Source organism: Arachis ipaensis, chromosome B4 (genome assembly GCF_059453495.1).
Source record: "Arachis ipaensis isolate K30076 ecotype BB chromosome B4, ASM5945349v1, whole genome shotgun sequence".
Taxonomy (NCBI): domain Eukaryota; kingdom Viridiplantae; phylum Streptophyta; class Magnoliopsida; order Fabales; family Fabaceae; genus Arachis; species Arachis ipaensis.
This window is the reverse complement of record NC_142439.1, coordinates 104,832,382-104,883,637: the sequence shown is the minus strand read 5'-3', so window position 1 is coordinate 104,883,637 and position 51,256 is coordinate 104,832,382. Positions and strand designations below refer to the sequence as shown.

At 30.7% G+C, this 51,256-nt stretch overlaps 3 protein-coding genes across 5 annotated transcripts; all 3 read right to left on the bottom strand.

The window, feature by feature from the left end:
* Positions 1-8,309: 8,309 nt before the first annotated feature.
* LOC107639519 (laccase-17) lies at positions 8,310-12,683 on the bottom strand. The gene is made up of 6 exons (XM_016343050.3): positions 12,490-12,683; positions 12,019-12,170; positions 11,687-11,931; positions 11,473-11,601; positions 9,196-10,158; positions 8,310-8,734 (listed from the first exon to the last, which is right to left on the bottom strand). Exons 1-6 carry the CDS (start codon positions 12,613-12,615, stop codon positions 8,604-8,606), a joined length of 1,746 nt encoding a protein of 581 aa, XP_016198536.1. The 5' UTR covers positions 12,616-12,683; the 3' UTR covers positions 8,310-8,603.
* Positions 12,684-22,115: 9,432 nt separating this feature from the next.
* On the bottom strand, positions 22,116-33,487 carry LOC107639520 (amino acid transporter AVT1D). Of its 3 annotated transcripts, none has more exons than XM_088483923.1 (13): positions 33,442-33,487; positions 33,221-33,400; positions 29,307-29,490; positions 26,434-26,741; positions 25,842-26,056; positions 25,423-25,446; positions 25,154-25,334; positions 24,377-24,596; positions 23,743-23,878; positions 23,479-23,644; positions 22,864-22,907; positions 22,696-22,758; positions 22,116-22,589 (listed from the first exon to the last, which is right to left on the bottom strand). In XM_088483923.1, exons 2-13 carry the CDS (start codon positions 33,240-33,242, stop codon positions 22,494-22,496), a joined length of 1,659 nt encoding a protein of 552 aa, XP_088340049.1. In that variant the 5' UTR covers positions 33,243-33,400; positions 33,442-33,487; the 3' UTR covers positions 22,116-22,493. The 3 variants fall into 3 exon arrangements, with proteins under 3 accessions (XP_088340049.1, XP_020976996.1, XP_020976997.1); XM_021121337.2 differs by having other exon boundaries at positions 25,154-25,213; positions 25,304-25,334; positions 33,221-33,463; XM_021121338.2 differs by lacking the exons at positions 29,307-29,490; positions 33,221-33,400; positions 33,442-33,487 and adding an exon at positions 28,039-28,273.
* An 8,029-nt stretch (positions 33,488-41,516) lies between these two features.
* Positions 41,517-43,721, bottom strand: LOC110271535 (uncharacterized). The gene is made up of 6 exons (XM_088484737.1): positions 43,686-43,721; positions 42,934-43,196; positions 42,812-42,839; positions 42,336-42,632; positions 42,136-42,237; positions 41,517-42,020 (listed from the first exon to the last, which is right to left on the bottom strand). Exons 1-6 carry the CDS (start codon positions 43,719-43,721, stop codon positions 41,517-41,519), a joined length of 1,230 nt encoding a protein of 409 aa, XP_088340863.1.
* Between the last annotated feature and the right edge of the window lie 7,535 nt (positions 43,722-51,256).

The following is a 51,256-nucleotide window of genomic DNA, read 5'->3' as shown; positions in this document are numbered from 1 at the left end:
TAAGTGGCATATTATATACCTCTCCTACATAATCACATATAGGTTCAAATTCCACTGGTAGAAAAAAAGAACCTATGCAATGTAGTATAATGTGTATGAGTGTGTTGTGTGGGATTGGATGTGTCATGTTGGAAAAGGAAAAAAATGAAGCAACTAAAATGCTTCAGATCATGCAGTTTTAAATGTACACACATTCTTTTGTTAGTTGTGACTTTTTTCATTGTAACATTATATAAGTCAATATTATGGTATAGACAAAAATTCTACACATAAAGTATTAGTATGACTTAGATTGAGTGGCAGAATTTTAAATGTACACACATTTTTTTGTTAGCTGTGACTTTTTTTCATTGTAACATTATATAAGCCAATATTATGGTATAGACAAAAATTCTACACATAAAGTACTAGCATGACTTCGATTGAGTAACAAACATCATTCTATACTTTTTTATCCATTTAGAGATAGAGGGGAAGGAAAAGGGTACGCGAAGCAGGGGGGAAGGGAAAGGGGAAAGGAAAGGAGAAAGGAAGAGGGAGGAAGGGAGAAGGCGGCAACACGGTGACCACTCACCACCACCATCGCGTCTTCTCCATCTTCGCGGGCTCCTTCTCTCCGTCTCTCTCTCTCTCTTCGGTAGCGACGCAACGACCTCCACCTCGCGGCGGGACGAGGCTGAGCGGCAGCTGGGCGCGACGCATTCCTCACCTCGACGGCGACGCGTGTGATGGCGGCGACTCCTCCCCCTTGGTCACTGGCTCGCGTCCCTCTCTCCCTCTCCCCTGGGTGCGACACGACGGCGACGCATGTGACGGCGGCGACTCCTCCCCCCTTGGTCACTGGCTCGCCGTCACCCCTTCTTCCCCCTCTCTTTTCTGCTTCTTCTTGAGCTTCTGCCTTCTGCTTCTTCTGCTTCTTCGGCTTCTGTGTCTTCTTCTGCTTTTCTGCTTCTGCTTCTGTCTTTGCTTCTAATTTTAATTTTAATTTATTATTTTTTGATTTCATTGTTGTTGTATATTGAATTTGTTTTTGAATTTGATGTTGTTTAATCTGATTTGGTGTTCTTGAATTTGATTTGGTGTATTTGGTGGTGGTAAAGGTGCTGATAGTGGTGGTAAAGGTGCTGGTGGTAGTGGAGGGTATTTTTGTTCATAAAAAATTAAAGGGACAATTTTAATATAAAATAAAATGTTTAGGATGATTTTAAATAAAAAATTACGTGAGGGACGATTTGGATTCCGACCCTAAACTTTAAGGATCAAAACAATACTTACAACTAATAATAATAATCATCGGTCATGATAATTTTATTTACAGTATATGTTTGTTTATTTTTATAATACTAAATATTAATAAAATTCAAAAATTAATAATAATATTTAAAAATAATAAAAATAATATCGATAATAATGTTAGAAGATAATAATAATAATAGCAGTAAGAATAATATAACAAAAATAATAATAACTATAGTAAATTACCAACTATTACTACTATTATTCAAAGGTATAAGGTTTATGAGTTATAGTTTAACGTAGGATTAGAATATGAAATTAATTGTTTATATAATTATAGTGTTACGATATACATGTTATGATTTAAGATGCTTAGTCTAAGTGTTTGAGCTTTAATATTTAAGAGTTAGAGTATATAGTTTAGAGTTGTTTGATAATGAAATAAGATTAACGACATATAATAGCAAGGATAGAATATACACAGTGTATTTGGGGTTAAGAATTTATTATTTATAATTTAAGATTTAAGAATTAATCCTTATAATATATATTTTATTATTTATGGCTTATGACTTAGTGTTTAGGTTTTAGAGTTGAATTTTAGAGTTTAATTAGAGGTTGATGAAAAAGGATAAATCATTTAAAATTTTGGGTTGAGTTTTGAAAATTTAATTAGAAATTAATAAAAAAATTAAATATTATTGTTAATTTTTAATTTTATTAATATTTTTTATTATGAAAATAAACAAACATATACCTAAATAAATTATTATGACCGATGATTATTATTATTACTATTATTATCATTATAAATAAATTATCATTATCATCATCATTATCATCATCATCAATTAACACCATATATTAAAATATTATAACACTACCTATAAATTATCTTGGAATATATTTCTTTGTATTTTTTTTTGGGGTTTTAACTTTTTTTATTAGTTTTGGGTTAGACTTTTTTTTTATTCTTTTTTTGGAATAGACTTGACGTCCACAAATTAGATTCTACCTGACAGACCTAATCAATTTCCTAACACGTTTTCATTTCTGTTGTCACTTCTAATGCAACAATGGACAAATAACTTTGTTGATGTTGAGAAAGGATTCTTACAATACATAACAAAAAATTCAAAGACCATTACCTATATATTATTAGAATATCATAGTTAGGGAACAAAATCAGAAAAATATCAAAGAGAATTAGAAAAAAATCAATGTAATTTATTAGGATATTATTCTATAAAGAGCGTACTCGTAGCGTACTCTTAGTCTATATATTGGTAAGAACTTTGTAATCACAAAATAAAAATAATAATATGATACCTTTCTAAATTATTCTTCTTTTCTTTTCTAAACCCTTTGTACCAACTTAACATGGTATCCGAGCTGAGTTAGGTTCTGGAAACTTAGAAACCAGCAAGCAATACTACCAAAATCCAACATGTCCGTATCTGAAGAAACCAGCAGCACTATCAATCCAAAATCAACCATTCCTGATGAATTGACATTACAAATTGCAAATATGCTACGCAATAGTCTTGGAATGCAATCATCACAAACCAATTCTGACAATTTGTCAATTGGATTTAAATTAAATGGAGATAATTATCCATTATGGGCAACTCTGATGAAAAAAGCAATTGGTGGAAGAGGAAAGAAGGCTCACTTAACAGGGGTACCTCCGGCACCAGCAGAGACGGAACCAACATATGATCAATGGGAACAAGCAAATCAGACAGTTTTTACATGGATTATCCAGAATATCGAAGCAAACCTGATGAATAACGTGTCTCAATTTCCAACTGCAAAAGCACTATGGAACGGTCTGGCAACCACTTATGGAAGCGGTGCCGATCCAATGCAGATCTACGACCTACATCGACGAGCCAACACTCAGAAACAAGGACAAGATACCCTAGAGGAATTTTGGAACAAATTACAAGCCATATGGATGGCCATCGATAGAAAACAACCAAATCCCATGAAATTCCCGGAAGATATTCTGATTTTCAATCGATTAAAACAAGAACAGAGGTTGTATCAGTTCCTTACTGGAATTGATGAAAATTTTGAAACAATCAGAAGGGATTTATTGAAGCAAGAGACATCTCCTTCAGTCGAATCTGCCTACGCTGCTATCCGTAGGGAAGCAGCCCGACTTCAGATCTTGAAGCCTACCATCGACGGCGTAGGCGATGTATCACAAGGAGAAATTGGGACCGGACTAGCAGCAAAAAATAGAGTAACTCGGGACGTACAGGGACGTAGCCGCTCAGAAACTGCTTTCAAGCGTTCGTCACCACGGGACAAGGAGGATAAAAGTCATCTCTCCTACACACTGTGGAATGAAGAAACACACCAAGGAAAACTGCTTTCGGATTGTGGGTTACCCAGATTGGTGGGAAAACAATCCCAAGTCATCAAAAAATCAGAGCAAGGGAGCCGCCGCTGTGAGTATCCTAGAAGTCACCAGCAACAACGGCAACGAGGCCAGAAGAGAGGAAACAAGTCATGATGGCAAGGCAGCAGTGGTGGTAAGGGCTGAAACGGTGCGAGAAGGTACGGAGGAAGGAAGGGAGACCCAAAATCAGAATCCAATAAAAAAAATAAATGAATGGATTTTTGATTGTGGGGCTACCGATACTATGACTCATGACCTCCATGATTTCAACAGCTTGACTATACCCTCAAAAGCCCATATTGAAACAGCTAGTGGAGAATTAATTGATGTTAAAGGAGGAGGCTCCATTACTTTTTCAGAAAAATTGAAATTAAAAAACTGCCTCTATGTCCCTGCACTATCATCAAAATTATTGTCTGTTAGCCAAGTAACAAAGGAACTAAATTGTGTGGTACTCATGTACTCTACCTTTTGTCTTTTACAGGACATTCTTACGAAGGAGACCATTGGTCGTGGTACTGAGCGAGAAGGCCTTTACTACGTTGATGAAGTAGCACACCAAGGTCATGCCATGCTTGCTCACGGAACGGTTACTAGGCAACTTTGGTTATGGCACAGGCGTCTTGGACATCCTTCATTTGGGTATCTCAAGTTTTTATTTCCTAGTCTTTTTACAAGTAGTACTGAACCCCTCAAATGTGAAACTTGTATTCGTGCAAAAAATCACAGAGTTTCTTTTCCTCCAACCAACACTAGAGTCAATTCCAGTTTTTCTCTAATACACTCTGATGTGTGGGGGCCAGCCCCTATTTCCCATAATAATTTTCAATATTTTGTGTTATTTGTGGACCATTTCTCTCGTATGACTTGGGTATATTTTTTAAAACACAAATCTGAAGTACCTGATGAGTTCTTTGCTTTCTACCAAATGATTCAAACTCAATTCAACAAGAAAATCCAAGTACTTCGCTCAGATAATGGTGGAGAATTTATAAACCAATCAATGCGCGATTTTTTTCTGAAAAATGGTCTTATCCATCAAACTTCCTGCCCAAATACACCCCAACAAAATGGTGTGGCTGAGCGACGAAATCGTAAGTTACTTGAGATGACCCGAGCCATGGTTTTTGATGCACAAGTTCCAAAAACCTTTTGGCCTGAAGCTATAGCAACCTCTGCCTACTTATTGAATTGCCTACCTACCCAAGTTCTCCACCACAAAACACCCTTACAAGTCTTGGCTACTCAGACTGCAATCCCGCCTATTCTAACCTTACCACCTCGAGTATTTGGATGTTTCGTCTTTGTCCATATCCCCAAAGTCAATAGAACCAAACTTGATCCTTGTGCAGAAAAATGTGTTTTCGTTGGGTATGCTACACACCAAAAGGGGTATAGGTGCTACAATCCAATCACTCGTCGTATTCATGTAACCATGGATTGTGATTTTTTAGAATCCGAATTTTACTTCAGCCGCCAACATGGCACTCAGGAGGAGAACAATAATGAACCACCAAGTTGGCTTAATAACCTTTGTTGCCCAGAAACTGTTCAAACAGAGCAAGTAGATGGAGCCACCGAGCATACTTCACTCGACGTAAAAAATAACTCGGTACATACAACCAGTGAGAGTCCTTTTGAGAATGTCAGACAAGAGGTAAGTAATTGTCAATCTGGTAATTTACTCCCTGTTTCCAAGAACTGTCCGAGAAGCCAATGAGAAAGATGAATGGCGAAAAGCCATGAATACAGAAATGGAAGCTCTAGAGAAGAACGGAACTTGGGAGAAGTGTATCCTCCCAACAGAAAAAAAGCCAGTCGGGTGCAAATGGGTTTTCACCATTAAACACAAGGCAGATGGCACTATTGAACGGTACAAGGCAAGGTTGGTGGCCAAAGGTTATACACAGACCTATGGTATCGACTACACTGAAACTTTTTCACCGGTTGCAAAGATTAATACTATCAGGGTGTTATTTTCAATAGCAGCAAATGAAGATTGGCCACTCCATCAATTTGACGTCAAGAATGCTTTCTTGCATGGAGAATTGAAAGAAGAAGTGTACATGGAAGCTCCTCCAGGTTTCTCAACAGAATTTAGAAAACATGAAGTTTGCCGGTTAAAGAAGGCTTTTTATGGGTTTAAACAATCTCCACGTGCCTGGTTTGGAAGATTTACAGATGCCATGAAAAGGTATGGATACAAGCAAAGTAACTCTGATCATACCCTTTTTTTGAAAAAACGGGGAGATTTAATCACTTGCCTAATAATCTATGTGGATGATATGATCATAACGGGAAGTGATGCTGAAGAAATTGAAAAATTGAAAAGGAAGCTATTTACAGAGTTCGAAATGAAGAATTTGAGAATACTAAAATATTTCTTAGGAATAGAGGTTCTACGATCCAGTAAAGGAATCTTTATCTCCCAAAGAAAGTACATTTTGGACCTTCTGGCAGAATGGTGGATTGCAAACCAATAGATACGCCCATGCAAGTTAATCACAAGTTGAAGATAGTAGAAGGTGCCACCCTAGCAGATAAGGAAAGGTACCAGCGACTGGTTGGAAAACTAATTTACTTATCACATACTCGGCCTGACATAGCTTATGCTGTGGGAATAATAAGTCAATTTATGCATAAGCCACAAGAAGATCATATGGAAGCTGCCATGAGGATAGTTCGATATTTGAAAGGAGCTCCAGGAAGTGGAATCATTTTCAAAAAGAATGGTCATTTGAAGGTTGAGGCATACACTGACGCAGATTGGGCAGGTAATCCAAATGATAGAAGATCAACAGTTGGTTACTTTACACTTGTTGGAGGCAACCTGGTAACTTGGAAAAGTAAGAAGCAGAAAGTTGTAACTCTTTCAAGCGCAGAGGCAGAATTTCGAGGGATCGTTAAAGGCATAACTGAAGTATTATGGATAAGAAAATTGATGACTGAGATTGGATTTCCACCACAATTGCCAAGCCAGTTGAAATGTGACAACAAAGCCGCCATCAGCATTTCAGAGAATCCCGTACAACATGATAGAACAAAACATGTTGAGGTGGATCGACACTTTATCAAAGAAAAAATTGTGAGATCAGAAGATCATGGCTGATATTCTTACTAAAGCAGTTTCAAGACAAGCCATTGCTAAAGTTCTAACCAAGCTGAGTATTGGTGATCCCACTACTCACCTTGAGGGGGAGTATTAGAATATTATAGTTAAGGAACAAAATCAGAAAAATATCAAAAAGAATTAGAAAAAAATCAATGTAATTTATTAGGATATTATTCCATAAAGAGCGTACTCGTAGCGTACTCTTGGTCTATATATTGGTAAGAACTTTGTAATCACAAAATGAAAATAATAATATGATACCTTTCTAAATTATTCTTCTTTTCTTTTCTAAACCCTTTGTACCAACTTAACATATATCTCATAATCTAAAACAAAAAATTCATGTATATACAATAAAATTTATAAATAAAACCTTATTCTAATTCAAAACAAGAATTAGAGAAGCCCAATCAAACTCAATTGGCCTGACGTATAATCTATATAATTTTATAAAAAACAAAAAAAAAATAATCTTTAATATATGTGTAAAAAATTCTATTTTTTTACACCATAAAATTCACCATTTTGCAAACGTGAATACTCTTTTTTATTCTAAATTCTAATATCTTTAATCTGTTCTCTAGTTTTACGAATATTTTATTACTGGCTTAAGAATTTCTAGTTATAGCTGAATATCTCACATTTTGTAACAGATTATATCTCGTATGTCAATATAAGGTTGTCGGAAGTGAAATAAAAAAAAATAATAAATTATTATTCTCTGATTACTACTAAAGAATTCACTTAAAAGAAATACTAATTTGGATGGAATTTCTTTAGCAGGTACCCATATCGTCTGAGAAGTTTCAGCCGAATTATAGAGACCAGTCCCGCGGATTACCGACCTATGGCTTGGACTAATAAGCTGCAAGAACACATTGCTATACAGTTTGTTTTTAAATTCAAGCTTTTATAGTATCTTTGAATTTGAAAAAAAATACTATTGCTAATAAATTTAAATAATTCAATAATTTTATGTCCTGAGATTTTAAGTTCAAAAGTCAAATTATGATGATTACATAAATATAATTTTATGGTTTAATTATTCTGTTAGTCTTTATAGTTTTGTAAAATTTTTAATTAGATTCTTGTATTTTTTTTTAATTTAGTTCTTGTACTAATTTTTTTAATTAGATTTCTATATTTTTTTTTTATTTGGATTCTTGCATCAATTTTTTTTGTTGGGTCCCTATAAAATTAAACCAATTACTACAAAAGGGACCTAATTGAAAAAAAAAATTGGTGCAGAAACCCAATTAAAAGAAAAAAAAAAGTATAGGGACCTAATTGAAAATTTTGCGAAACTATAAAAACCAACAGAATAATTAAACCTAATTTTATTTATATGTTATTATATTGGTATTTTTATACTTGCTTTATCATACAAAATATTACTATACTTTAATATTTTCTTATAGAAAATTATCAAATCAAATTTTCAATTCGAGTTTTTTTTTTTTTTTTGATATATCAGAGTATTTTAGAGGTTGTAGCCATATATATATACTTGAGCTTTGCCAAATTTATTGAAGATTCCAGACAGCTTGCAAAATATACACAAAAATCGACTCTAAGTGTGCTTCATTTTCTATGAATATCGTAGCTCAGAAATGGTACCCTATCAAATTGAAAGTAAATACTTCCTTGAATTCCATATAGACTACACAAATGCAAGACTCATGTATGCTAGCTAGTTTCCTAATTAAAGAGTGACCAAAATTGAAGAAAGACTAAGCCGAAGCTTTTATGGGTAACGACTACCAAAAAATGTAGAGAAACACGACAGAAAATAATCCAATTCAATGAGAAAATAGACTAAGAAAAAACAAAAATGAATGGGTAATATGTTTAACATTTGGGAAGATCAGATGGTGGAGGTGGCAGCTTCTGATTGCGCCGTTTTCCATCTTGGACAATCCAAGCCATTTTGAGACCCCAACTTGTATGCACTTCAAGGTGGCAGTGCATAAACCAAACCCCTGGTCATGCATAACCAGCAAACGTACTTAGGAATATTATTTAATATAAATTTACACAAAAAATAGATATACTTCACAATTGAGATGTCATCTATCACTACTATGTATTTATACTAATATAAAGTTCAGTTGACCTCCAAATAATATGTATTCTTTTATTCATGATCAAATATTTGTTATATGGTTGTCTACGATCTCACAACAAGCCAACAACTAGTTGATTGTGAATTAGAATTTTATTTAAAGATTTTTTATTAATTAGTAGGATGTTATATACACAACGCGAAATTTGAATTCTAATATCTATTTGAGTGACCGATTGAACTAATTACTAATAGGAAGGAGATAATTAGAAATTTCAAAACATATATATTTAGTGGAAAAAAGAATGGTAATGATTCTAAAAAACAGAAACTAATTTGTTCTTGATAATGATATAGTTCTAGTAGGACAGTACCCACCTGGGTTATCAGCAAGGAAGCGCAGAGCGAGCCATCCACCAGAAGGCACGCCAGCAGTGTTTCTCTCAGCGGGGTCAACAAGATTGAAGTTCTTAGGATCCTTTTTGGGGTCAAAGTTTCCATTGCCTTGACCCACAATGAAGAAGTTAAATCCATGAAGATGAAGTGGGTGCGACTCTGCTCCGATGATGCTTGTGTCCTGCAGCACCAACTCCACGCTCTCGTTGAACTTCAGCACCACCACCTTCGTCCCACTACTTACCATGATGTTCCTCGGCGGCGTGCCGGTGTAGTTGAACTTAACCGGCGGGTTCGCAGGGAAATCAGTGCTGTAAACCCCTTTTGATTTGTTAAAGAAGTGTGCTTGGAGTAAGGCCGTGTTTGGCATCACAAACGACACGTTGTTAACGGCAGCCGCGACTCTCGTGTTGTTGGGTCCTTGACACGCTTCGTTCTTGGAGCATTTACTGATCCCTAACCCCACCGTGAAGAAGAAGCGTCTGTCAACGGTTCTTGGAACTTTTGCTGGGAACCTTTTGGTGTTCAAGCTACGGACTCTGTTGTTGAATTTGGCGGCAAAGACTGTGTCGTTGAATTTGGGGAGTGGGGGTCTGAAAAGTGGAAGGTTGTTGGTGTTGGAGAGTGAGGGTGCGGGGTGGTTGTACTCAAGCAGGGCGGTGGTTGTGGCGTTGTTGAAGGCAGCGGGGCCGGTGGCGTAGGGCCTTGCGGCGACGGCGAATTTGGAGTTTGGAGGGTTTGGTTTGGTTTTTAGAAGAACGTTGGTGGTTTGGCCTGGTGTGATGAGAACAATGTTTGATGCGAAGGGCTTTACGTACACTGCGTCTACTTCGACCACGGTGAGGGTGTGGTTTGCTATGCTGAAGAACATCTCATCATTCAGTGCAGCGTTGATCAGCCGAAGCAGATACGTTTTTCCAGCCTTCACCTTCAGCTTGAAAGTCTCTTCACACAGTCAAATGGACAATTTCATTTTCTTTTCCATAAAAAAATTTGCCAATAGTATTCTCCATTCAGTTATAAAAACATTAAAATACAGAAATATTTGTATGATTTAACTTTGGAAAAGTCTAGGGCCAGCAACTTTAGTATTTTCTAGCAAGTACTTAATTATCAAAACAAAAGTGAGTGATGTAATCTCACACCATTAAAAATACTATTAATGACCAATTGATGGTTACAAAACACCAAAATTACTAGTCCCTAGCATTTCTCTTTAACTTTTATTACTAAATTTTTTGAATTTAATTAGTTCCTTTATATATATCTTTTAAAATTTCAGATCATTTATTTGCTTTTACTATACTAATAACTAATTTGACACGTTTTTACAAATATTAGAATTAAGTTATTGTTTTTTTATTAGAAATTAATATGTCTTATATTCTAACCAACTATGTTAAAGATACTTTAAAAATTAAAATCATATTAGGTGTATACTAAAATTAGTTATGAGTATAAAATATGTAATAAAATACAAAATATACATTAAAAATAGATTAAATAATATATGTATTTATACACAAATATATAGTGACTAATTTTCGTAATAATTTTAATATATAAATAATATTTTTGTAAAAATTATTTACTAAATCAGTTATATAGAATATATATTAAAATAAAAATAACTATATAGCACATATTTATACATATTATAGTAATTTAATTTGGTAATTGATTTTTTGTATGCATAATATAGTAAAAATCCACCTACAGTTTGTTTTTATTTGAAATTGCTAATTGAGAGCTGTTAGATAATTTGATATATTTTGCTGAATATTTATTTAAAAACGGAAAAGTCTAGGGGCAGCAACTTTTTCAAATTCTGGTCAGCATGTAACCAACAAAGAAAAATGAGCTATTGGATGAAATCTCACACCAATCTCACACCATTAAAATTATCATTGATGACTATTTGATGACTACAAATCATAAAAATTACTGCCCTAGCACTCCTCTTTAAAGACTTTCAACTATTAACTTTACAAAAACACTACTGCATGTAAGTTGTAAGTCTTCGCCTGCATAATATTTTTCTACAACAAATAAACCATCATTTTTTTTTTGAAAATTAGGTTGTCTCGTATAAAAATTATTAAGGACCATATCTTTCTAAAAATTAGGTTTATATACACTATCTATCTTATGATGACTGAGCCTAAACGAGTATTCAATAATACAAAAAATATTCATCCTATCCCTACCATTTTTACAAACAAGGTATTAAAGCAAGTTGTTTTAGTGATTCATTCTTACCTTTGTCTGAGCAGTTAGAGAGAGGACCTGGAAGGCCGTTGATGGTGTGAGCATCAGACACATTAGGCGCCAATCCTGTTTTCGTTGCTTGGTTTATAACAGCTTCTGTGTCCGCATTCCACCACTCCCCTGCCATTGTTTTTTATGCAATATAATATCAAAATATATCAGCTTAGAAACAACATTTTACTTTCTAATATAGATCATGGCTTACCAAGTATGATGGGGACTTCTTTGAAGGGTTTGGCGAATGGATAACCCTCTTGTCTCTTTGGAAGAATCACAATGGCACCATAGAGAGTTGTTCTGAGCCATGAGATGTGTGCATGCCACCACAGTGTACCTCTCTGCCCAACCACCGTGAAGTTGTATACATAACTCTGCCCTCTCTGAATCGGACACTGCGTTATATACGCCGGTCCGTCTGCCCAACCACTTCTCACTTGCCGGATTCCATGCCTGCCCAAAAATGTATATATAGTTTATCATATTCAATTGTGCAGCAAAATTGTTAGTATGCTACCATTGAAGTTAATTAATTAATACCAATGAATTGTCACATTGTGCTGAACATGGTTAACCACTTTAATCACAAGTCTATCACCCTCTCTTGCTATTATTCTAGGACCTGGAAACTGTCCATTCACAGTCACGATGCTCTTTGTTTTGCAAAGCCTTGTCACATTTTGCATTTTGATCTGCACAAAAAGGAATTCAATTTGAGAAACACAAGTTAAAAAAAAAAAAAATTCTAGAGCGCCAACAATATTTAGATAAGCACGCCAAAATTTTTTACGTCCTATTAGTTTTTACACATACGTGACAGTAAATCAGTATAATTTGCATTGACATTACAAATAATTTGCACATATTTGAATTATTAATGTGAAAAAGCTGTGACCATAGAGCTACGATTATAGTGAATTAAGTCAGACAGTAAAAAATAGTGACTATAGATCTATATTAAAAAGTGATCATAGACTAAAAATGTGGCAGTGATATTTTGTGTACACATACGTTAAACTTGTAGTGCCTTGTAACTCTTTCATGCTCTGCATGCGTTAGATTTGGAAAAATGAATACAGCACATAACACAACGAGCATAACCCTTAAGAAGCCCGGCATGCTTGGCAAGGAACACATTTCCTGTTTCCTATTAATCTTCTAAAACTTCTTTTTTATTGTGTTTTCTAGTTTTTTTACTTTGGATGGATTAAACAACAAACTGAGGCAGCTTATATAGAAGAAATGGAATTAGTGGGATTATGATAATCAATTAGGTGATTGAAAATGAGATGTTACAGACTACATACTAATAATTCCTTTGCCCACAATGTTGCAATCTTTGAACTATTGCATCGGCTTTAATTTCCGCTCGCTATGGTTAGAGTATAGAGTACATTTCAAGCCAGATTATAATTTGATTGTGGAACTTCCTCTGATACTATGTAACTTCATTTTCCAATGTGATCAATTTTAGACAAGTTATAACACTACATCAATTGATCAAACTCAATGGAGTTTTTACAACACAATTAGTTAGACGCAATGTTAAATGTCACAAAGATTCAACATTAACATATATAATGCTTTCTTGTCGTTTTAATTTGTTACCAAGGTAGATATGTAATAGGTGTAATTTGAGACATATATCCAAGGACATTTTGATCCAATTAAATTAAGAGAAAATGACAAATCGATTCCTGATTTTTTGGTCTACCGATATTTAAGTTCTTGGGGATTTAAAAATATATTTAAGTTGCTGACTTCTTAAAAATTTAGACACATCGATCTCTGTCCAATTTGACTCATTTAAAAATTTTCTCATGTATATATGTATCAACCAGATCAGTACAACGAAAATTACGTTTGATTTTTCGTTAGACCCAAGTGAACATGAGGGATTGATATTTTCAGGTTTGAAAAAGTCAAAAACTTAAATGTAATTTTAAATTTTTAAAAACTTAAATGTCAAAGTCAAAGATTTATTTATTCTTTTTTCTTTTAAATTAAATTAAACCTATTTCTATTTTTTTTTATGAACTTTAATTTATGTGCGAAATAAAGAATTAAACAAACGAAAATGTTGATGAATGAAAGGGATTGATTATCACAAACAGGGTTAGATGGACTTGGGTGCGAGGTAAACCTCAGCCTCCTAACGTTAATACTTGTTAATAAAGGAACAAAGAGAACAGTAGTTGTTGTTTCGTTAGATGTGTCGGTTGTTAATTTGGTGCTTTGCAAAATCTAGCGGCTTTTGATGTTGTTGCCAATGGCTCTTATCTTTGCTGTGATGAGCTTTGATTTGCATGTTTCTCATTCGCCGCAATCTAATATTAATAGGCCACAATGAAAATTTTAAGGGTTATGATAGGTAATTAATAATTTTTTTGAATAATATAAACAACCATCAATCAAATCAAAATATATTATTATATTTTTAAATTATTCACCTAAATCTTAATATTAGAATAATTATCCGCACATCTAATGAAATGAACATTCGATATATCCATTATTCACATTATTTAGTATTTTTATTGTTTACCTATACTTTTCTAAATTTTAATTAGTTATGGTTGAAAGGGAACAACATGAGTTCAGTCGTTTAAAAATTGCAGGTAAACCAAAAAAAAGAGTTGTTTACAAATTGCAACATCAGGGCCAAAGTTACTGGAATTTTACTTTCTTTGGCAAGGTTTTTTTATTTAAGAGAAATGTTAGGTAATAATTAATATTTTTTTATTTGTCTTGCAATTGAACAATATTAACCAACTCTTATTTTTTTTAATTAAAAATGTTGACCCCTCCTAATATTCTCCTTTACCTAATCAATGAAAATGTTTGCCCACTAAAAAATTTTCAATTAATTAACAAATTATTATTCACATTAACATTTAAAATCAATGATAAGACGTTTAAAAATTTGACATGATATCCTGAAATTTTACGACAATATATTAACTAAAAAGTAGATGAGACAAATTTAAAATTCTATTTCATTTGTTTATTACAATAGTTTGGCAAAATATTTTAAAGAGGTGCTTATCTTTTTAAAAAATATAAACATCATATTCTGTATTTAATAAAGAAAATTAAGTATTTGTACATTTTAACTTTGAAAAGTTACGAGTACTTTTTAAAACTCTTCTAAAATATTTTTAAAATAAACTAGCTATTTTTAAAATTAAAATATTTAATATGATTTTATATACTAGTAAATATCTATATTGATTCTTAGTCTTTATTATATTCATGGCTATTAAAATCTTTTTAAATATTGAAAACAACTTTACCAAACAAAATTTTTTTAACTCGTGTATTGCATATCACTTTATTTTGATTTTTTACAAGTTTTAAAAAACTATTTTTAAACATTTAATTTTAATACACTTTTTTTGAAAATCATAACTCTTTACTAAGCTACGCCATAGATATTTCTGGAAGAGAATGGAACCAAAATTCTAAAATTCGGTTCGAATCGGCCGGTTGAATAAGTCGAACTGTAAATCGATGAATATTTTGATTTGGTCAAAAATCATAATCGTCCTTTTTGAAAATTGTTATTAGACTGCCGAATCGGTTGAAAACTGCTCGGTTGAATCAAACTGGGACTCAGTCGGTTTTTATATTTTTCACCAACGGTGCCGTTTCGTTCGTTAATAAGATAAAAAGGAAAGGGTGAACCCCTAAACCCTAATCTCATTCTCCTTTGTTGAACAGTCACTCACTCAACAACTAGTAGCAGCATCTCACATACTCGCCTTCGAGCTCCTCCATCACTCCGTCAATTGCTCCGTCCAGCCACCTCCATTGCAATTGTTCGAACCTGGAAGCCGCCTTCCCTAGCTACCATCCACTTGCTCTCGTCACTCCATTACTCTTGTTCACTGTCGTCTCTATCGCTCCGTCACTTGTCCTCATCTCGTGTAGTTCCTCCGTCGCTCAGAGCTGTTGTTTTGCTGCGCCGGCTCTATTCAACTGCACCACCATGCTCCAGCCCTTCTATGCTCTAGCAATCCAGTTCTCCCTTACCTCTATACTCTAGAAGGCACCCTCATGCCCTAACTTTGTCGTCGTCTCGTTGTTCGTCCGTCGAGCAGCCGTTGTTCGGCCGCATCGGCTCTGTTCAACCGTGCTAAAGCCCTTTTCTGCTTCAGTTCGGCCACGCTCAACCCTCATCTGCTGCATTCCTGCCACGTTCCACCATCTTCTGCTCCAGTTCTGCCTCACACCACCATCCACCATCCAGTCTTACGGTGCTCCCTCATCTCTATATTCTAGAAGGTACTTTTTTTAGGATTTTTAATTTTTAATTTGTGATTTAATGATTTTTCATTTTTCTTATTCAATTATTGTTGTTTGTGGTTTAGGATTGATATTATGTGGTTCTATTGACGAGCCCTTTGCGGCCATCACGCGTCGCTCTCGACGAGCTCTTCACGTTTATCTAGGTATTGTGGTAAGAAATTTTGAAACTCAAGTCCAGTTTTCATTTCTCTCACAAAATTCGAGTTTTGGCTTTGGGTTTTAAGAAATCTTGTTATTTTGATGGCTTAGGGATACTCTAGAATGAGTTCTAGCTGAGTTTCATCATACATCTTAGTGGACAAGAGGTAAAAACTACTTTCTTTATGTTTATAATAATTTTTGAAAACCCTAGTATTTTGAGTGATATGTATATTGTATGAAAATAGTGTAGAGTGGTGTTTGGGACATTAAATCACTCATTGGTGAAGCTTAGAATTGAGTTTTGGGTGGAGATTCTCAAGTAGGAGCTTGAATTTGACTTCCAAGAGGTACGATTTTAGTTTTATTTAAATACCGTATAATGTGGTATGAAATCCTAGGCTAGATGCCCCTAGGATTAGGTTTGAGTTGAGTATTTGGATGGATTATGATATGTGTAGAAGATATGTCATGATATTTGATGTTTTGGATAATGCATTGTTGTTGGGTTGATTGAAATTGGTGTTGTTTAGGGAATTATATGTTTATGAGTTAATGTATATTGATTTGATGAATATTGGGCTGGAGGCCATAAATTTTGGGCCGGAGGCCAGTAAAAGGTAAGGATGGTAAGTGATGATTGAATTGTGTGATAATATATAAGATTGAATGAAGAATTGGTATGGAATATATGAGAATTTGATTGATTGATTAAATAGTGAAAAATGAGATTTTTGAAATGTGGAATTGATGTATTTGAGTTGGAATGTGAAGATAGAGTAGGTATAGATTTGGTTGTGTGTGAATATGTGACTTAAGTTAGTTTGGGTTCATTTTGTTGGTTGAAAATGATTGAGGCTTGTGAATCATTAGAAAATTGGTAAATGTGTGTTATTGGAAAAAATAGATTTTTGGCCAACTTTGGCGGGCTATAACTCGGTCCTCGAAGTTGAAAAACTTTCAAAATTAGATTTTTAAGAAAATTTATTTATAAATCTTTCCAAAGGTTTAAGAATGGTTAAAAACGGAATTTTGTAGAAAAAGTTATAAGGTTTTATAAATTGGATTGAAAAACTGATTTCTGCAACATATAAGATTTTTCTGGTTTCTAATGTGGATGCGTACACTGCTTGTGACGCGCGTACGCGAGCATTGGCCTCTGCCAAGTGCTTTCGCGTATGCGGACACTGCCTGCGTACACGATATGGTCTAAAATTAGGGATATGTGTACGCGTGCCTTTGCATGTGTATGCGGACACCAAGTTTTCAGCCTATGCATACGTACACACATGTATGCATACACACACCCTCCAGAACTTGTAAAAATATGTTTTTATGACTTTCAACCATTCTTTCTGTCTTCTAAACCTTTATTAATTTCGATACGAGTTTAGAACCGGTGGAATTGAGGATGGAAGAATTAGGGATAACGCCAAATAAATTGAGTTAGTAAAATTGAGAGAAATGAACAAGATGTGAGGTGAGAATGATGATGATTAATTATGAGATCGATAATGAGAATGATGATGGTTATGATATTGATAAGTGATGGCTATGAGATTGACGATGAGAATGATAATGAGTATGAAATTGATATTTGAATTTGATTCTGAATTCATTACACCTGCCTAGGCAGATGCAGTGGTATTGGTCCACTTACTTCGGGTTTGGTTTGAGTCTCTTGGAGTAAATGCAGTAGTTAGCCCCCACTTGCTCCCATTTGAGAATGGTTTGAGGTTTGAGAAATTATCTGAGTTTCGAATTTCCTTGGGTAGAAGCAATAGGTCGGCTCAACTTGCTCCAGGTTGAGATCCGAGGTTCTGTTGATCCTACGTCGTAAGTGTGGCCAGACACTTATACCTTTCCGGATGAGCTCTCCCCCATGGATATATGTATATTAAATTATTGTGATTTTGAGCTTGGGGATGTGCGCTCGCAGGGACTGTCCAATAGTTAGCTACCAGGACATGTCGGGTTGGTATATAACCGACAGATGATATCATTAGCTATAGGGCGGACATTCATCATTTGCATTTGTTTGACTTGTTTGAGTGTGTTTACTTGTTTTCAATTGCCTAATTGTATGTGCTATGTTATATGACTATATGCTACTTGCTTTACTTGTATCTGCTTGTGTATTACTTGTCTGGTTTGTTTGTACTTGTACAACTAAGAGGTCCCTCATGCTGGTGTTGGTTGACGCTGAGGGCTGGTACTGTTTCTGATTATGGCTTTGTTTGTTGGAGAAATGAGAAGGTTGAGAATTTTTGACTTAGACTTATAATTTTCCTTATGTTAGTTGCCAAGGTTATAGATCAGAAATAACTTAAGATGGATAATGTGATGTGTGGAGGATTAAGATTGCTTAGTGAGTTTATGTTTCCTTGTGAAATATTTATTTGGCACTTTTACCGTACTGAAAATCCATGGGTCGGGAGTTCTCATTCCGTATATATCTCCTGTTTTTCAGATGTAGGTCCAGGTACTCAGCAGTGAGCTGTGCTTCATCCGAGAGATAGCGAAGATTCTTATATTTCTGCTTTATTTTATTTAGAACTCTCTACTTAGCTTTTGCTTTGAAAAATTTTTTCTATGTATTTAATCCTTTTGAAAATTTGCCTATAAAGTCCTTTATGTATCTTTTGGGAGAGATACGAGATATTGTTGTCAAACTATTTTTATTCTGTATCCTAACCGTCCTAAACTTCGCGGGTTGCGACTAGTGGCTAATTACTAATGTTATATATCTATATTCTGACTTTATCTTAATCTTCTTTACGGTTTTAACTTTATATCGCTTTCGATTCACGCTTTACCTTTTGTTTTATCAATGCGTGAGTGTTACAACTTCTCGAGTTTATTTTATTCCTCTTCAGGCTTCTTGTTTAATAGTTTTCTTCAATTATATATATATATATATATATATATATATATATATATATTTTACAATCCACCTGAGAGTCGTACCACCTTAGTATCATTGACTTATGATCGAGTATAAGGATTTGAATATTATCAGGGTGTTACATTATTCATTTATGATTCACTTGCTCAAACATTGTTGCATTGTTTGATTTGTACAGAGAGTGATGAGGAAGAGGCTACATTGAAGCTGAAAGATAATGGTTCATAATTCTGCTCAATCCAAAATATATTATTTACTTGTAGAACAATACTATATGTAATTATATTTGGAATTATTGACATTGAGAATTTTTTATATATATAGAGTTATGTCTTGATGAGTTTGAAAAACTTGAAATTATTGTGATGATCAAACATAATTAAAAATGTTAATTAAAAAAATTATTAATTTAATATTTGCTTCCAATTGTTTGTATGATGAGTTTGTTAGTGTGCAGATTTTTATTAATTGGCCAAAAGCATTTTTAAAGTCCAAATAACTATCAGCCTTGGATAAAGAAAATGTTGGTATAAATGGCTAAATTGTTTTAAGGCACAGCAAAGCTAATTGGACTGAAAAACTAATACAAAGCCCAAGTTAATAATGTCTTGGCCCAACATCAACATGGGTCCGAAATTGAAAGAAGAAAGAAAGTAGTGGAGCATATTTTCTTCGGTTACCTACCTCCATAGGTTATGGAATTCAAATTTTAATTAAATTAAACTCATACCTTGGTAACTGAAAAGGAAAATTAAAATTGATTTGATTGCATTAAATGACTCCACACGTTACTTTATGCATAGGAGAATGGAAGTGGGAATTAATTTGTTTTAATGTCATTCATTGCTTCCTTTGAAAGTTTCTTTCTTTCTTCTCTCTCCTCTCTCTCTTTGTTTCGGTCATTTCATTGTCAGTGAAGAAGATAGCAAGAACAAGTTATCAGAGAAATTACAGCGAAGCTTGAAGAAGAAAAACGCTAGTTGATGATGGCCTTTGTAAAAGGAAGATCTAAAGCATGGCGTGGCTAAAATCTTTGCCTTTGAAGGAAAGATTTCAAGCAGAAGCTTCAAGATCTTCATGCCAAAAATGTAAAGGATTGGTCTCAGTCAGAGAGGAAGATCTTTGTGGCTAAAGCTCTGTTCCATTTTTGTTCATCCAAGATCAAAGAGAAGGTAGCTATGGGAACTACTGAGAGGAAGAAGCAAATATGGAAATGTTGAAGCTGTCAAGGATCAGAGAATCATCAAGGGTTGAAATTCATTCTTGGGGCCAAAGTCAAGATGGAAGGCTCAGATTGAAGAAGCTTGATGAGAAGGGTTGAGAGAGGTATATGCATGTTGATTTCAGCTTTGGTTTTTCCTCTCTCTCTTCTCTGTCCGAACCGGCTGTGTGTTGGAGAAGATGTTGGTGGCTTGGTTGAACCAGTTTCAACCTTGGAAGCTTCCTCTTCTATAATAAGGATGAACGGTCAAGGGTTGAGACAAGGAGAGAAAGCACAGAGTTCTCAAAGCTACCCTAAGCTAACAGAGTTCTTCTCCTTCAATAGGTTTTATTTTGTTTTCTTTTCTTTAGTTTTGTCCGTCTGAGTCTCATGGTAAAAGGTAAACAGAGTGAGGTTTGTAAGAAAAAGCCAGAGGAAAAAGGCAGAGAGAGCAAAATTAAAGAAAAAGCCATAGATGTCTAAGAGTTCCTATGTACATCTAGGTTGTGTTTCATGATCCTGTGGGAATTTTCTTGCAAGTTGGGTTAGCACGTTGCGGTTGAAAGCTTGGTAGTTGTCCAAGTCAAGTTCAGTTTTAGGGATAGATTCTGGACTTGTCCCAAATAGGAATGGGTAGTTCCTAGGAAAGAATTGGTGTATGTAATTTGATGATTAAGTGAAATTCCGTCACAGTTGTGATGGAGACTGGATGTATGCTGCATTGCACTTAGCAGCTGAATTAGGATACTTCTAGGTGTGATTCTCTCTTTCTTCTACTCATATTCTATTTCTGTTGCGTAGGAGACAAAAACGAAAAATATCTCCTAACCGGACAACGAGACAAAATGAAAATGTCTCTTGACTAGTTACGAGACAAAAACAGAAATATCTCCTAAAGTTCTTTGAAAAGGCAGCAATTAATACTCAGCAAAAAAACGGGTTAAGATTCAACCCCCTTCTCTTTTTTTTTACCAAAGATAGAGAGACTCGAACCCGCGACCTCTTAGATGAGTATCGGGAGACTATGCCATTTGAGCTATAACTTATTCGCAACCCCCCTTCTCTTAGCCACTAATTACCATCATGTCTTATATTGAGGAATTGTATTATAAAGATTTAATTTTTAAATTGATATTAAAAAATAAATTTTTAAATTGAGAGTATATGTAAATGAGATGAGATTAACGAATGTTTTGAAATTAAAAATAAATAAATAATTACAGAATTTGTGGAAGTTTGAAAATCTCACAAAACAGTTAATTTTTGTTAAATTAAAAAATTAATTTGTGAGGTTTTAAACTACCATAAAAGTTCAATATAAAACTTCCACTGAATAGATCATGAAAGTTTTTGAAAACCCTCACAAAAGACTTCATGGCACCTCAAATTTTGGGGGGTTTAGAAACCCTCCAAAAACCATTTGGTAGGGGTTATAAACTATCATAGAAAAAACTGCCACAAATAAATAAAAAACTTGTAGTGGAATTGAACTTGGAGAGAATTTGTGTATTTAAAAATTGAGAGACTAAAATGTCTAATTTTAAAAAATTCAGAAACTGATTTAGATAATTACTCTATTTATAATCTCGTTTCTGAGGTATCGAAGATTTTGATGTGATCATGTTTGTGTAAACTCATTTTTTAGGTAGCAACTTAGCTTCAGAGATTGTTAGGTTATTCAATTTATTTTCTCGGTTGTTTTTATTTTATTCTTGTTTACTTAGGCTCATATGGTACCTAGTTTGCTTTTAGCAGTTAAGAAATTTTTTTTAATTCATTGCCAAACTTCAACAAATGTTAATTAACATAATAAAATTATTAAATTATATTTGAGTTTATTAATCCTCAAAATATTTGATAAGATATCATAGCGCTGCCACAAAGATGATACAAACGAACACGGACTAGTATCAAAATTATAAAAAAAATGATCTGATGTAAGATATGAAAAACAATGGTTTTCCTAGAATACAACTTAAAGAGAAAAAATTTCTTCTAATATCGAAGAATATAATGAAGATAGTAAAATAAAGAACAAATAAGATATGAACAGAGCAACACGTCATTCTCTATGATTGTTCTCTATTTCTTAAAAGGTCTGAATCCTCTTTATATAAGGAAAAAGTATTAAAAATCTTTTGATACCATGGACTCCAAAGTTTAGAATATTACAAGTGAAAGTGCATCTTTCTTACAAAGGAAAAAGAAGGGAGGGGAGATTTCGGTAGTAATGTTCATCCTTAGTACAACCACGTTACTTGTGCATGTTTCTTGCAAAAATACTAGGATCACCCCATGCGTATATATTCTATATGATGGTTTAAACTAGAAACATAACTACAAATTATAAAATGACCTACGTAATTTATCTAGAGAAGTCCAAATATTTTATGCTAAAATCTCTAGCACAAAACATTTCGAAAGAGGGGAGTTTTAGATCAAGAAAAAAAAACATTCTCCTAATTAGTCGTCTCCATTAGCTATTCTTAAAAGAGCAGAATATGTTCCAACGATAGAGCTTAGCACCCCCACAATAATAACTAACACACACTTTGTTATCTGAAAAATTAAAACAAAAAAAAAAGTTACTCATGAATAAAATTGGTCATAGAAATATTAAAAAATGTTTCAAATATGGTTTGAAAGAGAAGTTGACATTCTATACCTCAAGTTTTGATAATCTACCGTTGTGTATCTTTAGATAACACGCACAAGGATAAATAAGTGCCTGCACCACCAAAAAAAACAACTAGATATATAATGCTGTTTGAGAGAGTGAGAGAGAGAGAAAGAGTAATGCAGAGAGAGAGAGAGAGAGAGAGAGAGAGATTACAACTGTCATTGACATAAAAGCACCAATTAGCGCCATCAAAGCACCTGCAGAGCAGATTTGAAAGAATATATCATCAAATAACATAAATTGATACTGTAATTATCATACTTGGTCTTGCATAATTTGTAATTTTAGTTATTGGTAACATTTTAAAAATGTCAATCTAGTTTCTAAAGTTACATTTTGTAAAATTTAGATCGTCCAGGATCTGTGATGTTACGTTATGACTAATGGCATAATTATGTATAGATCAATCCCAAATAGCCTGTCAGATTTTCATCTGTCTAGTGTTTTAGTCATTGATCATATATTTATAGTTGAAATCAATAACTAAAAATAGTAGAACACCTTAGTTCTTGACATACTTAAAACGTATCTTATAATGTAGAATATTCACGTATGATTTAATGTTTTATCCTAGCATATAATGATGTTTGTTTGTTTTTTAAATAATAAGGATGTTAACTAACAATTAATTGTCCAAAAACTAGATTAACTTGTGAAATATTTATCACTTTTTCTAGTTTGACTTAACTCTAAATATAGCTTCAGCTATTGAGTTGATACGTATGTTTAAGATAAGACAGAAGGTAGTAGCATGTAAATAATACTGACCGAAATAAGGAACAGAGAGGGCCACAACCAAACTTGAAATCACTAAAAATGTTCTAATAGCAATAGCTGTGGCATGACATCTTAGCTTGTTGTTAGGGATAAGTTCCTCTATACTCAATGCAATGGGTAATATCGTTAGTGCATATTTTGCCAATGGTGTTATAACCTATATATGTAACATAACAAAAAAAATGATTTTTGTCAAAAATTGTCAGATTAAAATAAATAATAATAAATAAAAGGGGAACAATTTGGATATCTTACAGTTGTCCAGGTTGCAATCTTTGATGCATATAACTCTTTGGGCATGTTTAAGGTAAATTGAGACTCAACTGACTCGCCAAAAGTTAAATATCCAACTGCACCAACACTCATGTACATAAAAAGACAAAAGGCAAAACTGCAAAAGAGGAAAACAAAGCAACAATGCTCTTAAGCAAAACTATTGTAATAACAATTTATTAGCAAAAAATTAATTCATCTAAGTAAATAAATTTAATTGGTTCACACTATAAAACATTTTGCACTCCCAATTTATTATCATCTACGATATATAAAAATTTTTAAATAGTTGTCATACTCGTATCAGATAATAAATATATACTGTAATTTATACAAGTTTTTATTGAATATTCATAAATATTTCTTAATCATATAAATTAGTTTTTGCAAAACATTAAATTTTGTAGTAAACTATTGAATTTACATTTAAATGACATAATTTAATATAACATTTTTCTATATTCCATAATAATATATCCTCCCATCCCCAAATCATTTTTATTTTATTTTTTTGGTACTTCATAACCGTATTTATGCAACTTAAGTTATTAGTAGTGTTAGCTTAAGTGAATTGGATTGAAGCTATGGGAAATTTAATACTAGATTTTGTGCTTACCTAAGATATAAAACTGATGGGAATCTTGATGGATCCTGCATAGAAGAGTAGACATTTGGGAAAACAGCATGGCCAGCAAAACCAAAACCATATAGACCAACTGATACAGAAATGTTTTCAAGGTCTAAAAGTTTTCTTCCTGGTTTCAATCCAACATGTTCAACCAACCCAACCCAAAACAAGCATAATGTCACCATTATTGTTGCAAATATTCCTCCAGCTGGAAAAAAAAAACATTTATTATTTCTGTTAGTAGCTAAACATAAAAGAAGAGCTTCTAAAATAGTGAAACTTTTTGCAGTAGATCATTATTTTGAGCATTAAAAGGATTAATTTGCATAATAATTCTTTCAAGACCGATAATTATCTGAAAATATCTCAAACACCGATTCAAGTTGACAGAATTTGCCAAAAGTGTTGACTATTTTGTTAGTCAACTAAGTGCTAGATGGTAGTTAAATTATAATATATTCAAAAGATCATTTTGTGGGTTAAGAAACTCTCCCTTTTGCAAATGATACAGTATTTAGGTGCAAATTCACATGTGATTATCTTTCACTTAAAAATTATTAAATGATAATTTAATTAAACATGCTAAATCATTTAATGATTCTCAATTATCAATTACATGTGAATTCAACCATTGATTTAATGGTCATAAACCAAGATTCTAATTGAATTCACACTCTATGAATAGCTATCAAATGAGTTGGCATGATATCTATTAAAAAATAAAGTGAGCATATTTAACATGAATACAACAAGAAAAATAAGAACCTGAGATATAAGAAAGAAGGCTTAGATTTCGAAGCCAAACAGTAGGAAGAACCATAAGAGCTGCAGTGATTGCAAAAAACACATGAGTCTCCAAATCTATCCCACCAACTTTGATGTGGACATTAGGAAACAGTGATGAGAGGTTATCACTCATTAGTGTTATAAACTCAACAGCAGCTGCCTACACGCAAGAACTATTCACCTTTCAATACATGTGTATCAATGCAAAAATTAAAAACACTAAAATAGAAGAAATTCTTGTTACTTACGTACAATTCCATGTATAAGAATATCTGCATTTGATAAAATAAGAGCTGTCAGTTTCTCAATTTCTCAATATATTTTGTTTTACTTATCTACACGAATTATAAATTATCAATTAAAAAGTCTATATTATTTATATTATTAGAATTATGGAGGGTGGAGACCTAATTTACCTATAAAAATTAGCTCAAGACCATCATACTCTAAAACGTGAAGAACTTGTTATACACAATATGTCCAACTATGTTGTACATATTAAAAATAAATATGCTGTACGTATAAAATTAGTTATTTGTATAAAATATATATTAAAATATAAAATATATATTAAAAATAAATTAAATAACATATATATTTATACACAAATATATAATAACCACTTTTTGTGAGTACATAACATTTTTATATTTGGAAGTGAACTCACCGCAATTCCTAAGCGACCGACTACTCCAAAGGCTGCTTGGCCGATATCTGGATATGTTTTGAGTCCAGGGTTGCTTTCCAAACATCTTTTCAGTAAAATTCCAGTATAACAACAAATGATAGAAAATAATACAAGGATTGTAAGGCTCAACCATCCTCCTTCTTTTATTGCATATGGAATCGTAAGAAGTCCTATCCCACATAATATATTCGTTCCTTTATAGAAAAATAAAAAGAGAAAAAAAATTAAGAAAGGCAGTTGTGCATAATACATACAATCACATTTGTATAACTAGAGTCAAATTTTTTTAAGTTAACATAAGCCAATTTTTAAAAGTGATTTTATTTATCTTAAATTATAAATTCTTAATTTTAAATACTAAATTATAAATCCTAAAAAAATGTTGACTAATATTAGACATCTAAAAATAGATTTCCTTTATTCTTTTATTCACAATAGCCAACCAAGTGTTTTGCAAATTTAAAATATATATGAGATAAGTAGGTAGTGAACTGTGAACATGAAAGAAACGCCAAATAATGGATGCTTTTGAAGATGAAAAAAGTTGTAGAAGAATGAAGATGATCATAACCATTAATAACTGATTGTGCAAATGAACATTGGTGTTGTGGTGGTGGCAAATCATCAAGAGAAAACTTGGAATGTTGAAATACACTTGACTGCTGTCTCGCAGGTTGTTCTTCTGAAACACCATTCTCCACTTCTTTTAGTTGATCCGAGACAAGAGGTTTAGCCAAAGAAGAATCCTCTTGCTTCCATTCTTGAGATCTCTTGAATGCTGTAGTCAAATACTGATTATTACTACTTCCTTTTGATCCAATTCGCCTTAGGAAACTAATTCCAGGTGGTGTTACACTCGTTAACATGTCCATGGATTGCCTGAACAAAGATTCAACAAATTCAACCAATTTAGGATTTTAATTAACATTTCAGTGTGTTATTAGAAAATGTTTAAAAAACTTTTTATAAATTCAAGGTATAATTTATTTTGATGCACCGACAAACCCTTAATCACATCTAATTTTTTGCATGAATATTTAATATAAAAATTAGTTATTTTTATTGATTTGATATTATATTATTCAATAAACATAAAAAAATTTTATATTAAGAATACATTAAAATTAAATTCTAATAATTTAATAATAAATTTTGTGAAAAAAAATCAACAGATATTAAAAAAAAAAGTAAAACATCATTTTTTATTCCAAATATTTGTGAAAAATATCAATGTTATCTTTAACATTTTTCATCGCAATAAATGTTGAAAAAAAAAAAATCAATTAACAATTAGCAACAATCTCACTGGCCTGTCTAGTGTTTGCTCTTTGATCTCTTAGGAGAGTGTATGTCTTAGTGGAGTTAAACATGTTTGAATGAAAGGTTAATAATATAAAAAATAATAAGATGATTGTTATAATGTTTAAAAAATAATATTTAACTAAAAAGTTAAGAATTAATATTTAATTTAAAAAGTATAAAATAAATTATTTTAATATTTAAAATTTGTTATAAAAAGTTAGTTAACTAAAAATTAAACATAAATTCAGATACTATAAAATTGGCTAAATAATAATAAAATATTAAAAAAACATTGACTGAATAAATTTATTAACCAAGTTTTAAATGAATTTTTAAAATATTAATTTTTCAAAAAGGCCGATTTTTTTGTTTAAAAGCAGCATAAAAACGATGCAAATTGTTTTTATAATAATACAGAACTTTTAGTATAAAAGTTTTTAGAAAAGTACAAAAGTGTGGATAAAAATACAAAATTCAGTATAATAATCAACGACAAGTAGAAAAAGTAGAAGAGAAAAAGAAATCAAAGCAAAAAGAACACAGCAGCATGTTAATAAAATAAAGTAAAAGCAAGGAGGATTATTTCCAATTTATAATATAAATATTATTTTTTAAAATTATTTGAAAATACAAAACACAATTTAAGTTTAAATGCATTTAATAGATGATAAACTATAATAATCTAAAATAATTTTAGTTTATATTTTTTAATTAATCTAAAATAATTAAATTAAATTATATTAAATATAATTATAAATATTACATCCATAAAATTATGTCTATTAAAATAAATAAAATAATTTTGAATTTGGTTTTTCTTCTTCATTTTCCTCCAACATATTCATAACCTCCACTAACTAGTAACTACTATTACCAACAACAATAATAAACACCGCCACTAACTACTATCACCACTGCACCGCCACCAAGAAGAACCACTGCACCCCACGATAGCATGGTCCTGAGTTTGAGGAAGAGTCGTTGGGGTGGGACGTCAGATATGGGGGATGATGGGAAGATGTTGATGGAGAGACACAAAAGAAGTGTCGGTTAGAGATTATACAAGTGATGAACTGCAGATCTGCTTTGCTTTGGGGGTTTTGCGTTGGTGTTGATATTTTAAGATTTTGATTTAGATGTGAGATCTATTATCCTGTGTTCTATCCCACACTGACTCAGCAGGTATTATTGGTGGTTATGAATTATGATGTTGATGGTAGAAGGGTTAGCAAGGAAAAAGGGTGAAGGAAATTAAAAAGAAGGGTAGATTGTGGTGTTAATTGATTTGTAAAAAAAAAAAAAAGTATAGTTAATGATCTAGTACTTTTCTCAAACATAATTCATTCTCTATAAAATAAATTTATGTATTTATAAATAGTTTTGTCGGCTTTTATCTTTTTACAGGAAAATATGATTATTTAGTTTTTAATAAATAACATTTATCTTCAGATACACCAATATCTTAAGATAGACAAAATTAAAATTTCAGTAATATTAAAAAGACAAAAAATAATTATTTTTAAATAGTCTAAATTTATCTTATTTAACATTTATTTATTGTAAAATATATTAAATAAAATTAAAAATAATAAGTTTTAGCAATTTTTAGTTAATATTTTTTAGTTACTGAATATTTTTATTAGATCAATGTTTTTTGAGTGTACAGCTATAACTTCATGCATGAAAATAAATTCACATGCATATGAACATATTCAGATTCACTTGGCAAATAAATTCTCCGTTGCAAGTTCATCACCATAAACCATTCATGAATTGCACGAGACAGATTGAAATTCAATATTCCAAATACAAATTCCAATACCTATAGGCTATAGCACCGGAAACAAACAACTAATAATAGTTAAAGATGAAATAAGAAGATTAGCGTTAATTGACCCTGGGTGAATGCTTGAAATTAATTTCTTTAAATAGAATTTATCTTATACATTATGCATGTTAGTGAAATGTAAACTCTAACTAATTATCCACATTGAGTAGGATGAGAAGAGAGGCTAATTTAAAAAAAAAAAAAATCAACGTACATGAACTATCCATCCATTGAAACATGCATTATTACGCTCTAATATAAAAGTAAAACACATCCAATCTCAACAGAGAACCATTAGAAGAAGGAAGATTTACCGATAGCTTTGAGGCCAAGAAGGCATGATATTATCATTGGACAATTTTTGCGAAAGAACTGATGAATCCGATTCAGAATCATCATCCAAATTATCAAACACCCTGTTCCCCTGGTTTTCTTCGTCGTCAGTTTGGAAGTCGTCCTCCCGATCCGGGCCGAGATCTTCCTCAAGTTTCATCTCACCTTTCCTCATCCCAAATCACACCCTTTTGTCAGAGATTATTACAAGATTAAAGGATTGTGTTCCTTTAATTTTCAGAACACAGTGTATCATAGAAGAAAAAAAAAAAACAACCTATAGCTAGTTGTCACAAAAATAAATAAATAATTCTCTGATAAGGATTATTGAATTGAAAGAAAGAACATAAAGGATAGATGGACGTTTGTTTGGCAGAAACGTTTGTCCAAGAAGACATGTGATAGAGATTATCGCAACTTGATTTTCTCTGTTTTTGTTTTTGTTTCTTGTTTTTTAATTTTTTTTCTTTTTTTGCCCATCTTCTCTTCATGAATGATAAAATTTAAGCCACGTTTTCATGAGACAGTTAGAAGTTAGAACATGTTTCTAGAATAAAACAAACTCACATGAGCCATTCAGATATTTTTGGTCATTTAATACATTTTGGACCAATTCTAAAATGAAGTTAGGTTTCCTAAGTCTTATTCTTAAACTATACTACATGTGTTGCATAAATGCATAGGATACATCCTTTTATTTTTGAGTTCAACAATCTTTAGTGTGTTTGAATGGTCAAACATAAGAATTATATACATAATAATATTTCATCAAATATGTTATCTTTGCAAGCATGTTTAATTTTGCTAAGCTATTTTTTTATATAGTATTTTTTTAGTATTTTTAATACTCTTTTTTAATATATTATAATTTTTTACTATTATTATTTTATATATTGTTAGGTAGAGTAAATTAAATAAAAAATTAACAAAATAAATAAATAAAAAATAAATTGATCATAATTTGTTAGTACTTTTTTCTTTTATAGAATTCAGTCTTTCTAAAGAAATCAATATTTATGTTATAAAAAAAATAATAATAAATAAAATACATACTAATTCAAAAACACATAGTAAAAAATATATAAATTCAAACAAAAAAATAATAAAAAGGTTCTATAAATAATTAAAAAATATTATGTAAAGGATGAGTACTCAAAATTTTATAAAAATAAACAACAATATACATTAAAAACTATTAAATAAAAAAGCCCCAAAAAAAACTTTTATCATATGAAAAAAATGAAAAATTGGTAACAAAATCAAAATTTAGAAGAGAATACTTGTAAGTATAATCATAAAAAAAATAAATACAAGATTTTTTAATATCTTTTATTACAAATGAAAATAAAAGATAAAATTGATTAAAAAATATTTTTTAATTATTTTTTCAAAAATTACAATTTATTAATTCTAATGAAGTAGAATTTGAACACATTTAAAAAAAATATAATTAAACAAAGAATTAAAATGTTCAAGGTTAAACAAACATACCCTTAACCATTTTGATGATTTTAATGGTTACACCCTGTCATCCTAACCTAGGAAGTGTAACTCTAACAAACTTGTCTTTGTTCTTTATATTTGTTATTGCTTTTGCTTGAATTTTTCTATATTTATCTTATTTATCTTGAATGTGTTAATGATTATCTTTTAGAATAACAAAGGAGAAAACATAACAAATTGCGTGTAAGATATAACTAAGACTCAACTATAAAAAGGAACAGGGTATTGTGGCAACGGAAATCTGCACATACCTGTAAGTTGCTGTAAATTGCAAAAAAAAAAAAAAGTTCAAAATTGTTTATTCAAACAAAGGTATAAATAACTTTTCAACAAATTTAATATATCAATACAAAAAAATTAGTTTTTTTTTGCATAGAAATATATATTAAATTACAAAAGAATCACATAATTACATTTATAATTAAATTTTATAATAAAATATATTTATACATAAATATCTTATTTTCTTATATATATAAATATAAATATAAATATAACTGCATTTGTTTATAAAGTACTTATAGAAATATAAAATTATACAAAATTATGTATAGATACATACATTGTGTTGTCTTAAAATATTAAATTAATATATTTTGTATATTAAAAAGATACAAAAATACTAGTAAAAAATATAATTTACTTTTTATATTAATTTTTATAATTATATTTTTAAATTTTTTTTTTAAAAATTAAAAATAAATTAATATTTTATAATATATTTTTTATATTTAATTTATCACTAACTAAAATATAAAAATATTAATTTTTGTCCATCTGTCCATTCTGATCTTGTATGTGAGTTTATATTGTGAGGACAAGGTGAATAATGTTCTATGATTACTATCAAATAGAAATTTATCTTTAAATTCTAAAACCACTTGCAGATAATTATAAATGTCACTTCACTACTGGTCAAAGCATATGTATCTTCTATTTATCTCCCCACACGAGAGTATTTCATCATCACTAATCTTAATTTGAAAAAGATCCTAGGGATATTCATGACCCAATCTGACCTATCTTGGTAAAATGGATCTAGCCCAAACATTATTTTGTGAAGTTTTGCTTTCTACAATTTGACCCGAAATAATATTTGGACCTAATTCTGATTATGCTTTGTGTTAATCCAATCCAACCTGGAATCATCAAATCAGTATTTTGGAGATTACATTTGTAGAAAATAGTTAGTGGTAAATTATAAAATTTCATAATTGATTATTACACTTTAGTACTTTATACTGTATAACGTTATTTTAATGTTCTTCCATAATAAAACTGTTATTTTAATATTGATATATTTTTTTATATATGCAGAATGTGAAATATTATTTAAATTTTGTTTCTAGCTAAAATTTTATAACCCCTTTTATAACTTCTTTCATCATGTGTCTTGTGTCTAGTCAATCCATAATATCATAAAGTTGGGTTGACCCAGCTACTAATCAAGTTATTTAATTTTTTGGAATGTGGTAGGTCTAAGAAGATTGTCACAATTTCAAGTTGGATTTAGGTTTGATTTAACCAGGCGGCTCAACGCATCTGTTGTACGTCCCAACAATTATTTTGACACCAAAAAGTTTACGATTTTTTATAATTATTTTAGCAAGTTTGAGTCAGTTTTTCCTTTCACTTTTATTATTCTCGTCATGATTTAAAAATGACTTTTCTAACATTACCAACTAAGAGTTTTTTATTTTTTTATTTTTTTTGTTATCCCTAAAATCTTCACCGTAACCACCAACGTGGGGGATTGAAGCCAAGTTTATCTCAACAGCAAAAAAAAAACAAAAAAAAAACTAGAAGATAATTAACAATATTTCAAACTAGTTCAAAGCCTCCTAAAGGGTAATATTAAGTTGTCATCTGCCCCCGAAAATACCCTTAATTTTTGGCTGTTGGCTTAGCATTACCCTTAACAAAATATTCTCTATTGTAGACAATTTTCAATAGATTTACAAATTACAATTAGGTGCAGTAACATGGATTGGTCAAAAATAAGAAATACTTTAGCCTTTTAATAAAAACTTGTATATTCAAGTTCATGAATGTTAAAAAAATAAAAAGGTTCATCGGAGATCCTACCTTTCAATAGGATTTCATGTAATACACCCCTATATGAGAAGCTTCCTGATCGAATGGTGTTAGATAAAGTTTGGGTATTATTACTAGTTTGATTTCAACGAAGCTGTGGTTAATTATTTATGTGTGTGTGTGTGAATATGTGAAAACGAAATTATTAGTGAGTGGTGTTTCTTGTTTAATTAGGTTAAATTCTTTCTCAGAAAACATATGGATGGCAACTAAGACAGAACAATGATGTATTGATTCAAAAGTAATGCAACAATAACATAATTAATTAATACGAGGAGTTTGGTTGATGAAGCCTTACCAGGTGAAGATTTATATACCATGACGATGAGATTGCTAGTTATTCTTCTACCTCTTAAATTCTGAGTTGTCCCTCTCTCTTCTTTTGCTTGCAGTGGAACACCTTCTTGTGCTTGTTTTGGGCTACTATCTCTTCTGCTCTCTCCTCAGTGAACCTCTTTATGTATTCCTTTGTTAGGGTCTCACTCTCTTCTCCTTCTCCTTCTCCTCCTTATTAATTACTCTATTTTTCTTTGGCGTTTCCAAATAAATAGCAACTGCCCTATTTGAACCTAAAATTTGTGGAAATTTATATTTATACTTTCACAAAAAATAGTGAGTATTTTATTTCTTTAATTACTGATTTTGGATTTTGAATTTATATTTACATTTATACTCAAATTTTATAAATAATATTTCAAATTACATTTATATTAACATTTACGTTTATAGGCAAAGTATAAATAAGGTATAAATTTAAAAATGGAAAACTGATAACTAATTTAGTGTTGATGACTGATTTTAATGTTGATGAAAATAAAAATTTGATTATTTTATCGTAAAATATTTAATTATTCTAGTACTTAGTTATTTTAGAAAAATATGTAACGCAATAAGTTTATGCTAATTTTCCTAGAACATTTAAAAATAAAACAAACCTAACGGAAAATCACTAACATATCTGCGGGAATTTGGGTCCGGTTATCAGGATCTAAATGCATATATGTATTATATATAGAAAACTAAATTTTAGTTAATTAATATTAGTGAACTTTAAATTTTAGATTTATAATTTAAAATTAAAATTAATAATTTATAATTTAAAATTTAAATTAATAAAATAATTTAGAATTTATAATGTTAGTTATGTATATATTAAAAATTAACTATTAATCTAGATATTTTAATAAAATATATATTAAAATATAAATTACATATTAAAAATAAGTTAAATAATAAATATATTTATATATAAATATATAATAATTAATTCGAAGCCTAATTTTTAATGTAACAATGTGTGTCTCTGTGTGTGTGTGTATATATATAATAAAAAAGGATCAATATATAGCTAAATGAAACGTAGGATCCGATGCAATTTAAAGATATTATTGGCAAATAAGATGTCTCGAAAGAATTGAAGTAGGGAGACCGTGAAAGAACACAGCATGCTTGTCCAGGCTGAAGAAGGGTGGTTTTTGTTGGTTTCCTTAACTCTTCATTATTCATTATTCTTTATTCTTTATTCATATCATCAACTTGCACATGTTATCTTAACATGTACAACGACGTGTTAGATCCCACCTCTTTCTGGTGTTTCGATCTCGACAAATTTGTTTTCTTCCTCATTTTATTGTTTTCTCTTAACTTTAACTTTTTGAATTTTCTTTGGAACTAGACAGGTTTGTTTTTTCTTCCTTTCATGTTCACTTCAAAACTTGTCTGACACTGAATAAAGTAGTTTATAAATTTATTACTACTCATTTTTTTATTAAAATTATTTCGGAATCTTTTCAGCATTTAACAAGTAAGATTATGATCTGAGTAACTAATAATTAAGCATGCACAATCCTGTATGTATATAAATTTATCGCCGTGTGATCTAGAGCAAAACATACAAGAAATTAACAATTTTTATTATAATCCTTTAGATCTATCGAAACCTGACTAAAGATTCGAACTTCTTCATTTGATTAAAAAAATTAGTGTATGTATATGTGCCATGCAAAAAAAAATATTTAATATTTTATTTATATTTACATTATTTTTAATAAAAAATATTTTTTAACATATTTAATTTTAAGTTAAGTCTAATTTTTTTTATTTATGCGAATACTAAATAATAGTACATAACAAAAAATTTACAAAAAATTGGATTAATTAAAGAAAAATACATAATATGTAATAAATTAATGTCTTAATTTTTATAAAAAATATGTGTATAGATTTTTTGTCTCCAATAATGATCGTCACACAACTATAGATAGTATCTCTGTGCCTGTATTAAATAAAATTTAAATATTATTTATATAAAAAAATTTATCTAAGTACAAAAAAAAAATCACAAGTAACAATAAATTAAGAGATACTAATTGATTAAACAGTATTTAATCATCTCAATTTATCGAAGACTTTTCTATACACAATATTAATCGTGCAATTTTTAAATATTCCCTCATGATTATAAATTAAATTTTTTATCCCTTACTTACTCTAAACTTTTGAAAGTGGCACATATAACTGTACGTATGTAGAAATCAGTCTTGGTAAGTACAGTCCCACAATTTTCAACATCTGTTCTTGAACCTTGTTGATTGTCATATCAAAAAACACTATCAATAAAAATTATCTTCTCTGAAATTTGATTGGAATACTGTCATTATTTAGAACCATATTCATCCTTGCGATTAATGCAATTCTTCCTATTTTGGTCTCTATTAATATTCCGCATTTAACCAAGTAATTTTTAAGTCTCCTAACCTGTAGTTGTGTACCATTGCATAGGCCATTTGACTGGTCTATATTCCTAAGTAGCATCACCGGAACACCAATCTTAAATATGGGCTTATGAAGTAAAAGACAAGAACAATTAAAAGTATCCAATACTTCTAAACAAAAAACTTCAAGTGACTTTTTATATTATCTTCCTCAATACAAAGATTGTCTAAACTAAGATACACCTTTTTATCACCAGAAATAATTAATAGTAGTTGACTATTTATTTTGTTAACAACGTCTAAGGTCGATACTAGTATTGTTCAATCATTAAAGTAATTGTTTGACAGATAGCTATGCACTAAGTCTGAAAAGACAAAGTTAATTAACTCATCAAATGCCTATTCAAAGTCTGAAACTATCATATCATAGGAATCTCAATTTCTGACTCTGCATATAGTTTATCTCCTATTAGGTCATCACCAACTTTTAACAACCAATCACTAAATTTCTTGATTTTCTGTTGGTTTCATTTTCGCATCTGATAGTTAGTCTCATGTTCCTTGATAGTCGTAAAACTTCAACAGTCTCCTAAAAGTACAAAAATTTATGGTTGCATGCACTATATCTTGTCGAGATCCTCTTGTAATTATAAGCAATATTTGTCTAAAGTCTCAATCGAGTACAATCGCCTTTTTCCTGAATGGACGCTCGCCATTAGCAATTAATGTGTGTCTCATAATATCCCTCAAACATCTATCCAATGCCTCATAACTATACCTGCTAAATAAAGGTACCTTGTCCCAAATTATTAAATATGTTTTTATCAACAATTTGGCAAAGGGTGAGCCCTGTCACATATTGCACGTAAAATATTCATTTATAGTTAGAGGTATCTTGAATGTAAAGTGTGCAGTCATCCTACCATTTGGTAAGAGAAGCGAGACTATTCCATTGAAAGCCACATTAAGCACTATTTTACGCTCTAACCTAATTTTTGCTGACATCAAGTTGTAAAGGAACATTTTATCGCAACTTCCGTGGCCATAAAGAAAAACAATTCTCCCTCGGATTCATTCACAGTCCTCATGACTCTATCATAAGTTTTCTTATGTTCTATAGTCACCGTGTACAACATCGATGATATTAAGGTCTCTAATTGATGTATGTCATATTTGAGTTCCTCTATTATTAGTCGCTCATCTTGTAATGAGTAGTTACTACTAGAAAGAACTGGTATTGGAGGATATTCTTGCAAGCTCCTTCCATAAGAATGCATGATATCTTTTATGTCTGACAATGCAAAATTCTTGATATTCTCATCAGACAACATTAAATCTATCAGAACTTAAAAAAAGTTAGGTCAACAAACTATATCTAGTCATAAAATATTATTTAAAGTTATGAAATACACAAACAAAATAGTATGATTATATTATTCATGTTCAAATGCTTTCAATGTCTATGCAGAATATTATCAGAAAGTTGCAGCCAATAATTCTCTCAAACAAAGTCAGGTCTCAAAAGACAAATAATCAAACAGATACATTTTCTAAATTCTTGTACTTTCCAAAAATCTCCATTAATAAAAAATGTGGATCCATAATTGGCATTTAAAATTCTCATTATTCCTAAAAGAAATTATAAATAATATATTATTTAAAATTTATAGTTATGTATATATGGCTAAAATTACTATAAAAAGATAGGTATTTATAGTTAAAATTCTTAAACTTTTTAAATTACAATATAATAAAATACAGTCTATTTAGTTGGTTTTGCATATGAACGGTCTTGTAAAATTTTTTTACAATGTACATCTTAATTTAGGTTCACCACCCCTATACCACATGAAGATAAAATAGTTAGAAACATAATAATTTCTAAAAATTTAGAAAACAAAATTAATAAAACTCATAATTTTTTTAACTTACTGTATCTCATCAAGTTCTAGCAGAAAAAAATTTCAAATTTATTAGAAACCACTAATTTTTTTTCTATTTAGAAGACTTATTACATTTGGAATTTTAAAAATACAAAGTTATATTACCTTAAAAATTATTAAAATTAATTGATACCAACAATTTTATATGAATTATACAATTCTTACCTATAAAATACGAGTCTTCTCTTTTTGTTGGAGTTTTTCTTTGTATGGTTCAAAGCAAGATAAATTTATCAGGATTAAGAAATCTTCAATTGAATGCAAAATGATATACTTTCTGAAGTAAACTCGGGTAAATCACATATATAAATAAAATGGAGGCATATATCACACAATTCTACCAAATTCAAAAACGTTACAAAGATCTACTAAAAGGACAATTTCATGTAGTTCGAATGAGACTCATTCGAATTACACAAACCAAGAGTAATTCGAAGTAATCAAATTCGAATTACAAGTGATCAACATAAATCGAATTGGACCAATTCGAATTATGCATGCATGAATTCCAGAGGTAATTCGAATCACCTTGATTCGAACTACATACACGTTTTGTGATATAATTTGCAATACTCTTCTATCCATTTCTTTATTAAAAAATTAATAATTTAAAAATTAAAAAATATATATTTTATTCCATGCATTAAAAAAAGCTAACAAAATATTTAATTATGAGACTTCTTCAAAATATTTATGAGCTATCAATTCGAATTTTATACAATACTCTTCTGCCCATTCTTGATAGCTCATGAATATTTTTTAATAAATTTATTTAAATTATACCACAAAAAATATTTTATTCTATGTAAAATAATTTAAAAAAATATGGCTTAAAAAGATGTTAGGAGTACTATAAAAATTTGTAATGTTCTAGTGACTTAGGTAAATATATGCATGTACTCAAATTTTAAATAAAATACTCTACATAGTCAATAATAATTTAGAAATTAAAAGAAAATATATTTTTATCATGTATTTACCTAAGTCACTAGGACATTACAAATTTTTATAGTACTCTTAACATCTTTTAAGCCATTTTTCTAAAACTATTTTATATGGAATAAAATATATTTTTTAATTATTTTGTATGGAATAAAATATTTTTTTTAATTTCTAAATTATTATTAACTATGTAGAGTATTTTATTTAAAATTTGAGTACATGCATGTATTTACCTAAGTCATTAGAACATTACAAATTTTTATAGTTCTCATAACATTTTTTAAGTCATTTTTTTAAATTGTTTTGCATAGAATAAAATATTTTTTTGTGGTATAATTTAAATAAATTTATTAAAAAAATTTATTAAAAAATATTTATGAGCTATCAAAAATGGGCAGAAGAGTATTGTATGGAATTCGAATTGATAGCTCATTGATACTTTGAAGAAGTCTCGTAATTAAATATTTTGTTAGCTTTTTTTAATGTATAAAATAAAATATATATTTTTTAATTTTTAAATTATTAATTTTTTAATAAATTTTTAATAAATTATTAATTTTTTAATAAAAGAATGGACATAAGAGTATTATTGCAAATTATATCACAAAATGTGTATGTAGTTCGAATTAAAGGTGATTCGAATTACCTTAGAATTCATGTATGCATAATTCGAATTGGTCCAATTCGATTTATGTTGATCACTTGTAATTCGAATTTGATTGATTCGAATTACTTTTGGTTTGTGTAATTCGAATGAGCCTCATTCGAACAACATAAAATTGTCCTTCTGGTAGATTCTTGTAGCATTTTTGAATTTGATAGAATTATGTAATATATGCCTCTATTTAGTTTATATCTGTGATTTACCCAGTAAACTCTATATTCATGTCTAATTGGCTTGAACTTAATATTATTTTGACCTACGCCAAAATTGGTCATAACATAAACACTTCTTTCATATATCCTTTTCCTAAGTAAGGATACTTCTGAATTTTTTTATTGTGCATTGTATATCAGAATTTTTGTAAATAATATCACAATAAACAAAGTTAAAAATAAAAAAAAGTAAATTAATTTAAAAATGATATACAATTCTATATTACCTCTTCATCAAGTAGAATCATTTTGATTGAAGTTTTTTGTGCATGTGTTTTAAATTGTTTGACATTTCATAATTGAATTATTTTGACCTTAAATTTTTAAACTTTATATTCAGATGTTGCCTTGAAATTCTTAATAAGATAATACCTAAAAAAAATTAATATAAAATAAAAGGACAAAATAATATAAATAGAAAGCTAATTAAAAAAAATTATATTTAATATTATATTAAACTCAAAGTTAGAATATAATCTAGTAGTCATGATAATTGTCAAAAAAAATATAAGTCTTAGATATAAAAATTTAAAATCACATAATACATTAAGGGACATATGTATAGTGTAAGATTAATCTACTCTAAATTAAAAATAGAAATATTCAATTAATTTGATTATGTAATTTAGAACAAATTATTATAATTATATATATCTCATTCCTAAAATAAAAAATATACCATTTCTTTTAAATAATAGTTTTTTTTTATTTATATATACATATATTAATTATTTACTTAATAGTTTCATTGTTCTTAGGATATACTTATTTTGTTTAAATATTTTTTTATTTATGTATACGTATATATTAATTATACATAAATATATTTAAGTCATATACGTTTATTATTTTCTGATTATGATTATTTTCTTTTGAACCTACAATCCTCCAATAATTCCTTTATTCTACTATATCACATACGAGTAATAATCTTCATAAATCATGATAGTTTTTTTATTTATAGGTACATATATATTAGTTGTGTAATTAATAGTTTCCTTATTCTTAGAATATATTTATTTTATTTAAATAATTTTAAATATTTCATTATATATGTATATGTATCATATTAATTGTAGGTAAATATACTTACATATATTAATTATTTCTTGATTATAATTATTTTTTATAATTAATAGTTTCTTATTCTTAACATATATTTATTTATTGATTACAATTATTTCTTTATATATATATATATATAATTATTTTTGAGCCTACAATCATTCAAAAAAATTTTTTATTCCTTATTATTAAAATAGGGCTTTTTCAGACGAATTTTGAGACGAAATTGAAATAAATTTCGAACAAATTAGAGACAAATTTTTTCTTTCAAACAAAATTGGGACGAATTTTTTTGTCCCAAAAAGCCTTGTTGCTAATTTAAATTTTGTCTGAAATTTCGTCTGAAATTTTTTTTAGACGATTTTGTGACAGATTTCGAATAGGCATTTATCTGCTAGATTTCTAACTATTATGATGTATTTTAGATGAATTTCAGACAGATTAGCTAACATAAAAACAACGTATTTCAGACAAATTTCAAACAAAAAATATACTTTATTTCAGACAAATTTCTAACGAATTTAGTCAAATATAACAAATTTTTTTCGAACAAATTTTAAACAAATCAAATATTTCTTTTCAATTAAATTTCAGACAAATTTAATTTAAAAGAATTTCCGTATTTGAAACAAATTTTATACAAAACAAAAAATTATTTCGCACAAATTTTCTACAAATTTAATATAATATTTGAAATAATTTTCATACAAAATAATTTGCTATTTAATAGATAAATATTTTAGAAAATAAATTTTATTCGATTTTCTTTCTATATTAAGACCATCATAATCATTTTTTTCATATTACATCATCCAAATTATAAACACATAATAAAATCATGAAAAAAATTAATTACCATAAAAGAGTTAAAAAAATATTTATTATTAAAATACTTTTGTCCATAAATGTAATCAAACTAAAATAAGAAAAAATACTTAAACTAAAACAAAGAAAGCCTTTAAAAAGGTCAAATATCATGAATAAAATAAAATGTACTAACTAATTCTCCTAAATATTTCTTAATCTAAATCAGAAGAAACATATACTCCAAATATCAATCACTCATGTTATCATCACTAGAGCTTGTCCCAAACTCATCTTCCGTAGGATCAGACAAGGTTGAAGGAAGTGGGAGATTCAACTTTTTATACAAAGCATGAATTGTCTTTTCAGTAGAACCAATTCTTTTCTGTTGAACTTTTAGTTGACGTCCTTGATCTTTTAACTTGTGCTCAGCATCTTTCAACTTAACCTTTTGCTCTTCATTGATCATTTCTTGCTCATTTGCTTTTTCTTTCCACATGTGAAGTTCTTGCTCAATATTTAGATTGTCTTTGGATGTCTCTGAACAATTTCTGGAATCCAACTTTGAAGAGAGATCTAAACCAAAAGAACCTAAACCAAAAGCAGCTTTCTTTTTTCCCTTTGTCACAACTTCATTCCAAACAGTATAATCATCTAGTATATCTAGGCTTTCCTTAGATGCCTCAACATCTCCCTCATTATCCAAGGATAAAGCTACTTGAGAAAGTTCTGTCTTTCGCTTTTTGAATTCACCCTACAAAATCAATTCATGTTAATCGCAACTAAATATGTTATGAACAAATACTAACATATAGTGAAAATTAGCAGTTGAAAAAAAACAAAAAGAAGAACAAATTAGCATCACATACAATGACTTTCTCAAATCTTTCATCAATCCAACTTTTGTCTTTTTTGGTGTGGCATTTAGTATAAACCTCCTCTAGAGAAGGTTTTACTCCTGTAGCTTTCTCCTATAATATAATAGTTTTAATCGATAGGAAAGAAAAAAGAATAAGAAAACATTGCACATAATAAGAAAAAGACTATAAATAAACTATTTTTATCTTACCATTCTGCGTGCATGTTCACCCATAGATATGGAACCACCAGTATGCATGGAACTTCCAGCATTTGATGCTCGATTCACAGTATTTGCTACTGACCAATTCTTAAATTTCGAATCTGTAGCAAAATAATGTAATAGTTGATGCCAAACGGGTTCAGGAATATATTTTGGTACATGGTTAGGGTCTTTTGAATAATTGCGTCTCTTCTGATTCATCAACGATCTTAATCGATCACTCCCTTTAATTTCAAAAATTTGACGAATTCTTGCATTGTGTTGAGGTTTCCATATACAATTTTTCTATAAAAGAAAACAAACATATACATTGAATTACCCACTATGTATAATATCAAAATAACAAAAAAATGATAATAAATACTTACCTTAAATTCAGTAAACTACAAATCTCGCATTTGCTCACTGGCATGTCTCTAGGAAGGGTAGAATTCTAAAAATTTGCTTTTAATGGTATTTGTTACATGACGAATAGCAATACATGGATTAAACCTATAAGAAGTTCAAATAATGAGTAATTACACATGTATTCACAATAAAAACAATATAGAGAACGTTAAAACACAAAACTGATTGTTGTACTTACTCATTGCCAAAAGGCTCTATTTTCAAGAGCCCTTCTTGAGTGACAAGTTCACTTTCTTGAGCAAGAGATTCATCGTGATAATTTTCATCCGATGAGTGAGCATGATGTAAATTTCGTTCATTATTAGGAGCATTATCAAATGACTGAGGTTGGATAGGTGAACAGTATGGTGATTCAGCTGGTGATGGTGATGGTGATGGTGATGGTGGTGGTGTATGATCGGCATGGGAAGATAGTAAATTTCTCTTGAATTTTTGTGGTGGCTGCAAAAAAGAGGGTGGTAATGCTGAAGGCTTTTTAGATACATGTGAATGAACTGGAGCTCGTGATTTTGTAGACTTAGGGTGTGAAAGCTTAGTTTTGTGTGCACTAATCACCTCCTTATTACCAGACTTTTGTACTTTAATTGACAAATATTTTTTATTTTTTTTAGAACCTGACATCTAAAACAACAAAGATTTATAAGATTAGTAAGACATTGCAGTTAAATGTTAGTAACATGTACATCATCAAAAGAATTAAAAAAATAACAATGTAAAATAATACTTAACTGCCAAAATAATCAATTAAGAGGTAAGATAAAGTGTTACTATGCTTTAGTACTAAACTACTAATATATATGTACACATGAGAATTTTAAGAAGTTCATAGCAAGGATAATACTATATGTGTGAAAGGGGCAGATTGTGTGAAAGGTGAAAACAAAAAATACTAGTAATTAATTTATAGTTAGTAGTAGATCCTACACAAACCTGAACACATGCTGGAACATCACTACTGTTATCCATGGCTATAGTGGATGATTCTATTCAATCTACAAGAAGAAAAATTTATACTTATGGAGAAGTCTTATATAATCTGTTTATAATATCTACTATCTACTGTATAATAACGAGCCATCACCACATGTAATATCTGTAAATTGAATTCTTTAGTAGTCCTGGGACCATGTGCAACTCATATAACTCTCATCACCCCAAAAAATAAAAAAGAAGAAATAGCATGGCTTTTGATTAACAGAAAACGTTGAGAATGCTAAAAAAAGGGTCATAAATTGATAATAATTATAAAAGTTTTGATTGGACTATATACTAAGTATTTCTTAATCAATAATAGCTAAAGGTACGGAACCTATATATATATAAAATAAGAGTAATTAATTAGTATATAGAGAATTGGTAGCATCTGCATATTATCAGTGGAATCTAAGTGCCATAATGGTGATATACACATATATGAAAAATATGCATTTTTCCTTTAAGACAATAACAATCAATAAGAATAAACAAAATTTATGTCGGCATACATATACATATACACATATATTATATGCAGAAAAAGGGACAGACCAAGCTAAGTTACCAGCAATTCCATATAGTGCCATTTAATTAAAAAGTAGAAAATCAAATATTAGTTGTGTTTGGCGTGCAACAGAGTGAAAGCAAAGCAGATTAACTAATGAAGGAAAAGCTTACTCTACAACTCACTGCGTGCAAGGTTCCCCCAAGAAGCATATGGAAGTGGGAGAAATATGATTCTGCATTCTAGCTAGGATAAACCAGAATCTTAATCTATTCTTGATACCATGTTGGTGGACATCATTTGACCATAATGAGTAAAAGTGAGTCCAAAATTTCAATTTGAATAGTTCTATTAGTTAGTGTTATTTATTATAAATAGAGATAATATAATAATATAATTAGTAAGTATGAAATTAATAATTTAAATTATCTCTCTTTTTATTTTTCTCTTATCTAATAATTTTTTTTATTTCTTTCTTATCCTATTAATTCTTTCTTATTCAATTTCTTTTTTTTATAGGAGCATTTTCTTAATTCAATTTTTTTCTTCATTTAGTAGCATTTTGAATATTATGCTAATAGTATAAAATGTCATCAAATCACATTCATAGCACATCTGAACTTCGGTGGCTTCAAGTTACAATATCAAACTAAATTATATATAAATTAATTATGACCTATTTATAAGTTTTTTAGTTTTCTACCATTATGGATACTAGATTAATAATTACAACTTGTTTTCAAAATGAAAGAAATTAGACCTCTAGTTCAGCCACCAACTTATTTGACATTCTAAATTCAATAAAGTATTAAGTATTGATTATTGTAACTCAAATTAGGAATACGAAAATGATATACAGTTAGAATGCTAACAATTTAAAATCATATATCATATCATCATATTTATTTTTAGAGGAATCTGATCACACACAAATACTTCATCATCATTCACACTCTTTCATTTACTTAAACACTACCATTACCACACACAAATACTTCATTGTCATTATATATCAAAACAATCTACATGAGGTAGACTAAAAAATATATCCTTATATATCAAAACTATAGTAAATCTCGGAAAACATCATGGAAACTATATTTGAAAACCAGACACAGGCACCACTTCTACAATTCCTATTAATAATTTGTTATTTTTTGCCTATAAACACTTCAACAAGTAAAAAACACACTAAATCATAAAACAACAACAAATTAAAGAATCAGATTCCAAAATGAAAGAACATATAATAATATCTTATTGTTTGAAACAAGAGAAATGGTATGAATATCAGTTTCCGATACTCCATGAACATGCATATTCTCAAAACTGCCAAAAACTTCTTTTCTATTTATATGCCTTTTGGCTTACTCAAAATAAAATCACATCCTGGGTACTATCAATTCCACTCCCATGACTGGAAAGGTAAATTTTTTTTCTATTGTATTCACATACACAAATGTATATCAAGAGTTGATCGATCATATTCCTCAAGCATAATTTTATAGATTTTAATTTTAGTCCATGTTTTTATATTTGCAGTATTATTGCATGATTTTGAGAATCAATGTTGACTGCAATGCTTGCTGCCGAAAACTAAGGAGAATTATTCTAAGGATGAAAGGTAAAAGGATTGTACTAATTAAAGAGAAAATTGACATTAACAATAGGAAAACATGCATAAATAAAGGAAAAAAAAACCCCAATTCAAGCTGTGGGATGCACAAAAATTAGCAATGAAGAAAGGAAATTAACAATAAACAATGAAGAAAGGAAATTAACAATGAAGAAAGGAAATTTTTGATAAACAAAGCTGAGTAACAATCACTACTCACAAAAATTAGAACCTGGCAGTGGCAGAGCACGCAAAGAGAGAAGAAGAAAACAAGGGCAATCCAGCGAAGCTAGAAGGTGGAGGTCGCCTCAGGTGCGGTGTATGAGGCTGGCGGGGGTTCGGATTTTGAGACCGGCAGAGGCGCCCACATGCAGGAGGCAGAGCAGTTGTTCGCGATTGAAAGCTGTTACCTGAAGCGCAAGTCATGATAGTGGAGGTGGTCTGAGGTGCGGGATTGGAGGATGGAATGATGGATGTCTGAGACCAGAGGTTCGAAGGTCTGAGAGTGTGAGGGTTGTAGCGTCGAGCGCGAAGCACCAGCGGCGACCACAGATGGGAGGCAGAGCACGCAGAAGGAGCGCGAAGCACGAGCGGCGGAGCACGGAGTAGGAGGGGGGAGATCAAGAACGTAACTGACCTTGAAGCAAAAATTGAGGGTTCTGATAAAGAAAGTTGGATTTTTGACAAGGTAAACTAGATGTGATACATGGGAGAAGGCACTCAAAAACTAAAATCCCCTGAAACTAAAAGGCGGTTCTGAGTAAAGTTTTAATTTTTTGGCGCAAAATAAATTAGTGACTTTGAATAACTATATATAACAAATTTTAAAATTAAAATTATATCTAATTTTTACTAACAAATTAAACATGAATAAGATTACCACGAAAATATAATCAATAAGTTATGAAATATTGTTATCTAAAAGATAGATATTTAAAAAAATTATATTTAATATTAATTTTAAAATGTTTAAATTAAATTATATTTTTAAATTTTTGTTATATAATAATCTTTAAAGATAAATATTTAATAAAATCAAAATTTGAAATTAAATATCCCTTTTACATTAATAGATAAGATAGATAAGATAACTGCCTCGAATTATATAAAGGAAAGCCAGAGATTCTTCAGTTACGTTTTTCATTCCACACACATATACTTCATAAATCCATTTTTATTTGAGTATCGGAGTGTCCTTGCCAAGTACCCACCCCGCCATTCCAATCAGACAATCCAACAATTGTTTCGATTCACAAGTCCCTAATCTATCTTACAGCCCGTACCAGAGACTTTTAAATAAGTAATTTTTCTCTAGTTTCTTTATAGTGTTTATATAATTCTTGTATGCGTGACACAATTTATTTTTTCATATTTTTTAAAATCTTAACGGATAGAACACTTTTTAAATTTTAATAAAAAAATTGAAAAAAAAACTTTTAAGTGGTCAACATTTTTTTAATGTTTTAATCTTATATTTATAAAATAATACTATTTACTATCTAATTTTTGTATTTTCTATATTAAATAGAAATTTTAATTCCCTAACATTCTCCATTAAATTAATGTCAAATATAAAATTGTGTCTAAACAAAACTTTATCCCGATGATGAATTGATTCATATATACATAACGTATTAGTTATATCGTTTTCTTCTTCTCAGCATCACTTTATAGGTGTTTTATGTTTGTATTTGAAAATCTATATGTGATAAACATTATTTCAAAAAGATTAATGATTAATTTAACCAGTAAGTTTTTAGATTAAATTTAAAGGTTCATGGAAATTCCTACTTATTAAAACGATTTAATTATATGCATCTCGATGTTACGGTAATGCTAGTTATATTATTGTCATACAAAAAATTTTACTAACGTATTACTAAGATATATATTTTGCAAACAAAAGGAAACATATATGAAAGTTGTCATAGATCAAAATTATTATATGGTTTGGTTATAAATGCTATAAGAAATCAGAAGTCAAATTTTTTTGTGTATATATATACTAGCGGTTCAACAGTCATTGCAGTGTCTGTTCATCTACTTTTCTATTGAGTTAAAAATGTAACACCCTAACTACCAAAGCTCACGCTTCCGGCTGCGCAACTCTGATAGCTCGAGCATTACGACGACACTTATACTATTTATACTAAAATATGAGCCTGTTTAAATCTTTAAATCGCAATACCGCTCCCAAAAATACTTTCGTTCGATAACGTACATCCATAAATACCATACAACTTACAACAACTCATAAAGAGTACATCCATATATATACATAAATACATATATAAATAACTTTACAAGCATTAACCAATATAATTCCTATCCTTCTTACAGATTAAATCAAGATAAAGGCGAGGGTACAATAAACCATAACTAAAACAATACAGAGCATCACAACAACAATTAAATAAACTCTTCGTAACTTCTGCGCCCATATCCTGAAAGGGGAAAAATGTAGGGGGGGTGAGAACATCATCCTCGAAAGGGTTCTCAGTAGAGGGTTTTTGGGAATTACTGTAGTAGGATACATGAAGATAAACTGTACCAGTGATTAATAACCGTCTTATGCCTCTTTTTAAAAACAACGGTTTACAATAAAAGTAAAATCGGAAATCTTTTCTGAAAGAGGAACCATTAAGTTCTCAAAAACTCAAAAGCCTTTCAAAACGGTTTATCTATGCTGAAACAAAATAGCCTTTCATATTTTTCCAAATCGGAAACACACAAAACCGAAACCAACCATCGGTCCATCTCATTTCAACCACGGTCCTAGGCCCAAACAATCCAACCATCAACCAATCACCACAATCCAACAGAGTCCCAGTAGCAAACACAAATAGGAAGATGCAAGCTCAAGCAAACAGTTATTGCAAGTAGAACAATTAGCAATTAATCACATAGGCAAACCAAGTATAATATGCACACCCAAACAATGTCACATAAATGCATATGATGCATGCCTGTCCCTAGTGGCTGATGATATCATCTGTCGGTTATATAGCTAATCCGACACGTCCTGGTAGCTAACCATGGACAGAAACACCCATCGCGGAGCAAGTATGTTTGAGCTACAACCCAATTGCTACTACCCGCTCAACCCAGAGCCAGTGGAACAACCACTACTGCGGCTACTACCCAGGCGGGTGTTTAAAAGCTCAACCTGGAGCGAGTGGAATCACCACTACTACCGCTACTACCCAGGCGTCACAATCTCTGACCTGGAGCAAGTGGGACGAACCACAACCCCTGCTACTGCCCAGGCATTTCAAGCATATATTCATTCAGTCCCAACCATGGATCAACATCCATCTCAGCCATCCGGCTTAAATTCATAATTCATAGTCAACCATACGGCCCATAACTCATTCGGCAATCAGCCATAAATTAATATCATACACAGCCATTCCGGCTCACGGCTCAATCAAGAACCAGCCAATATTCATAATCATACACAGCCATTCCGGCTCACAACAAAACAACACTTCCACCATTCAACATCATCAAATTCATAAAACCGGCATTTAAACCATAAATCACTTTTCTCAAGCCAGTTTACTTTGAAATCAAATTTCAACTTTTTTTAGCCTTGGCTTTAAAGATCTTATTTCTCAAATCATCTTAGGCTCATAAGCCAAATTTACTCAAAGCGAGTTCCCTTTTTAAAACAAAGCCACTCTCGGCATTCTATTTCCAAAACTTCCAAAACCATGGAAAGTTAAAGATTCATTTTGGGAACATTCAAAATCACCCATCCAACAATGAGATTTTATAACAAAAGTTCCTCGGCAGAGTCCCAAGTCTTTAGGGAAGGTCAACTTATATCAATTCCTTAAAATTCATTGAAACTCTTAAAATCATAAATTCTCGGTTCAAGTAAATAAAACTGAATTTACTATAAAACCGGCCATTCAAAATCACAAGTTCCAATCCGGTCCAAAAATCAACTCATTTGAAACGGAACCGGTTCATTTGAATCAAATCACTCTCAGGTTTCTTTTTGGAACCCATTTTTCTAACTCTTCCAAAATGCCTCAAACTTGATTACTCAATCGAAAGTCTAGATTCCTTTAAAATCACTAAAAGCTCCTTTTTATATTAAAATCAATATTAGAGTATCATTATTTTCCTTCAGTGATTCAAACGGTACAAATAGTTCCTTTCTAAATAAGCCGAACTCAACGCATAAAGTTCATTAAATAAATTAAGCTTGAAAACATAAATATTCTCTTAATAAATCAAATAATACAATTTCTCAAATCCAATCTTTTTTAAAATAACTTTTTAAATAAGACTAGGATTTTGTAGAAATTTTTGCAGCACCTCCCCTAAAACTTGGACTTTTGCCACCCGGTTCGGGTCCCAACTAAACCGATTCTCATTCCTTTTTAACAGCCCAAAGCCAGAAATCAATTCAAAAGCAAGCTAAATCCAACAGTCGCCTCAGTGGCATATCTCAAGGAAACTATTTCAGAAATCAACTCAATATCAACCAATTTAACTCATTTCCAAAGCTTTAAAGAATCGGTTCAGCAACAAATCATTTATCAAAGCCAAATCAGTGAAAGCAAACCAGGCTGAATTTCAAAGAGTATTCTATCTTTCACATCATCAAAACAATTGACTCAATTCAAACCAATCCTCAACGGATTAACTCAGATTTCAAATATTTAAAGAATCACCTTCAAAACATTACATTTCACAAAGCCGCACAACAACTCAGCCAAACTAACATCCATAAACATTCGAGTCAATCAAATAATACATAAGGCCGATACAATCACCAAATACACATTTTCTCACATCAGTATCCATATGTAACAATTCCAACATATAGAAATATAGTTTTTGGAAAGCGCCCCTACCTCAAAACGCAAATTCATAACCCAAACGCGTCACAGGAACCTCCTCTCTTAAACCGAAATCACCAATAACCGCAACCTCGGCTCCAAGCCACTCCCGCAGTAACCACAGCAACACTAATCGCGACATATAACAATAGAAACTCAATCTTATAGCAATTGATGCCGCAAAACCTTAGTGTATGAAGCCAAAATAGTAACTAGAGAGCTTTCAAATTGAAAATGCTTACCGAATGAAGAAGGAACAGCTAAACCGGAACAGTGGCGCTCTCTGAACCAATTTAACGGCAGCAGCCCGGCAGCCACCTCAAGCAGTAAGCAGTGACCGGACTCCGGCAATGGCGCCTGGAACCCACATACAGAGACGTTAAAGCTTCCAGAATCTTAAACGAATGAAGACCGAATTCAAAAACCCTTACCGGCAGAGTTTTTCGGCGACGGCAGCGGGGTTTTCCGGCGGCCAGGCACGGCGGCGCGACTCAACACAATCAGGCAGAGCGGCGGCAGCCTCCAGCAACTCCGGTGAGCTTCCTCAGCGACG

Coding starts and splice junctions, on each gene's coding strand:
- LOC110271535 (XM_088484737.1), bottom strand. CDS start 43,721: ATGGATAACAGTAGTGATGTTCCAGCATGTGTTCAG. Junction 42,238..42,335: donor GTGAACATGCACGCAGAATG/GTAAGATAAAAA, acceptor ATTATATTATAG/GAGAAAGCTACAGGAGTAAA. Junction 42,021..42,135: donor AAAGATTTGAGAAAGTCATT/GTATGTGATGCT, acceptor TTGATTTTGTAG/GGTGAATTCAAAAAGCGAAA.
- LOC107639519 (XM_016343050.3), bottom strand. CDS start 12,615: ATGTGTTCCTTGCCAAGCATGCCGGGCTTCTTAAGGGTTATGCTCGTT. Junction 11,932..12,018: donor CACAATGTGACAATTCATTG/GTATTAATTAAT, acceptor ATTTTTGGGCAG/GCATGGAATCCGGCAAGTGA. Junction 8,735..9,195: donor CTTCCTTGCTGATAACCCAG/GTGGGTACTGTC, acceptor ATGCATGACCAG/GGGTTTGGTTTATGCACTGC.
- LOC107639520 (XM_088483923.1), bottom strand. CDS start 33,242: ATGGTATATAAATCTTCACCTG. Junction 29,491..33,220: donor GGTATATAAATCTTCACCTG/GTAAGGCTTCAT, acceptor GGATGAGGAAAG/GTGAGATGAAACTTGAGGAA. Junction 22,908..23,478: donor CCTCTCTGTTCCTTATTTCG/GTCAGTATTATT, acceptor TCTGCTCTGCAG/GTGCTTTGATGGCGCTAATT.